Here is a 60,948-nt window from a genome sequence, read left to right on the forward strand (position 1 = left end):
ATTCAGTCATTCATTCAGTCATTCATTCAGTTTGTCAGTCAGTCATTCAGTCATTCGGTTAGTCATTCAGTCAATCAATCAATCAGACATTCAGACAGTCAGTCATTCAACCATTCAGTTAGTCAGTGACTCTAGCAGTCATTTTGTGATTCAGTCAGTCATAGTCAGTCATTCATTCAGTTTGTCAGTCAGGCATTGAGTTATTCGGTTAGTCATTCAGTCAATCAATCAGACAATCAGTCAGTCGGTCAGTCATTCAGTCAATCAATCAGTCAAGCAATCATTCATTCAGTCAGTCAGCCATTCAGTTAATCATTGAGTCCCTCAGTCATTCTGTGATATCAGTTGATCACACAGTCATTCAATCAGTTCATCACTCACCCATTCACTTCATCACACAGTCCTCAATACTCTTGCTCAATCACACAGTCAATCTGTCAGATAAGTAAGTCTTTCAGTTATTCAGACATTCATTAAATCAATCTGCCTCTTAGTCAGAGATTCATGGTCAATTAATTTGCTCCTTTCACGCGCTCATCTCGATTTAAAGCTCTCAACTGGCGGTGTAGCAGCAAAAAAATTCTTTATTGTTGTCAAATGTCAACAGTTTAAAGTGTTCAGACACGATTTGTTGTTGTAGTTGTTGTTGCAGTTGTTGCTGTTGATGTTGATGTTGCTGGTGTTTGGATGTTTGTGTTGCTGCTGCTCTTTATGCTGCTGGCGGCTGTCTGCTCTTTTATATGCAGAGCACAATGTACATCCATGAGTATTAATTGAAATTTTAGTGACACACCAATACGCATGCTCCCTCACACGAACGCATATGCGAGCCTTGCACACCAGCACCACCAGCACCACCCGCACCACCCACAGCAATCGCACTACGCGCACTACTCGAGCCACTTTTGGTAGCAACTTGTTGTACATTTTGTTTGATTGGTGGCTTTTGGTTTGTCTTCATGTTGCATGTGACTGCAAAGTTGTTCGTCAAATACCCTGTAAAAGGGGGACTCAAGTGGGGTATATCAGCTGTGCTGCAGCTATATAATAGTTCATGGAATAGAATGTAGTTTAATCGCTTATGCTATGGCTTGCTTTGAGTAGTTTTCTGCCAGCATCAATCATGATTGATGGTTGATCTCTCATATACACATACCCGCTCAATTCAAGCAAACTTTATCAAATCTGACAGCTCAACTAGAGTATAGTTCCGTTTCCATCACAGCTGCTGCTGCGCCTAGTGCTGCTCCTGCTCCAGCTCCTGCTCCACCTCCTGCTCCTGCTGCTGCTGATGTTGATGCCGTTGTGGATGCTGTTGTGGTTATTATTGCTGCTGCAATTGTTGCCCCTAACTGTCCGGGCCTAAAATCGATACTTTATTTACCTGTTTACTCGATTTCCACCGCCAAGCGGCGCGTGCCGTTCCACGATTGTGTGGTGCCGTCGCTGCCGCCGTCAGTAGCAGACGTCGCGACGTGTCGGTTGCAATTCGCATTCGCCATTCTGCCACCGGCCCAACAGCAATTAATGCGCCTCAACGAAGCTTTAGTCAATTTTAATATTTGTCCTTGCTGCGCCGCTGCCTGTCACCTGTCAACTGTCACCTGGCGAGGGCCCCTGATGACTATTGTCGCAACATGCCATTTGATTTGGCTCAAATCAATGCAAATAAACGTTTTGATTTAAGCTCCCACCGTTCGCAAACACCGTCTGCGGCACTACAACTATATCGCAATTATGCAATGCAGTTTATTGAATGGCTTTGAATCAATTTATAGTTTTATTTGCCCAGCGTGCTTTTGATGAATCGTTTACTAAAAGGAGAACAAAAAAAAAAAAATGGTATTTGCATTCACTTTTGCTTTGTATAACTGGGGCGTATCAGGATTTTAGAAAGAAAAAAAAAAACGGTGTATGGTAAATACACTTTTCTTTATGGATTTGTGCTACAAATGGAAATGTTGGCTAGAAATCCTAATTCCCTGCTGCAGTCGAGAGTCTGATAACAATTTGAAAGCGACTTTGTTTAAGCTTGAGTTCACTAGAATTTAGAGCAGATTGAATGAATTTCAAGCGAGTGATAATGCACCATGTGAGAAGGGCCTCAGCTCCAAGCCACTGGGAGGTACAGTCGCCCAAGCCGAGTCCTTGATGATGTATGGCAGGCAGTCTATGTTAAGGTAGACCCTTCCTGTCTATATGGGAGGGAGTCAATGTTTCGAGCCTAAAGTCTTAATACAGATTACAAGCTAATTTCACCTTAGAAGTACTTGTAGACCAGAGAGGGTTTTCATGGAACGAGGCCTGGGCAGGGCAGAGAGGCACCCTGGAAAGCAATATAATTTTTTATTGAGGACCTAGTGTGCCATTACTATCAGTTAATCTACTGGTCCTATTCCTAACTCGATGGGTATAAAAATCATTTCTTTTTTACCATAACCTACATTTATGATTTAATTATTTCTTATATATCTAATGAATGTAATGAATGTATATATTATGACTATTTACTATATAAATACTATAATATGGATAACATTTTCTACAATTAAAACAATCTCAATACTGATTTATTTTTGCTTATTAATTCCAACAAATTCTCGATCATATTTAGAGTCTATGCCAACAGTGCAAAGCAATATATCCAGAAATTGCAGTTCTATACAAATGATTGTGTTACTGGAGCAAATGGCAATGCAAATATTAATAACAATAGCATTGATAACATGAATTAGAGTCGCATCACTGGCACTAATAACAGCATCAGTAATCCGCTTTTATTTGAAATATATTGCGCATACGCACGATGCGCCCATGAAGGTGCATTTGTAATGCTCATCAAATTATACATATATTTATAAATGCATGAGTAGACGCACGCACACACACACACACACACACACACAGAGTGGCTTGGTCCAGCTGCACAGCTGTTACTGTCGCTCTTTTAATATACTCGAAGCGTGTTAATTATTGAGCCAGTGCTGCAAATGCGCATGCCATGCGCTTTGAATGCCAATTTTATAGCCGTGTCGTTGCGATAAGCGCATTATGTCAACGCGGTTCACGTTGGCGAACAATGGCAGCGGCCCCGCCTGTGGCGGCAGCCAGAGCACAAGGCGCTGGCATGGATGGCTCGAGCCGAACTGAAGCCGGCTCGGCCGCAGAGCAGGAGTGCTAAGAGAATATGCATTATGCAACCTAATCGCGTATCCGACCTGTTTATCAGCTAATTAAAAAGATTTATGGCGCTGCAGTTGTAAACTCTATATATGATGGCCGCATAACAAGTAACAAGCGCAAGACGCCAACTGCGACCCCCCAGCTGCCAGTCAAGAGCAATGCAAACACCTTCATTTACAGCCGCCCATATCACCTGCGGCCAGATGGCTTCATGCTGAACAAGGTTGAACTTAAAGTTATTGCATATAGCTCGTATGCAAACCAACTGCTTGAAACTAACTGCTTAAACATTTTAGAAACGAAAATGGTGAGAGGGGGGTGTGAATAGGTCAGTTTATTATTAGCTTGCTTTCGAATCTGGTAATATTATTTGCTAATGATCTATGCACTGGTTGATAATTGAGTTGAGCGAATATTGGCTTAAACTGTAGCAGACTTAAATGAGCTTTGCTTCATATGAAACTCTTCAGTTACCTAAAAGCAACTTTCATTGATGCTAGCTGAAAAACTATGCCAGAGACGAGCCCCATTTAATAGCCAATAACTACTTGGACTCTGCTTTGATTTGTGAATAGTAAAGTATTTATGAAAACTCTATAAACTGACTTGTGAAGAGTATAAAGGAAGTCTACATAAGACGATTTGTGCATAGTATTAAAAAGAGCTCTATGAATATGATGCTTATAAATGCTAGTAAATAAAAGTCTATGAATCTCACTTTATATTCTATCTCAAATATAATATAAACTGACTGGGGAAGAGTATAAATGAAATCCATATAAGACGATTGAATGAATAGATGTTAAAAGAAGCTCTAAGAATATGAAGCTTATGAATTAGTAGCTAGTAAATAAAAGTCTATGAGTCTCACTTTATAGTCTATGCGTATAACTCTCATTGAGCTGAGCTGATTATTAATGGAAACATTTCAATTTATAGCCAGTCACTGCCAAATATCAGTGCCTAATTAGAAATTTGATATTTCCACGTGAGTTTTGAAAACAGAAGAAAGTCTTTTGAAAACTGTTATCAATGCATGGCCATGCCATTCGTATGCCATTCATGTGTATGTGTGTATATGGGAGTAGCTGTTGCATGTGAGCTTTGCAGCGGCAAAAAGCTTTGCCTACTTTCAGGCTATTCAGCAAGCTTTCGCCATGGCATTTCCCCAGCCTGGTCCACAGCTGGCAGCGTGGCAGCGTGGCAGCGAGGCAGCGAGGCAGCGAAGCAGCGAGGCGGCAGCTGGCATTTGAATTTCGGTTTTTTGGGGCTGGCCGTCGGACGGCCTGACTAACTGACAGCCGGAGCAGCAGACGGGCATTAGCACACACGAGTACGGCATGCACTTGTGGCGCTTGTGCCAAACAGCTAGCCCCCATAGCCCCAGCAACCCCCCCGATCCCAATGCCAAGCGCCACAACCCCTTAGACGCGCTGTGCGCACCTTCGGCTGGCCGCTCGGGCCGCGTCTGTGCCAGCCGAGCGACGAGTTTCGACTGTCGTATGGCAATCGCAGTGCCGTTGACTGTGGCTGTGGCTGTGGCTGTGGCCGTGGCGCTGCTTGAACGCATGCATCAAGTGTAACAACAGTTTAGTTTTTCCCGGGAACCTGAAGCAGTGTGTTGTTAAGCGCTGCTGCTCCAAGTGCGAGCCAAGTGCCAAAGTAACGGACTCAGTAGCAACAGCAACAGCAACAGCAGCAACAGCAGCAACAGCACCAACAACGAGTACAACAAACAGTCAAAGGCTGGCGAATTTAAAACTGAATTACAATCAGAGCCCAACTCAAATCGAGTTTGAGTGTTGACTCCAAAATTATTTTGTTTACTTTTTTTGTTGTTGTTGGCCAAACAAACGAAATTTGTTTTGAAATCATTGCGTGCATTTTTGATTATTTTTTTGAAGTGTTTCGAGATCCGAAGAGAAAACAAAACTCGAAATAGAATAAGCCGTTGGAATCCGAATGCAGCCGAGCTAAAAAGCCAGGTAAATTTAATTATATTTTAAATTAAAAATAATTATTTTCTGTGTGCTGTTTAAAAAATTCTTAATTGAATTTGAAGCTGAAACATGCAAAACAAAATATGAATTAAAAATATGAAAATTGTTTGAAATATGTTTGTGTTGAAATTGCCAAGTTATTGCAGCTTACGAAAGTTTGAATGGTAAATAATTGTGTTTATGCTTGGATAAAATAATAAATACATACATATATGGGCAACTATTTCGAAAAAAAAAAAAAAAAAAAAACTGAGTTCCTCAACTGCAGAATTTCAAGTTGCAAAACTTTGGTAGAAAATCAGAATCAAAGTAATTTCGACATTCGACCAAAAAGCAGACAGACCAAAGAGAGATATGTATATGATGTATAGAGAGGTGTATGTGTGCTGAACTTTCTTATTTATTTAGTCATGTTATCATGGTATTCGCATGCCGGAACTGTGCAGATAATGTGGCGAGTGGCTACCGCATAATCGAACTAATCACCCGGCCCAAAACGATAATGTATTTGTAATCTACATAGATCATAAATAAACTCATCGCTTGTCATAATTAATTCAATGAATATTTTCTAGCTAAATGCGTATGAGTGTGAATGTGTGTGCGTGTGTGTGTGTGCGTTCGCTGGCTATAAATAATAAAGCCATTCAAATTGAGTTAGAGATTCGAGTGAAGTCGCCTTGAGCTGCTTTGGCTCTAGCTCGCTGCAGCTTGCACACGATTCAATTAATTTGCTCAACTTCTGTTTAGCTCGACGTTTTTTTCATTCTTCTTCTTCTACTACTTCTTCTTCTTCTGTTTGTTAAGCGCATTGCTCTAATCCACCTGTGCTGTGTGTGTGTGTGTGTGTGTGTGTTTGTGTTTAATGATTTATTGCTACTCGGTTATTGCTTTGGTTTATATCGCAACGCGAACGACCCCAATTCTGCGAGCTGCCCTTCAGGCAGCTTGTAAATGAGTTGCATCAACTCATTAATTAGAGAGAGAGAGAGCGAGAGAGAGAGAGAGGGAGCTGCAATGCTACGGATAAACTTTTATTTTTTCATATTTCTAAAAACGACTTTATGATAAATGCAATGCAAGAAACAATTTCAAATTTGAACCCAACTGTCAGCACTTTTTAGTTAGGGTATGCGCACTTCGAATATGCCACATTTATTTCATAGCAACTTCTCAGCTGCTTGGTTAGAGTATACACGCTTCGCCTATACAGCATTTCGCTTTTCTATACCTTTTTTTATGATGCATTGCTCATCTTTTACTTTTAATTTATTTACTGATATGCCAAACAGTAATTGTAATCGATAAGGTGATAAAAATATTTATACAATTTTTATTTGGTTTTCTATTGTTTTATGTTTTACTTTCCGTTCGCTTTTTTGTACTTTTGTGGTTATGTGTGTGTTTCTTTTTTTTTTATATTTTTGTTTTGCTCTCACCGTTGGCCCAGTGGCACGATAAGGATAAGCGCAGCGCGAAGCATTACCGAGGGCCATTGCCAATGCCACTGCCACTGCCACTGCCATTGGCATTGGCATTGAGGCTACATTATAGGTATTAGTCATCAAAAATAATCAGCAGCAGCGCCCCATTGTCATGCCCCATCATCATCGTCATCATTACCATTGGCATTGCTGCATGAAAATTGGCCGAAATTAAAGTGTTGCTGCTCTCTCTGCGACTGCAGCCAAAGCGGGCATATTAGTGCACTGATCGGGTATTATACAGCCGAGTGCACTCCATTCCAATACATGTTTTTTGTTGGCAAAATTTCAACAGTCGTTAAAAGTTGATGTATTCGAAGACATCGGAGTCTGAGCTCTTAGACCACAGAGATCTCTGAGGATCTCCGCTGGGCGTATATACATACTCGTATATGTATATCTTTCCACTTGAGATGTGCAGGATGTGCTGCTTCATGTTATTTGGCAGCCTATTAAAAGCGCCATTTTATGTGTGAGTCGGCACGAAGGCAAATTCAATACAGGCCCAAAGCGACGCGTCGCTGGCTTTTATGGCCATTAGCTGGCAAAGTTTTTATCTCTCTCATGAGTAATCGCAAAGCCAATGGCTTGTGCACTTCTGATTAACGTGCAAGCATCTCATTTTGGTCAGCACCAACGATTGCCAATCGGTAATTGCCGATAATTGTGTCGGAGTAGCGCTCTCCAGGCTAAGAGATAAACGCCAATGCGAATGCCATACGACGACACTTGACTTGCTTTATATGTACAATGATAGTCTAATCCAGTGTATCATAGAAGCTGCCTGCTTGTACTTGAATTCAGTTTCATATGAATGAAGTCAAATCCAAGAATGTAAAGCAGACAGGCGCTTGGCTCTGGGCCACTTTTGGAGCCGAGCGCAGAGCTGACATCGACATGATTTGGTCATGTATACACAAAGTTTTAATCTGCTGGTCCCTGGAGCAGAGTTAACACTGAGCCACTCAGACACCGAGCCACCGAACCACCCGCCACCCGCTGGCGTCACCCCTTACGGACTGTGGCACAACTTAAATAACGAACTCATATTTATTTAGGGCATTAAACGCAGGTTGGGCTGCTCAAGTGGACGAGTAGGCGAGGCAGATTGACGCTCATATATATTCATAGTCATATTCATTGTTAAAGAGTTGTGCACTTAAATGCTCAGTCTCACATATGAATAGGACGGCCAGACAGACAGACGGGACAGGATACTGGCAGGCTGGCAAAGAGACACTTCTTTGGCATAGAGCTTGCCATCAGAGGGGGCGTGTCTGTTGGTTGTTGGGGGCGTTGGTAGTTGGCCAAACACTAATTGAAACGCTTACAACAACCGCACACACCACACACACACGCACACACACACGCACACCACACACAGAGGCAATAAAGGCGAGCTAATGTGACAGCTGAAGGAGAATTGAGCACTCGTATGCCCAGAGACCCATAGAGGAAGCGTGGACTAGTGGACTCGTGGACTTGTGGACTCGTGGACTCCTGGCTGGGCATGAGAAGCGCCTTTTGTCGCTGTGGGCAGCCGCAGAGCAACAAGTCAGAGCGACAGTTCATTAGGGATCAAATTTAAGTCAACACACGCACACGAAACTAGTGAAAATTGTCTCATTAGTACAAGTATGCACACACACACACGCACACACACACACACAAAAGCAAACACTCAGGCACACACAGATAGACACACAAAGGAGGCCATAATTTTCAGGCAGTCGCCTGCTAATAAAACCGAGCACAAAGTTGTCAATGCGGCCGTCGTCGCTGCCCCACAGACCCAGCCCAGCCTCCGACATTAGGTCCCCACCCGCCTTGGAGCACGCCAGTGGAAAACGTTTTCTCACCAAAAACAATCCGAAGTAAAACAAGTGAAGAAACCTAAAGAAAACAGAAAAAAAAAAAACACACACACACACAATTGCACAGTGGAGCAGAATAAGTAGGCCCATAATACATTTAGCTTTAAAGCTAGATAATCAGGATGAGTTTAGCATGAATAAGATGAGTGTTTGCCAGCTAGCTGATTAATGATGTTCTATGTTTGCATTAGATAGTCAGAATATGCAATTGCATATAATTATTATTGCTATTAGTATTACTATTAGCATTGATATTACAATCAATATTGCTATTATTATTAATATTGATCTTCTTTTTGTCATTATTAGCATCAGCGTAAATTATTTAATATAGTGCCATTAATATTATCATTATTATTGTATTCATTGGCTAAATTACTTTTGTCATTATTATTCGCATCATTATTATTTGATCATAAGTGTTATCATCATGATCATTTTTGTTGAAGGTTTTTCTTAAATGAAACACGGTATATGTAGGTGCAACGTAATAAGTTTATTTAACACAACAAAAATATTCAGTAACAAGTACACTTCTTCACGTACCGCGACGATTTGAATTTAACTAACCGAGCCGACACACTGATATTGATCTTACACATTGAACTTACTGAATGAACTTTGGCTCGACTTACAGCACGCTTATATACCTACTTCTACTGCATATCGAATGTTCTGGATGTCTCCTTATGCTTCTATGTTTGCGTCTATTTCATAATCCCGAACATTCGGTTTCTTATTCTAGAGACAAATGTGCGATCAGCCGACGACTGTGTTTACCGTTAGCTCAAATGCCCACTTGATGATGAGTTTTTCGAGATCAATCCTCAACACCCTCCCTAAAACTCAACATCTCCTTCATATTGTGACTCATGGGCCTAGAAACCCAAATCGGCAATCACCGCATCCAGTTCATCCTGCAGATTGGTAGCTCTGGAGCGCACCTGTGAATTTGGTCCTGCAAATTATCCACGTTCGCCTGCAGCAGCACATTGCACTTCTTCATTGCTGCAAAGCGACTCTCGTGCTTCTTCACGCGCGGCTACAAGTTGCTCTTCTTGGCGGAATTGGGAGCATCTTCTGCCTCGGATTCACTGTCCGGTTCTGCTTCGCTCTCCTCTGATTCGGATTCTTCTGACTCCTCCTCGGACTCTTCCTCTTCCTCCTCCTGTTCCTCTTTGTCCTCGGCATCGATCTCGTCCTCGTCCAGCTTCATCGATGCGGCCATCTTTTGCACCTCTTTCTCCAGTTTCTTGAACTTTTTGTTCTCCTCTTTGAGTATAACATGATTCTTCTTCATGGCTTGCTTCAGCGCATCCTTCTCCTTCTTGGCCGCCTCCTCCTTGACCTTCAGTTTGGTTAGCTTGCTGCGTAGCACCTTCACCTCCTTGCCCATTCGTCGCTCGCGTCGCTCTGTCTTCTTCTCCTCCGGCTCATCGGGATCGCTCTCGCTCAACTCCAGCTCCAGTTCGGGTGAGCTGTCGCGTCCGAAAAGTGGATCGCTCGGTCTTCTCGAGCCATCAAATGTGCCGCCCTTATGATTGCTCCCCTTCTCACCGTGGTAATCATCGTCCTCGTCCTCGTCGTCGTAAGCAAAGCGAAAACTAATGAGCGGTCTGTTAGTGCTTGGTGTCGTATTTGCCTGCAAAGCAGCTGCCAATTTGCGCTCGAGCAATTGTATCTGTCGCTTTTGTTCCTCGATTTCTGTTTTCGCCTCGACTAGCAGTTTGCCCGTGTCGTGATAGTTCTTCTCCACCTCCTTGGAGACCTTGCGCGCGTCCTCGACTTCACGTTTCAGTGAGTTGACATATGCCTGTTCGGATGTGGGCGTGGGGTCCATGGTGGCTACAATAACATTGGAGCCATACTCCAGATTCTTTTCGCGCGACTTCTCACGCTCCAATTCCGTCTCGAGCGTACGTATTTTGGCCAAGAGCTTCTTGTTCTCACGTTCCTGCGCCTCACGGTTGCGCAGCTCCAGCGCCAGCATCTGCTTGGTGCTCTGCAAATCGTCACGCAACTTGTCGATATCGTCCAGTTCATCGGGACTCTCCTCATCGATGGACATGGTCAAGACAATGCTGGGCCTGGAGCTGCCCGCACCACTCGCCGACCCACTGTTCGCACTGTTCAGCGCATGGCTGCTGGGCGCCTCGCTCAGCATATTGACCTTGGACAGGGACTTGTGCAGCTGCTCCTCGATGGTCATCTGGCGTCCGAACTTGCGCAGACCCTCCAATATGGGCTTGCTGCGATCGTTTGTCTGCGTGGGCCTCAGTCGAACGCCGCCCTGGATTTGCTTGAGCAGTTTGTTGTGCGAGTTGTCCTTCTCTGTTTCATAGATGAATTTATCGTCCACTTTGGTCATCGATTTGCATGTCAATATGGGCTGAGATCTGTCGTTGCATGCCACGTGGCGCAGCTTCTTGCCGCTCTCCACCTCCTTCATCATCCCGGACCAGTCGGGCCGTCTGCGTGGTCGTGACTTGAGCTTCTCGAGCGTTTGCTTTTGCGTTTCGCTGAGCACCCGCTTCTCGCCGGGCGCCAATGGCGGTGGGGGCGGTGGTGGAGCCTTTGGCACCAACGAGGGCAGCGGCGGTGGCCCTGGAACGTTACCTACGCCTATCCTCTGGGGCTCCAAAAATTCTTCATAAGTAGAATACCAATCTCGACGCCTTGACATGTGATCAGAAGCTCCTGAGTCGATCACCCACACGTCATCTTCTCTGCCGTCCCTGCTCGCAATCAATCCTTTCCTCGATGATTCACCCGATTCTCCTTGATTATTTTCCGCTTGACTTCCTGCATTTCTCCTTTGGTAACAGGTGTTGCTCTTGTGGCCTTTCTTCTTGCATATATAACACCTGTAGCAGTCCTTCTTCAGATGTCCCATCACGCCGCAGTTATAGCACTTCATAATTTTCTTCTTATTTTCATGTTCTCTTTTATTTTTTCCGTTGCCGGCGACTAACGCTGTTGACTCTTCAGGTACCACTTCTTGTTCTTTTGACCGCATTTCTTCTGTCATTAAACGAGTCGTCAAATTGTTCAATGTTCTTTTGCTGTCTTCGACCGAATCCCACGCACTATGAAAATAGTTAAACTTTTGAGGCAAAGATGACAGGATTCGCGACATTAACATTGTTTCAGGCACAGCACTTCCAAGATTTTTCATCTTGCTCCACAAAACTTCTAACTTTGAAATATTGTAGTCCACACTCTCACTTTCAATCCATTTGAAATCAAAAAACTGTTTCTGAATAGCCGATAAATTTTCTTCTGATTTCATATCATACACTGAGTTCAATTTTATCCACATTTCTCTTGCTGTTTTGCAGCTTACAATCAATTCCATCGGTCTTCTCTCGATAGAATGAATAATTATTTTCCTTGCAGTCTTATCAGCTTTCAAGAACCTTTTCGAGTCTCTCTCGTATGTTGCAGACTCCTGTGTCGGACACGTCAAACTACCTTCACAAACGGCAAGAACATCGTCGTCTTCTTCCAATAGCGTACGAATCATAAAACACCACAAATGCCAATTGTCTTTGTCGCGTAATCGTTCAATTCTCATATTTAATGGCTCCATTTTCATTGTCTTTATTTAGTTACAAATTTGCCACTAATTCACTTTTGTACTTGCACTCGATTTCACACTACATTACACGTTTAGCACTGTCTGGGCCCATAACCTGTTGAAGGTTTTTCTTAAATGAAACACGGTATATGTAGGTGCAACGTAATAAGTTTATTTAACACAACAAAAATATTCAGTAACAAGTACACTTCTTCACGTACCGCGACGATTTGAATTTAACTAACCGAGCCGACACACTGATATTGATCTTACACATTGAACTTACTGAATGAACTTTGGCTCGACTTACAGCACGCTTATATACCTACTTCTACTGCATATCGAATGTTCTGGATGTCTCCTTATGCTTCTATGTTTGCGTCTATTTCATAATCCCGAACATTCGGTTTCTTATTCTAGAGACAAATGTGCGATCAGCCGACGACTGTGTTTACCGTTAGCTCAAATGCCCACTTGATGATGAGTTTTTCGAGATCAATCCTCAACAATTTTTTTAGCATCATTATGCAGATTATTATGAACCCTATTGTGAGCATTATAATTACACTTATACAGATTCTTGTAAGTTTACTATCTCTCTCTCTCTCTCTTTCTTTTCCTCAGTCGCTCGCTTTTTCTCTCACTGTCTCTGTCTGTCTGTCTATCACTCTCTGTCTCTCTTTTGCATTCTCTCCCTCTTTTTCTCTCTCTCACTTTTCACATCTCGATTTCTGTTTCTCTCTATCTCTTTCTCCCTCTCCCTTTCCCTCCCGCTCCCTCTCTCTGTCTCTCTCACTCATTTTCCTCCTTTTTTGCTTTCTTCTCATTCCTCAGTCTCTCATTCTCTATTTCCCCCTCTCTCTCTCTCTCTCCTGGCCCATCTCTACATTATTCTTCTTATCTCTTCTCTTTCCGATTCTTCTCTCTTCTCCATCTTTCTCTCCTTTACTCAGGTTTTTCTCTCACTTTCACTCAGTGGTCCTCTGTCATCTCCGACTCCCTCTCTCTCCCTCGCTCTCTCGCCGTCTGTCTTTTAATCAACTTGAACTCATTTGCATTCCACTGTGCACTATGGTTTGACTAAGTAAGTGTAGCAACGGCCCATAAGTGATAACGGTCTACGACTTTGTGCCTAGTGCGTATGCCAGCTAGTGTAAGTGCGTGCCTGTGCATGTGTGTGTATGTGAATGTGTATGTGTGTCATTTGGCTGTTCGGGTCGTTGTCTCCTGTTTCTGCTGCTCAACTGTTTTTTTGTGTCCCGCTCCAGTGGCTCTAGTTGAGTTCAACTTGTCTGCCTGCCTGCCTGATTGTTGTAGCCACTGATAAGCGCCTGGTTGTTGCGTGTGTGTGTGTGTGTGTGTTCGGGTGTGCCAGCTTATATGTATATGTATGAAATTGTTGTAATGCCTGCGGCGGCAGCGGCGCACTGCTGTCGACTGCTCTAATGCGAAACGTCAATGTTTGTGGAGCAGCACTCGCATACTTAAGTGTTGCTGCTGCTCTCTCTCTCTCTCTCTCTCTCTCTCTCTCTGTGTGTGTGTGTGTGTGTGTGTGAGTGCGTGCGTGTATGTGTGTCTGCAGTTTAAATTGCCTTTTTCATGTCATTCACAAGGCAGGCACAAATTTGTGCCAACACAAATGATAAATTTGCATGTGCCCATGTCTCCACACACACACTCACACACACACACAGAAGCAAACCATACGTAATTGTATTCATGTGTTTTGCATGCGTATTTGTATTTGTTTTATGTGTCACTTGAATTGTCTTGCTGTCGTGCTGGTTGCGCTTATCGCTTATGCCATGCCAAAAAAAAAATAAACAAACACACACACACACACACACTCGCACACAAATACAGAAAAACAATATCAAAAGCACAACAAAAGAAAATAATAACAACAACAAGAACAACAGCAACAAATGGCATGCATAATTACTTAAGCCCCCGGTTTTTGTCTGTGTGGAGCTTTGAGATTAAGCCCCGAAAATGCTCGGATATAGCGGTATACCGCCCTGATGGCCCTTAAGCCATCACATTAATTGCTTCAGCAAATAAGTCAGGTTACACACACACACACACACACCTGGTATTTAGCTCGCATTGGAGTTGCACTTTTTTTGTTTTACATGCAAATCGTTTTGGCTTAAATTGAGCGCAGAAAACAAACGACTAAATCCGCTGCAGTTAAGTATGCATGACTAAGCGTCGTTTACTTAAACTAACCTATATAGCTCAGTAGGTAGCTACTAGCTAGTGCAAGTACACTCACCCATCCTCGGCAAGGATATAGCACAGTTGGATTCACTCAATTGCCCTTTTTGCTGATAGATTCGAATTCAATCAACATATTTGTAGTAGAAAGGCAAACAAAATTAATTTTAATTAAGCAGCTGTCAAATCTATTATATTCATTATACTACTACTACTACTAATTTCATGAGAGGTTTGCTCATAAACGAGTTACGTATAATCGATATTCGGTGTACCATACGGCATATTTCATATTCGATATTCGCTTTTCTGTTTTACCCCAACTTAAGCTGGGAAGTTTGGTCATTTATTCCAACATTTTAATCTCTGCCTCTGCCAAATTATGGAACAAAGAATCTGTATCAAATGTTGGCATCTAAAACAAGAGGTCAATCGTGCCGCAGCTTCTATATTCCCTAGCACTGGCCCTAAATGACTTTTTCTTGTTCCCGAAACTGAAATGGGCCCATGAGAGGACGATGCAAAGCTACGATTGACGAGAGAAATAGAAATACAGCAACAAAGCAGCAACAAAGAACAAGATCCCAAAAAAGTATTTTTTAAAAGCTTCGAGGATGACAACAAAAATCGGCAAAACTGTATACCAGTAAAATCGGTTGGGGGTCACTTTGAGGTCCAAAAAATAAGTGTTCATAAAAAAATAAATTAATAAATTATTGTGAATAGTAAACCCAATTCAAGTTATTTTTTTTTAATATTTATTTAATAATATTTTACATATGTCTGTATATACTAGATATATGTAAATCATCTTATACTATTAGATATATTAAATATTTATATATATAAAAAAAAATGTATTAAATATTTATATATATTATTATTATAATTTTTTATTTTTTTTTTTTTTTTTTTTTTTTTTTGCTAATATTTGGCTCAGCTACAAAAGCAGTCATTAGCGCACAATCTGTTTTTTTTTTTTTTTGTGTGTGTGTTAACTATATAATTAAAGCAGTTAATGAGCGGTTTCAACCTATTTAAAAACCAGAACGAACATAATAACGCTTGACTCCATAAATCGCATGGCAAGCGACCACTAAAGCTTGCCTAGATTCGCCATAAAAAAAAAAAACTAGCAACAACTGAATTTTCAACTTATAATTAGTTGAATATTAAATAAAATTTTGAGAGAAAAGTTATTTAATACAAAATAAATAAATAGATTAAAAAAAAAATTATATATATATATATATATATATATATATATATATATATATATATATATATATATATATATATATATATTACAATTTATTTGTATCTATTTATATATTTGATGTCTTTTAGCCATGTCAAGACTCTTAGACCTGCATAAAATTTCATAACTGAAGGATGAAGTTCTATAGAACCGAACTAACTAATAATTCATTATATTAATCACGAATATATGTATGTGCATACACATATTTTTGTAGTTGACACAGTAAATACATTCCCGGGCAGCACATTGAATTGTTCGTCCGTCCGCAGAGTCGCAATGTCTTCGGGCGCATGAGCCACAAGTGTTTGGCTTGACTTAAATTGAGTTAGCTTCTACAAAATGGCGCTCATCAGATTTAAAGGCAACTCTGGGCGGCACGACACGCGCATCTCTAATCAAGCACGGTAGACGCATAATCCATTCAGCGTCGTCGTTAGGCTGCGATACGAATTCAAATTCGAATATCCATTAAGCTACTCCACGCAAGCAATTGAACGTCCATTTTGGGCCATGTCTCTCTCACTCTCCCTCTTTTTATCTCCTCTCTCTATCTGTTTTGCTGTCCCTTTTTCTGTGTGTTTGTGTTTCCATTACCTTTTAACATTTTCATTCGGACTCTGATTGTCTGTTTGTTTTTCATCAGATTCCTTTGCTTTCTGATTCATTAGCATTTTTGTCGCATTAAAAAATGTTTCGTCTGTGCCAGCTGCCCCAAAGGCATTTTGTTTATCTTTGTTTAGTTGCTGTTGCTGTCGCTGTTGTTGTTGTTGTTGTTGTTGCTGTAGTCGCCCGCCAGCCTGTTGCTATTATTATTATCATGCTGCATTGTTGTTGTTGTTGTTGTTGTCGTGGCTGCTGCGGCAGTGTTTTGTTATTTCTGTCAATAATTTTGAGACCATGTTTTTGTTGGGCCTTTGTTCGTCTTAGATTTCTCATTTGGCAAGTTTCTCAGCAGTTTTTGTTTTTTACGTTTTTCTTCTGTAGTTTTCTGTTTGTTGTTGTTCAATTTGGGACTCTTCTACCACTACTTCATCAGCCTTGACGGCTGCTGCAAGCATTGGCCAGGGTCGTTGCTTCATTGTGGCTGCGCGTTCCCGGCCGTCATCATAATTGCACGTAAATTCGGCGCTGAAGAGCAGCAGCTCGCTGATATTGTTAGCATAAAAGGTAGACTTGCCAGCCACCTTGCTCGAGTCGCATCACCAGCAGCAGCAGCAGCAGCAGCAGCAGCAGCATCAGCAGATGCCTTCGGTGAGCAGCGCAACGACCTTCAGGTGCCACGATTTCAAAAATGGACAAATGCATGCGATGAATCCAAAATTCTGTACGAAGCCAGTCCAATTTCAGCTACACTTTGGCGCTTTTTAAGGGCGCCATTAAATACTTATGCGAACGTAAACACACACGCACACATAGCCATATACATGTATGTGTGTTTGGGACTTATAATAGCCTTACGGTCGCGGTGTTGTGCCATACACGTTTATGCTTTTCAATTCAGCCTCCCAGCATCTGACTCGAATACTTTCGACCGACCAATAGAAAACAGATGTGTCAATGCATTTAAGCATATAAATACACACACACACACACACATCTGCAGAGCTAATCTGGTATTTAGTAACGAAAGAAGAGTAGGAATAAAAAAAAAATAGCAATAGAAATAAGCAAGCATATTTGTGTGTAGATTGCTCGACACGGATGTGGCCTGCATCGTTGGGATTATTAAAACTCTGAATATGTATTTGTGAGTAAGCACACCCACACACCCACACACCCACACACACAGCTGTAGTTACACACATGCATAGGTGTGTAGCTGTATAAAAGCTGTCCAAAATGGAAAGTCCCGCACAATAGATTCTTTTGATGCTGCACAGCAATGCTGGCCACACTTTAAGCCCTTTTTAAATATGCTTTTAACTATATTATATGCAACAACTACAACAACAAGTTTTTTTTAGCTATTCTTCAGCAACTTTACTATACAAGTTTGTGCTGAGAATGCAGCTATGAACTTTTTCCCAAAATTAACCTAATAATTCTCTTACTTACTGAAGCATGCAGCTGCACTCAAATAAGTTCGTTAAAATATACAAAATGTTTTGTGGGAATTTAATCTATGCGTTGCATTTAAATATACTTGGAAAAATATACATTTTTTTATTTTTTGGGAATTTTACACAGATTTGGTTTGCGATTGAATGCTTTTGACGCCTTCTATACTATTATCCATCGGAGTTTTTCTTTTTCCCTTACTTTGCTTTGCTTTCTTTGAGAAACATAAATCTTTCATATTGAGCCCACACATTGCCCTCTGATCAAACTCTTTAACAATTATTAATGTCTCTCTCTCTCTCTCTCTCTCTCACTCACTCTCTCTATCTATCTCTATCTCTCTTTGAACATCCTTCCCTCCTTCTTGCGATGCTTCTACTTATTTCTGTATCTGCGTCTATATACTTTCTCTCTACTATATACATATTTCTCTAGCTTAACTCCCCCTCGCTCTTTTCCTTTCTCTCTCTTATGTTCATTTACTTTACTCTACCAGTTGTTCTTTATGTCTTTTCGCTGATACTATCTCATTCTCTCCCTCTACCTCTTTCCTTCTTTCTGTCTCTTTCCCTCTCTCTCTCTCTCTCTCTATCTACCACTCACTCATTATCTCGTCCTTCGAGTCTTTAACTTCCTCTCCTTCGATCACTTTCTCCAACACTATCTCTTTCTCTCTCTCTCTCTCTCTCTCTCTCTCTCTCTCTCTGGTTGTCTCTTTTGATCCATGCGACATACATATGTAAGTACTTTTTATGCGCTCCTCTATTTTTATTATATGTACACACCCACAGAAACACAAATATTATATGCATATATATACAGTATATACATATATACCTGTATGTATGTGTGAACACAATAAATATTTTTTTAATTTTCATTTTCTCATTCCTTTTTATTTTATTTTTTTACTTTGCTTGCTCACTTAACGGTTGTAAGACTACGCGGCCATCCATCCACATTATGCTTATATTATTTATTATAGCCGGCACTTTTATGGCGCTTGGCTATTTATCAGAAAATTGCATTGAGTAAACGAGCCAGGCTAATAAATAATCTACAAATTGGCCGGCAGGAAATATAATCTGCGAAAAGGTTGGGCCGATAAGCTATGCAAATCAAGCGTTGCATGTCGGGCAAATTGAATTATGTTTCGCCTCTTCCGCTGCTGCGAAAAAAAGAAGAGAAAACCAGAAAATAATCGGTTAAGAGAAATTTATAGTTCGCTTCACTCTTTGAGATTCTCTTGAATGAAAAAACTAATAAGCGCAAGGTTGAATATATTCTACATTGTCAATCCCTGTTTATTGTTCCCATTATCCCATCTATATATAATTTGAGCCGAATTTTCAGATCAATTGCCTTGCTAATGAAACTGAAATTGCAATAAATTGCCCAATCGAGCTGCATATCTAGCTGGCAATTATGTAGCACTGTCTCTGCATTTAGCAAATGCAAAAATATTGAAATTTTAATTGGGCCACAGTTGGAGCCGTAGAAATGGATATATACATCAATTTTGCAATTTTGAAATTTTGGAATTTGCAATTTGATTCTGAAGTTGATGCCAAATTTGACCTTAAATTCAGCTGGCATGGAAACCGCAAAAACATTTGCTGCTGCTCACTGGACTTGCCATCAATTTTGGCTCTCATCTAGCCATCTATCTCTGCTGTTGGCTTGCGCAGACCGCAGGCAATTCGCAATGCAACTACTCATATAGCAACAGCAACAACAACAGCAACAACAACAACAACAACAAGCACTCTATACACAGGTCTTGCAACTGTAATCCATTTACTCAACTGGCTGCAGTCAATATTTCTCAACTAGTTTAACTTGAGCAAATTTTTGCGTCTAAGCCGCAACGAAAGTTATCAAGAGCAGCTCCTCGGCAGCTGTGCGCCACCCCCCAAAAGCGGCTTAAGACGCACACAACCACAGCCATCCACCACGCTCGCCCACTCGCCCGCATGCCAAACACCGAAACTTGGGCATGCCTAAGCACATTTAAGCAGCCATCCTTTTTTTTGTTTCATATTATTTAAATTTTGAAATATTTATTTACAGTTTAACGTACCGTTGCTTTTTAGGCACCTTAAGCCAAGCTGGAGTTTAATTAATTTATATACCTACTTAAAGACATAACTAAGAAAAGATATTTTAGAGGGTAGAAAATATGGGCAAGGCTTAATAAATTATTAAGACAAGAGGCAGATGTTGAGGTCATGATCCGTTTCAGTCTACTCCTAGTACAGGTGCGGGGACCGAGAGCACTTTGGGCTGCAGTACCTAGACGCCTGGCCAGGCCATTTGAAGCAGCCATTCCAATCAGACCCAAGACTCAAGATTCACGACCGGATCCAAAAAAAAAAAAAAAAAAAAAAAAAGTAAATAAAAATCAGAAGCTAGCAGCACAAGAAAACCTGCACAGTCTCAATATCCTCATGGCGCAATCGAATAACTGCTCCCACTGGCACTCCAGGCCGATTCCTTAAATACAATTATGCTCGTCTTCTGTGTGCAGTGAAAATGCCCCAAAAAGTATGCTACATATTTTGACAACATTATTCTCTAGGCGTGCACATACCCAAAGCATATAAATCTACTTATACTCGTTGACAGCGTGAGTGAGTGAGAGAGAGAGTGAGAAAGAGAGATGATGCTGGCTTTGTGCAATGATCAACTGTTCGTTGAGCTGTCCAAGTGTGTATGTATGTATATCTGCCTGTGTGTGTGTGTGTGTGTGTGACTCTCTCTTTCTATGTCTATTTACATGCATAAATGCTAAGCTAGCCATGCATACATACACTCTAAAAATGATTGGGTACATTATGGAATATTTTTTCCTGGTAGAAGCCTCTAAAATCGGAATTAAATACAAATGTTTTATTCTTTTATGCTCACAACGGCTAATCTCAAAAGCCTAAAATTTGACCATATGTTTGATTTTTCAAGCTTCAGAATGCACAATTTTGCAAAAATAAATAAATTTGTATAGCTATTTAGTCCTAACTAAATTTGCTTCTGTTTAGTATCATTTATTATGAGCTTAAATTTATTTATTTTTTATTTTTTTTTTTTTTTTATTGCAATATTTAATTTTAATCTAAGCTCCCAAATAACTTTTGATCGTTTCTCGATGTCTGCAAATAGGTGTTTTCCACACACACTTGAGAAAAAACTCAGTGAGCAACCGATTGAGTCGGTTCCTTTATAAGTTCGTTTAGGTTCGGCTTGCAACTGACAGCAGAAAGACTTTTGCATATGTATTGGTATGTAGGCAAGCATTGCGCTCGCTAAACACATTGAGAGCGTACGTGAAATGCTTGTGTGCATGTGTGTGTGTGTATGTGAAGACCTTTTGCAGTGACTTTTCGAGTCAATGCATTGTGAGAACGTGAATCGTATCGCTGCCGAAATGATGTTCTTAAAAAGAGGAACAGACCCAAGGCGCTCAACAGAAAACGAAAAAGAAAAGAAACGAAGGCACTCGCTGAGAGGGAGAGAGAGAGAGCGATAAAAGAGTGAGTGTGAGAAAGAGAGAGAGTGTGTGAGAGTGGGAGTGAATATGATTTTATTGGTTGACTTAGCTGATAGAGCGCAAAGAATAAAACGCTTAACAGTTATTTTCGAGCTGTGGCTTTAATTTTTTGTATAAACAATTTTAAATATTTTTATCAATTAAATTTATAGCTAAACGAATCAAAATTTTCAAGTCACTTCTCCTATTTAAATATTTAATAAATAATAATAATACTAAGCTAGCCTTTAATTTTATTATTAATAAGTTAGCTCTTAAATAAATAAAAATAAATAATATATATTTAAATATTCAAAAAATACTTAAACCTTAAATAAATTGCTAATGGGCTATTTTATTATATACCCTGGCCAATTCCTACATTCAATCCTCGATTCTATTTATTGAATTCGTTTTAAATCAATTGAAATTGGTGTAAACTTTCGTTTGGGGTTGACGGCGCTTTCGATCCGGCCGCAAATGGCATGTGAAATGCCGCAATAATTGAATCAGTTTCAAGTGCAACTTATGGGGGCCGAACCAGAATGGGATTTTGGCTCCAAATGCTATTTGATGGCATTTAAATAATTTCATTTTTAGTTGTCGGCTAATGAGATCTGAAATCTGAGTTGCCGGACAACGTAATCACGCATGCATGTGCGTGCGCGTGTGAGTGTGTTTGTTGTGTGTGTGTGTGTGTTTTTTTTTTTTTTTGTGGTTTTCGTGGAATTTCGGCGTTTAAATTTGGTCTACGCCCTCTACCTTGGGGTGTGCTTTGGTCGTAATTCGGTTTGCATTATAGTTCAATAAGTCAAACACACACACACACACGCACACACATACATGCCTAAGTATATGTTGTCAGTTTGATAATCTGAAATTATTTAACTAGAAATTCAATATGTGCTGAATAAGGTCGAGTTCCTTGAATCGCCATCGCCTGTGGTCATACAATACTCTTCATAGATTATGTCCACATACATCAATTTAGTTTAAATGCACATCCAACACAATTAAATCAAATTCAGTTTATTCAAATTGTGTTCTTCCTAAATTTCAATTCATTTAAATTTAAATTTGTCCTGTTATGCTGGAATTCGGAGCTCTGGGTTCTTTTGTACAACATTGGTACAACTTCTGAACTTTGCCAACTATTGCTCTTTGCCTTTGTGCCTTGTGCAAACTTTTCCCTTAAGTTGTTTTAATCGTTGGACCGCGCCATGCACCGGCCGTCCGATGGGGTATATTAGGCTGTAACTTCTAACATTTTTCTGTAGCTTCCATCAGGCCTGTTCAATTAAGCCAAAACTCACGTAATTGATAATTAAGTCTTGTTTGATTCGATGACAATTAAGTGCAGGTATACGCAGGTCGTGCTGCTTAAAATTTAATTTGAAAAAAAAAAACAAAAACAAAAACAAAGAGCAAGGTGCAAGCAAAACAAAAACAAAATGAAAATGAAAATGATGTCTGCAAAGCTGCCAACTGAGTTTTCTTAACCATGTGCTACTCATTTCTGCTGGCTGCTCGCCCCCTCGCCCTCTCACCCTCTCGCTCTCTTCGTCTCCCGTTATCTGTCTGTCTCGCTGTCTGTCTGTCTCTGTCTCTCCGTGCTGCGGGTGTCGGCTTTCAGCTACTTTTGCTCAGCTTGGCGGCCAACATAAACAAAATTAAGCAGCAGCTTTCAGTTGCACGCCCCACATAAATTTGTCTAATTACTTTGCGCACAACTTCAGTGCAGATGCCAACTGTTAAACTTTTCGCAAATGTTCTCGTTTTAAGTTTAATTATCTGAGCTCGCAGTGCACAACAATTCTTCACGCTTAACAGGGTATTTTCATATTTAAAAAAACAAAAAACAAAAAAAAAAAAGGAAACCAAAAAAAAATTCCTTTCCTTTTCGCTTTTACAACTCGAGTGACTGAGAAGTCTTACGCTTTAGTTTTTGCCGCTCCGTTTTCCCAACAACTCAATCCAGCTAAGAACCAAATACAACACAAACATTTTCAGCTTTCTGTAGCTGAAATTTATATGGAATTAGCTTAAGCCAAGAAGAATTTCTGTTATTTGGCTGCGAGCGACAGCCTGGCTAAATCCAAAATTGAACTATTGAAATTGTTTGATTTTGCTGTTGTTATTTATATTTTCAATGATTAGAAAATTCTGTTTTGATTTCCGTGAAAGTTTAGCTATTTTTGTGCCAAATTGAGCTTTATGCGCATTTAATAAATACAAGAATTTAATTCTTGACTTCATATCAATTTTATACTCATTCAAGAAAATGAAATGAGTATATTGGTTTCAATTCACGAGAAATTTGGAATATATGCTCAAGTACACCCTCAATTAATAAAGTGTCAGTGGAAATGGAAATGAAAATGGATCTGAATGAGAGTTCTGTAGTTGATAAGGTCCGATGGTTTTCATTTCAATTTCAAGTCACATTCAAATCTGCTTTATTTAGAACCTATTTAGTTTTAATTTCAATTTCAATGCTGATTCTATCCAGTTGAAATTGAATTTAAATTTAAATTGCATATTCTTTATATTCCTATTTAAAAACCCTTTTAACAAATTTAAAAGCTCTATTGAAATTTATGTAGATCTTTAGATCTGTAGATCTCGTTATCTATTATCTTTGACCAAAAGTTAGTTTCAGCGGAGTCTATTAAATCCTCTGATTTGATATGCAAACTATGCCCTGTCTGGCATTTCGTACCAGAATATGCATAGAAAATAAATATAACGAAATGTAAATCATGTATAAATAACTAAATACAAAAAAGTTCCTTTTCAAGTTTTTGTTACTGAACTTGTGAAAGGGAAAGGAAAACTAAAACTGATGTCGCATCGCATCGCTTTTGCACGTTAAATATAATTTGTATGCAAATTGTAAATCTTTTGCAGCTCTTTTGGCCCAGTCAAATGGTGCGAACGGAAGAGCATGCTGAAAGCTCACGAATTTTACGTGACAAAGAGCTATATAATTTTGGCCTTTAATCGAATTTGTGTCGTAAAACACGCATTTTATGGGTAGGAAAAAGTTCTGATTCTGTGTATAATTTCACAACACTGGCGAGGGTACTTCGCTCAGCACTTTCAGTATAGCTAGGGTATTTAGGCTTTAACTGCTTTCAAGCTAACTGTAAATGTGGATGTACGTATATATATTTATATGCGAAGTACATACATACTTATCTACAATTAAATAAGGCCCCGGCGTAACTATCTCGCTCTGGCTGCTGCCATCTCTGTCTGACGATGTTCAACACTTAAACAGTGTGTAATTTATGGCCATTTTGTTGTGCTTCATCTCCCATTTCTTACTTGTTGTTGTTGTTGTTGTTGTTGTTGTTGTGTTTCTCGCACTCAACTTACGGAAATTTTCAATTTGCAGGTACATTTACATTTTCGTGGAGCTGGTCGGGCCACATAATTAAAACGAAACGAGAGCTGGCTACAAATATTTGCATAAAACGCTGTCGGGCTAATAAGTAATGAACTAAGCCAACTTAAAAAGGCATACAGGGCCCTGAACAAAAAACCATTGCAAATACAGAAGATACATACTACCCGAGTGTCCCTACCGAAAGTCCCTGGCACGCATAAAGCATAGAATTTATAGAGCCAACGATTGCAATACAAAGGGCAACAGCTCAAAATATATTGAATAATCAAGTGCATTGCGCGACTTCTTTGAAATTTATGCAACACTGGAAATAGCGCCACAAAGCCAAAAAGGATAAAAATACGCAACAGCGAAAGAGAAACGTAGATACAGCAAGAGAGGGAGTGAGAGAGAGGAGAGAAAGGGAGATTGTGAGAGAGGGAGAGGGAAAGCAACAGTGGCAACATTGCCATATAACGGGATTTTTCGCCTGATTTACTGTTTGCTGTGCTTGCAGCCAACAGCGGAACATCAATCCCTTGCCAAGCCAGCACCTTTTACAGCAACAGCAGCAACAACAACAACAGCAACAAAATGCGTGGCCGTCACTTGCGCCGACGTTTCAGCCTGCAGCCCTCGTTCATGAAGGATGACAGCGCCGAGGATAAGCCCAAGCGTGACAAGTAAGTTATGGCCTCAAATACATATGGTAAACAACACACACGTACACATACCCAAGCACATTCACACTCACTCACATGCATAAGTTAAGTTACATGTCAAGCCGATCGACAAGCTAACCACAGAGCGCGTATAAAACTTTTCAGAAAACACATAAATTTATTTAATAATTATATTCGTTGCTATATCTATATTTATAGTGTAGTATACTAGATAGATATTAGATATAAATAGACATTCTTTACACACTGACACATATATTGCTTTAATTATTGATATTTATCACTTAATATATATAAAAAAAAAAAATTAAATAAAATAAAATTACAAATATTCTATAGTTAAGAGCAGAGAAAACTAAAGGCAAATAAATATGATAGCAACATATGCTTTACAGTTTATATTATTTAATTAAAATTTTTAAATCTCTCTATAATACTTATGAAAAATAACGTTGCTTTAAAAAATATTTTATCATTATTATCAAATTAAAATTATTTTTCCATTTTTTTTTTTTTTTTTTTTAGGTTTTCTTTCATTTTTATTTTAATTATTTTAAATAATAAAATATTTAAAAAAAGAAGTAAATAATAATTAATAGAATACTTTACTATTACTATTAAATGCAAATAGTTTTCCATTTTTATTTTTTAGTTTTATTTTATTTCTTTAATTTTTAGTTTAATTATTTTAAATTGTTAAAATTATAATATAACTATAAAAACTATAATTTATTTATAGAGAAGTTTTTTTAATGAGCTCAATTGTTATTAAAATTTGTTTCATTAAGTTTTATCCAACCCTCCGATATATACCAAAATTAAAATATACCTACATTTATATATTATAATATTTTTGAAATTTATTTCAAATTTTTACATATTTATATTCCTTTTTATTTTATTATTTTTTTTATTTTTATTTATTTTTTTTTTTTTTTGTCAGCTTTTAAAGATAATACAAGAATTCACTATATTGACAGCAAAAATATTTAAAGCGCATTCTGCAGCATTTTTCAATATAGTCCATTATGTTTGTTGAAATGGAAATTTTTAACATTTTTTTTAATTAATAATGAAAGTTGGTTTATTAAATCGCTGATGCACAATGTAGAAGGTATGTTCTCTAGAGCAAATAGTTTTTTTAATTATAGCCAAATTCCATGGCACGCGTTTTCACTCGTCGTGCACCGAGAGAGTAGAGCAGATGTCACAGCAATCACAATATCTTATTAAAATCACAACAGAGAAAAAAAAAAAAAAAAAACACAATAACAAAAAATAACTACAATAACGGGTGAAAGGAATCCGACAGTAAAATTGTTAAAGTTCTTGCAGATATTGAATTCCTTAGAGCAGAAAGAATTTTATATTACTTTTGCTGTTGATTTTCATTTTTCTTTTGTTTGGTTCTGTTCTTTATTCTTATTTATTTTTTTTTTCTTACATTTATTTTGTTTCAAGTGGGAATATTACCAGTTGATGCCCAGGTGGATGTCACCTGCATGTCCGCAGCAACTGTCTAGGCCGAAGGGAATGGCGAGGGGCAGCCCAACGGCATTTGCCAGATTAATTTTTTTTTTTTTTTGCTTCCCGACAACAATTACCTTTTCGCAACGTTTCAAGTTTTGTCTCACTTTGTTGTTGTTGCTGGCGGTTCTTATTTGCTCGGTAAGACGAGTCCCGACACCCACTCGAACCCGCAGAGTCTCCACAGCTCCGTCGGTCAAGCAGTGATAAGACATTCTACGGCTGATTTGCCAAGTCCCAGTCGTAAGCCAGGGACAGAGATTGGTCGGTTGGTCGAATGGCCGCAGCATTGAATCAAGGGACCATCTTTTGCATACTTTTCTTTTGTTTTGCCAGCCAAGTTAAGAATTTCAGCTTTGCTGCTGGTTTTTTGTTTTTCTTCATCTTGTCTTTTCCTTCCTTTTTGCTCTGGTTTGGGCCGCATATTTGCGTTGATTATTTGCTCTCTTTTGTCGTTGCGGGGTTTTTTTTCTCAAGTTTGGTTTAAGGTCCGTCCGATGCTGAACAAAAAAAAATATATATATATATATATATATATATATATATACATATATATATATATATATATATATATATATATATATATATAAATTATAAGTCGCTTAGATCAAACTGTCACTGCCGTCGCCTCAAAGCGCGATTGAGATTCCATTGTTCTCCGGACCCTCAACGAGCTGACGACTGCTGCTGAAGCTGAGCGGGCTAAAAAAAGAAAATTGAATTTAGAAAAAAACTAAATCCGAATGCCAAGTGATGATGAATTAAATAAAATGTATGAAAAGCCAGAAAAAAAAATGAAATTAATTTACTGAAAATATGTGCACATTTCAATTCAATTTCATTTCAATCTCAATTCTGTTTAAAGTCTGATCTAATTCAATTTCGTATTCAATTCAGATTCAAATATTCATTTAATTTTGTTTTAATTTCATATCAATTCTGTTTCCATTCAGAAATTATTCAATTTTAATCCTGTTTTAATTTGCTTATTTCTCTGTTTCAATTTAGATTGAATTTTATTTCAATTCTGTTTCTCTTTAGATGCCATTCTAAGAGAATTGCATTTATATTTGCTTTCAATGCTGTATCAGTTCAATTTCAATTCTTAGTCAAGTCAATTTAAATTATATTTTCATTCATTTTCTTTTTATATTCAGTTTTATTTCAATTCTAAATTCAATTCATAAATTTATTTTGATTCCGATTTTATTTCAATTTCATCTGCACTTAGATTCAACGCAATTTCAATTTGGTTTTAATTCAATTGCAATCCTGTTTCAATTCTGCTGCAAGTCAATCTCAATTTTGTTTCAATTTTGGTTAAACTATGCAATTTATTTTGATTCAATTCAATTCGGCTTCCGTTTTGCTTGGATACAGAGTTAATTGGGCTCGAATTCCGTTTTCAATTCAGCTGCAGTTTCAGCTTTCACTTTTTGCCGCCTGTGAAACGTTGACGAAGACGACACAAAGGAATACTGAAAAATTGCAGTGCAATAAAAAAATGAAATTGTTAAATTGCGTGCAACTGAGCAGGCAGCTGCCGCAACAGTTGCTCCAAATATAATTCATTATAAAGCGCTGCTGTTAAAGGCAGACAATACATACCTACCTTGACACACACACACACACACACACACACACACACACACACACACACACACGCACATGCTTTAGTTTGTCTTTTATCTGTTGTCTTTGGTGGCGTCCTCGTTGTCCTGGCGGCAAACTGATTAATTTTAAATGTAGCGCACAGTTTTAATGAGTCGCTGAGGAGATTGAAGCGCTGCACCAGTTGCTGTATACCACCAAAATGAGACCCGGCGCCGCCTACCTCCCCGCGCCCCTTGGGTAGCTAAAGTAGTTATATATGTATGTATGTTTGTATGCGGACACACGATTAAATTAATAAACATGGAAAAACGAACGCAAAATAATTGAATTTAAGTTAACTCAACTTGCAAGTCAATTTTTCTGTGACGCTCACTTACTACATACTATCATCTTCCCCATCTCTCCCTCTCTCTCTCCCTCTCTCGTTCTCTCTCTCTCTCTCTTTCAATTGCTCTCGCTCACACTCGCTGGCTGTCAATATAGAGTGGGACGCAATAATGCTGTGGACGATGCCATTGGACCGGCAAATGCACGTCATAAAATTGTGGTCATGGGCGCGGCCAAAGTGGGAAAAACTTCGATAATCACACAATTTCTGTATAACACATTCACTACGAAATATAAACGGACCATCGAGGAAATGCATCAGGGTAACTTTTCAATTGCGGGCGTTAGCCTAACGCTGGACATACTCGATACGGCCGGCTCCTATGAGGTACGTATATACATACATATATTATATGTTATGCATGCTGTTAACTCACCTCTGCTGAGTTGCCTAAGTGAGTTCATTAAGTAAATCAAATTGCGTGTAAAGAGCTGCCCGCTAGCTAAACGAACGGCTCTTCCCAGTTGTGTGTATGTGTGTGCATGTACACCTGTGTGTGTGCTGCTTTTAATTTTTAAATACCTGACTCTAATGGGTTTCAGCACCCGCATACCCATTCGCATGCAGTTAGTTCGCTATATATATATATATAATTTTTTTTTTTTTTTAATAATTCAGCACACTGCTTGGGCATCGCCGTCGCCGTTGCCGTCGCCGTTCATTGTATCCAATGTATTCGCCTCTTCCACGCGAGCTCTGCTCGCAGCTTCTTCAGCTTTTGTGTGCAGCGGAAATTACAGCCTGCGATTCAATTTCGCTGCCACTTCCGCTAAACGCGAATTGAAATGCTTGTTCATAAAACTGAATGGCAAGTAACAAACGGCGACAGCAGGTGCCAAATGAAAAGAAATATGAATGGGTACACGCTCACACACACACATTCTCACACACACACACTCTCACACACATACTCACTTTATACATCCATCGAGTGCAAAGCAAGTCAACTGTGACTGCACCAAAAGGATGCTCAACTCAGCTCAACTCTCACAGCTCTCAGCTGGTGTCCTTGATGCATTTGCCCTGGCTACGGCAACTGCTCTAATATGTTTTATCATCAGCTTAAGTTATTTCACAGCCATGCAGCCGTTGCATCAATAAACTATATGTAGCTGCATCATCTGCCAGCTGAATGCTATTACCAGGCTATTGCTATGCCAGCCTTTGATTAAACAACAGTTCTTCAAATAGCTTGACGCAATGCTCTACAGCATTGACAAGGCTCATCGTGCTGAGAGCATTAGAAATGTGCCTGGAGACAAATACAAATATGACTTGAGTGCATTTATAGTTAGAAAAACATTTAGATCTTATGCCATGGAGCATATTAAAAAAGTATAGTTTCATATATAATGATGCAAATATGTTATACTCGAGCACGCCTGTTGTAGGATAGGCATAAAAAGTTTGCAGCCCATTTTGAGATTCAATCAACTAACTGTTTAATAAATAGATTAAAATAACTAGCCTTATATCTTACCAAAAGAGATACGCAGAAAAGAAAAGAACTCGTTTATCAAAGGACTTGATTATTTTTAATCTGAAACTGAAATTCGAGTTTTCATTTTCAAGTTCTTGCTTTCATATTCAAGTTTCAATTCAAACTGAATTTCACTTCAATTTCACCATCGAATCTATAACATTTTGAAATAAACATAATTCTAGAAATATTTTGACATCCCATTCCATCAAGCCAAACATTACTCAAAGTAATATTTTCTTTCCAAACTCTTTTAAGCGGAAAAATGTTTATCTTCTTCTTATCGAATGAACATCTATTCAATTTGCTTACCAGCTGCCACGCACACACTCGGCTCTAAGTTTCTCCCAGCTTCTTCGACTGCAACTTCATTGCTCAAAGAATATTTCAAGTTCAGGTCTTGTCGAGGTCTAGAAAGTATTGCTGGTACTTTAAAGTTTATAAAGGCTGCTTTAGTTTGAGTTCCCTTTGGGGAAAACTATGATCAAACTGCTGCTGACTAAATGTCAGCGCATTCTGTTGGCCTGTGTGTAGTCTCATAAGATTTCTGAAAGACGAGAAATACAAAATAGAAAAGAAAGAAAGAAAGAAAGCTGTAAGCGCCTATTCCCCAACAAACAAAGTTTAGCTTATTTTCTGCCAACTTTGTGTAATAATATTTTACACAGCTTTTTGAATAGTTTTCATTCTTTTTTTTTTTTTTTTTCTTAATGGAAAACAAGTGGAAATGGAAAAGTGTAAGCTTTAGAAATCCATAACAAAACAAAATGAAAAGCATTTTGCATTTACAACTTCAGACAGAGAGGAGGAGAGAAGGAGAGAAGGAGACTTAATGTGTATGAATGGTAGCATATAATATATGCAATATACATTATACATATACATGAAGCATGTTAGTGATTCTCTATATATGTATGTATATATATAATATCGAGTTGTTGCAAGCCCTTATGCACATATATTTGACTGTGGCAACTGTTGCCTCACGACGGGCGGTAGACGCCAAAAGAATGTTACAAGTAACAAGTCGCAAGTACATGTTGCATGTGTGTACGCTCGCTGTCTCCCTCGCCCACTATCTATCCGTCTCTTTCGCTCCGCGTGTGTCTATTTGAGCAGCAAATAGTTGTACGCGCTTGTAGCCACCCACGATGCCATTTGACAAGTTGCCCTTACATCGAACTGAGGCTTGTCTCCAGTCAAGCTACTTCCCCCCCATTTATATAAATAAAACGTAAATAAATATAAATACATATATACACCACACACATACACACGTATATCTCATCTATGGCAGTCGCATCAATTATGCAGCTGCTCGAGTGTCGAAAGCCGAGCCTAATAACCGCAGCTGAAATCAGAATTGACAAGCAGCTGAAGCCCATTAAGCAGGTCTCAGGTAACTGTCGCCTGTTCTGGTCTCTCACCTGAAGCTCTGCTCAATTTGTTATTAGACAACAATACGAATAGTGGAATTTAATATTTATAAAGCGAGCTTAGGTTAATAATTGTATACCTAGTGTGCTGCCCAAGCACTTGTCAAAGTCAACAGCCGCATAATTGGCGCTTAACTCAATTTATAACTGCATGTAATTAATTTGAATTTACATTATTCTAACCACTAAGATTTGAAGCCCTTGTAATAATAGTAAAACCAGCTCTAGCTTCAGACTGCACATATTTGTTGAATTTTATGCATATTTTACGGGGAAGAAATGTCTAGACCACATGTGCGTAGATAAATTTTATAAGTCATGCAGTGTGAATGGCGTAGCGGGAATAACGAGACGGAGTTAATATACCCTTGGCCCAGCTACGAGCGACTGTTCCGTAAGGTGCTATAAATTAGATGGAAAGAAATTTTTAACTAAAATTTGTGTTGAATTTAGATATGCATTACAGTTAGTGATATATGTGATATAGAAGAGAGAGAGGGAGAGAGAGAGAGAGTAAAAATAACATATATTTTAACCAGTAAAAGCCTGAGAATTAAGTCATAGTATCTTAGGATATATGATATAGCGAACCGATTTCATATACCAATATAATATACACCAATACTAAGACACTAAAACACTACTAATAATATGATGTCAATGCTAATGCTAATTCTAATGCTAATGCACTTGCCAATGCTAATGCCAACACTAGTATTAATGCTAATGCTAATGCTAATGCTAATGCTAATGCTAATGCTAATGCTAATGCTAATGCTAATGCTAATGCTAATGCTAATGCTAATGCTAAAGCTAATGCTAATGCTAATGCTAATGCTAAAGCTAATGCTGATGCTAATGCTAATGCTAATGCTAATGCTAATGCTAACACTAGTACTAATGCTCATACTAATTCTCAATGCTAATGCTAAAGTTAAAGCTAATGCTTTATGCTAATACTAATGCTAATGCCAGTGGCAGTACCAATGCTAATACTAATTCTAATACCAGTGCTAATATTAATACTTATACTAGCACTAATCATAATGCTAATAGTAATATCTATAGCATTAGTAATATCTATAGCATTAGTAATATCTATAGCAATATATAATAACCAATGGCAAGGCCAATGCCAGACTAAGCCCAAAGTCAATGCTAATACCAATGCCCGCCAATGTCGATTAAATACATGTTGACTTAATCAACTTCCTCTGCAACATGAATTACATTTCTTAAGCTTAGTACCTCCGCAGGGTATTATTACGTTGATCACTCTCGCCGCTTGAAACATATTTGCCTTGGACTGCAGCTCGACTAAAAACAACCACAACAACAATAACAACAACAACAAAAGCATCAGCGGAAACTCGCATAAAATTTTAACACATTTACGCAGCGCTCATAAATTTTATGATGTGTTGAATATTCCCGAGGGCCCAGACACTCGACGACGAGCGCCACATAAATCGCATAGTGCCAACTACCCCATATGTGTGTGTGTGTGTGTGTGTCTGTGTGTTGCCGCATATTTACACACACACACACTCATCATGTACATATGTGTCGGGTTAGACCTCTGCGAGTGGCTAATAATTTACAAACTGCCCTGGGACTGGGCTAAGGGCAAACTGATTTCAGCTGGCATCGGGCACTAGTAAAACAAGAATTGCCCTTTGTTCGGATCGAATGATGAGATTGAAGTGCCCATAACTAGAACACCATCAAATAAATCATATATCATATCACGACATTCTCGTAAAAATTTATATTTCTTATTACAGTGATGTATTTTTACACACAGCCACAATATCAATAATTAATTTGTTTATTAATTAAACATAAAGCTGAGATGAGTTGATTAAGGTCGTCAATCACATGGAATGGCATAGTGTCAATAGCATATATTGAATTTGAATTTTGGAATCATGAATTGAACAGAAATCGAGAGAAGTTTGAAGCTGCTTGAGCACTTCTTGTTACTAGAAATATGTCTATGGCAAGTGTATTATGTGGGTCAGTAGGTTAAATGTGAGCATTATAGATTTTGAGCACCTACCCTCCTCCCCTTAAAGCTGTGTCGTATATCGACATGTCCAGCTAGAACAGAAGCGATTCAACACTAAATATCCCCTAATAAAACTCTCGAAAACATTTGCACCCTCTAGGTGCGTGTGTATGTGTGCATATGGTGTTACTAATACATATACATATGCTATATGAGCAGTGTTTAATGACTCAGGGTAGCTACCATTCGAGCACTTTTGAGCACATTGTTGATTGCTTTCTTCAGTAAATTAATTTACAAACCAACACAAGCAAAAAAAAAAAATTGAAAATATATGGAAATTAATTAAAAATATATTTAAATAAAAAATACACTCACTGTTTATAAGAGGCTACGCTAAATAAAAGAAAAAAACTGCAAAAATAATCGAAAATACTTCCCGACAAGCAATTAAAATGGGTTAATGCCACAGGGAAAGTCAGGGAAATGCAGCGCAAAATTCAATTGCAATTCAATTTATTTAAACAAATTGTCAAAGAAATATTCTGTTAGCTATTTGCTGTACTCATTGTGTTCCCTGACAGCCGGTGACAGAAATTAATTGAAATCCAACCGCTTCGTTTGTATGCAGCCTAATGGGTGTGCAGAAGTTATCGCATTTGCGGTTAACAATCCGAGGTTGAGCAAGTGGAACAAAGCTCAGTTCGTTATTCTCATAAATTCGAGTATTTGATGTTTGTGCATTACGTATGCGTGCGGGTGCACAGCGCGTATGCGCAATCATTTTCAGCCAAGTAGCCGCAATAAACTGCATTCTGCGGTGACATCTAGCGAACAAAACCGCAACAGCATACACACACACACACAAGCACACACATAGATAATCAGCTGCTGGCACTGGCTGCACGCTTATCGCAACGACAGCCATTGCATCTGTTGGGAGCTGTGACTGTGCCTGTGTGTGTGTGTGTGTGTGTGTGGGCGTGGCAGGTAGGTTAGTGGCCATAGTTTTCACTAGCTTAGCACAAATGCTAGCGGTCAAACAAAAAACAAAAACTGTTGCAACGTGGCGCACGGTGCGTATGAGTTATTTCTTTTGCAAGCCGAGGCGAACAGAGATAACATACGCAGGATGTTTTATGAAAAGCACGCCATGAGTGCCCACGCAACAGAATTCAATTAATAGACCGCCACAAACACTATTTATTATTGTTGCAAACAAAGCGAGAGCAAACAAAAGCAAAAAAAAAAAAAAAAAAAAAAGGAATTAAAAAAGAGAGAGAAAAAAAATAAACATAGAAACCGACAGTGAAATGCTCTAGAGAGCAGCTTCATAAGAGCTTCACTCAGCTGAACTATTTATGCTATCGATAGCTTACTAATTGCTATCGATAACTATAAGTTCTTTAACCCCAAGGGGCTCTAGCTCTATTTAAATGAAGGGCTTAACACTTTGAATACACAATGAAAACGAATTTCATTAAAAGTTATAAGAGCTTTTATTAAAGAGATTAATAATGCAGCGAGGCGTGCTCGTAGAGTTGATACTAATTAACGATATTTATATTGTATCTCAAGTGAATGTCACTCATCAATCACATCTCGTCGATTTTTTTATGAGCTTCAGCAATGTAAATATTAATTTTGTAGCACAAATTGGAAATGCCAAATGGAGTTGAGCGATTTTTTGCTTCTCTTTTTTTTTTTTTTTTTTTTTACCACGTATGTATGCATACTTGTCTGCCTTACTGTTTGCTTACATCTGAGCTGTTGATTTGGTTTTTACATCGAAATATGTTGAATAATATTTACTTTTTATTTTTTTTGTATTTTGTTAGTTAATTTATATTTTTTATTAACTATGAAAATGTATTTAAATAAATAATTTATTTTATAGCTAAAGTGTTTTTATGAGTATACATATTGCATTATTTTATGACTCTTTTTTATTATATTTACTGCAGCTTATATATATCTCAATTCAATACATATATGTGCATTCACAATTTTCGTAATATTTTATAATACAATTTTCATATTTTTTTAAGCCAATCGATTTGATATAGCCCCAGAGCCTTGCAGCATTTGAATATTAATGAAACAGAAATTTATTATTTAAGAAATGCAAACGTAATTATTAATTATAATAGACTGCTGCTATATGCATTGATGTAGATATAGGGTAGGTCTTAGTCTGGAGCTTTAAAATTTGACAATTTCAATTAAAATTCGACTGCGAATTCCGCATTCAATAGCTATTGATAAATGCTTACATTTGAAAAATAATAAAAATGACAAATAATAAATAAAAATCAATGAAAGGCATATTTTATAAAGTAACTAACCGGGTGTGCCCAACCAGCAGATACCCTGCACGCTGCGCAGCTATTCACCCTGTAACATGTAAACTATAATAAGCTATCATCCCCCCAATTTTCAATGAGTATAAATTATAAATTTAAAAAAAAAAAAAAACAAAAAACAAAAAAACATAACAATCAGAGATTTGAATGCATATAAAATGGTTTATAAACAGAAATAGATAAGGCTTTGTTGAACATTTCTTTAGGCTTTTCCCATCAATAAAATAAATTGAACATAACTATTATGCAGATCTTTGAATTCATGCATTGTTAAATAACATTTAAGCAACAAAAAACAATTCTGTGAAATCTGTGCTTAAATCGAGATATATGAAGCAAAACAAATTTTAATTAAATAAATAACTGTAAATTGATTACAAATGCATATAAATATTTAAGCACGATTTAATCCAAGCAAAACAAACAGCTTATGGCAATCAGTCCTTCATGAGGTCTACCACAGTTTTGGGGTGTAAATGAAATTCTCCGAAATTCAAATATTAAATAGAAAATCATTTAAATTAAATGCTGTTTGGGAAACTTTTTTTTGTAATTAGCAGCACTTGATGGCTGAGCTATTGAAGTGTTTCAGTCATCAAGAGCAAATGAGCCTGCGGATATAAATTGTCGAATGAGTTTTATTTTAAGAAAATATATTTTAAGACTTCGAAGTAATTTTTGCGTGTGAAACCATATAAAGAATATAATTAATTTAAGTATGTTGCTTAACAATTTCTTCGATTTCAATTTATTAAAAATTAAACATTAGCTGATCGACTAAGAGATACCCTAACGTTTATGTTGAGCTGCAGTTTTAAATGCAGACAATAAAAGATATTCATATAAAAGACATTCATATTCATATATACATATATATAGATAAACGACTAATCCTAGCTGAACTTTTGTGGATAAAATTAAAAAATTAAAATATTCAGGAATATGTAGTCATACTAAACAAAATCTAGAATAAATAATGAATTTAGTGATAGGAAATATGCTTAAAATGATATAAGACCAACTTGAGCTGTGTGAGCTACCTAATTTTCTATGTTATGGAGATGTGTACTAAAGACTGCTCTGAAGCTTTGGCTCGAATAGCATTTGTAGCTAATTAACATTTCCAACTAATTAACACTTCAACAAGACTCTGCACCTAAATTAAAAATGGCAGCAAAAAACGCTTAATTTGCCCACACAATGACAAACCCCATGAATTATTCTCTCTAGACCAGAGAGAGCAGAGCTACGAGCTAAAAGCTACAGCAAAGAGAACTACAGCAGACTCGAAACTCTAACGAAAGCCATTAGCCATAAATGGATCACAATATGAAAAAGCTCAGTGTAGACTGCAATGGACTAATATGAACTGATTCTCTAATTTTGTATTTTTTCAAGCATTTTATGACTTAAAAAAATGAAATAGGTGTAACTTCGACTACCAATCCCTGTTATATCATCTGGATTTCAAAGAAACGTACAGAGAGACAGATCCTTATCAGGAATATATATACATACATACATACCTTATAAAATGCCCGATCTACCTGCACCCCCAACCAGCTGACGTATATTCAATAGCTTCCAGGAAACTAGAAAAAATACTCACACACACACATACACACACACAGATACACACACACACATACACACACACACACGCACACCTTTGGCTGTCAACTGTTGCTTGGTGTTTAATGCAATTAAAAACTGTTCTCTATGTCGTTTCTAACTTGCTTTTAAAAGTTCGCCAGGTTTTCTTTCTTTTTTTGTGTAACATGCTTCAGTTGCAGTTGTTTACGGTCGTTGATTAAATTAGTTAGCTGGCGCTAATCAAATTCTATAGCAAAATCTCCCAACTTTTCAGGGCCAATAAGCGTGTATGCTGGAGCCCGGGGCTAACCCAAAAGACAATTGCAGTCGAAAACAAAACTTACGATTGCAGCTGCTGCCAAAAAAAAAAAAAAAAAAAAAAAAACTAAAATAGTAAAATAAAGTGGAGGAAAGTAAAGTGTGGCACACATAGACAATCAGCAGGACAAGTGGCAACAATTTCAAGTCCATTGAGAAATCAGAGAGCAAAACACATGCACAGTGCGAAGCCAAGCTCATCCTGGCAGTCGTTGTCCTTGGCTTGCCAAGCTGTCTGTGAAATGTGTAACGAGCGGAAACCGCAGCGGAGAGTGCTAGAGAGAGGGCTAAGGGGCGAGAGAGAGACAGAGAGAGAGAGAGAGAGAGAGCCAGTGAGATGTAGAGTGATAACATTGAGCAGGATAGCTTTTGGCAGCCGTCTGCCACCTGCCACCTGCCAACTGCCAACTGACAGCATGCCAACTGACAGCATGCCAACCGTCCCGGTTGAGTGTGCATAAAAAAGGGTCGCTCATAGCCAGCTTCTGGCTGGGCGCTTGGCTAACCTATCGCTGCTGTCACATCCTGTGATGCCGAAGCAGCTCCTGCTGCGTCTCCTGCGGCTGCGGCTCCTGCTGTTCCTCTACCATATGCATTCATTTCCAATGCAATAATATGCAATCATAACAATGCCAGCTGCAGCAACCAAAAAAAAAATAAAATAAAATAAATATGCTAAACTGACAAATGCTCGACTAGAAGATGCCCTTTATATGCTCAGCCAGAAAAGAGCTGAGTAGGGAACTTTTACTTGAACTTTGCATGTGAAATGTGACGCTTTACAGGGTATCATACAATAGTTTTTATCATGTTGAACAAACAGCATGGGCTGTGTATATAATCAAATGAATTTGGCTTAAATAAACTCAATGCAATTTGTATATTGAGCAATTTATTGAGATGTTCAAACATGGACATGTGGACAGCTCTCATGATCTATTTATGAAGGTAAATGGAAAATAATTCAAGTATAAACAAGCATAAACATGATAAATGGTTTCTGTATAACCATCGCTCTATGCAGCGACAATGAGTTCAGCAAAATTCGTTTTAGCTCAAACAGCATCTGGAGAGATACTTGAAGGGGAAGCTCGATGATCTATGCCGCACTCGAATGAGTGAAAATGTATGAGAGGCAACAGTTTCTGCTTCACTCAAAGGGATACAACATTTGTTGCTGAACTGCTTGGCACCCCGAAGTGCGATGCCTTTTATCAAAAATTCTTGTTCTTATCTACTCAGTATCGAAAATTTTTTTACGTATATCCATAGGCCTTGCTCCTTGTTCATATACCTCTATTCTCGCTTGTATTCCTGGGGCTTTTCGCAAGCTCCTCTATGCTCTACCACACTCTGCTTGAAGGCGTCAAAAGAACATCGTCAATATTGCTGGAAGATATGCGTATTATCTCATATTTCCTCAATCGTCACATAGCGCACCCTCAAAAAATTCTTTCACTTTCGGCAGCTAGAAAAAGTCACTGAGAGCCAAGCCTAGGAAATGCTGTGGGTTATTGGTTCTGACTAAATATTTCATACAGATTCTATAAATAGGCAAAAATCAAAGACGAGCCAAGATAATCCTAATGAATCAGCTGTCAATAGGGCCAAGCTTGTGGTCATAAATAAGAGTATGAAGTGCCAACATAGCGCCGAAAACTAACTATCGAATACAGGGCTGTCCATATTCGATGCATCCATCTGCCAACCCTATATATTTTGATAGAGACGTATAGGCTTAAGGCGGCCCTTTAAGAGATATCTTATTAACACACAAAATATTGTGTTTTTCTTTGATTAAGAGGAAAAAAACATTTGTGGGTCTGTGGAATATGGGCAACCTTGTATGCGTAGACCACAGAAATTCCCAATAATTCTTGAACAAACCTCGTATATTAATAAACGCACTCTTTAAGCAAATCGCCTGAGCGTGCTTATTCAGTTTAGGCACAATTAGAGTATAGCTAGAATACTGCTAAATCTTTTAGTTTGACTGGCTGCAGTTCTAGTCTTAGTTCAATTATTAAATGGAAGCTATAGAGAATAGCTCTTTTCAGATTATACAATGTATTCTAAAATTACAAACGCTTAGCTTTCCCATTAGTGGCTGAATGAATGGAATTAAACTTTTGTGAATCATGAACTTTGGAAACCATATATCGGCAACATGATGCACTCTCTATAAGCTGGCCGAGGGCAAGGGCAAAGTTTGTCCAAGGACGGCATAATGGAGCAACAGCAGCAGCGGCAACAGCGGCAGCAGGCGCAACAGCAGGCGCAGCATATGCACCTGTGCCTTGTTCTGCCTGTGGCCTGATGTGAGCCACTGCCATTGTTGTTAGCTCTTTTCATTCCTTTCATTCCGATTTATACATACATTTTTTGCTGTTGTTGTTCGATGCCAGCCTTTCTATTAGCCAGCAGAACAGCAGCAGCTGCAGCGGCTGCTGACGCACAGCTGTATATAGAGAGCATTTGCCTTGAGCCTGGGCCCGTTGCCTGCTCTCTCAACGTGACTCCCATAATGACTGTGACTCTGACTGCGACTGTGACTGTGACTGTTGCTGTTGCTGTTGCTGTGACTGGCTGTGGCGGGGCCGCATGGCTTGGGCGCCCATTAGTGTTAGATGGAACGGCAAACAGCAACAGACACCAGATCGTAGCCAAAATAATGCGGTTGTGGCCAGCAGACAGCCAAACATGTTCCCTGTCACACATTATAGAAAGAGAGAGAGAGAGAGAGAGAGCTAGTAAGAGAGAGAATGAGTGTGTGTGATGAAGATAGCTAGAGCAAGGCAGCCAGACAGCCATTACAACAATATATATATGAACATCTCTTACAGTAATGTCAGCTCCATCTCGAAAGTCTGTCTCTCTAATTCATTTCATTTGCGCTGCTCGTTTCCCCTGTTCATTTACTTAATCAATTTGATGCGCCATGGAGTGACTCTAAAAATATTTATATGTAGATTTATATATATTCTTATATATGTGTGTTTTAATATGTACATATTTACCTATGCAAACTCTAAACTTTTTAACATCTTTCTAATAAATTGAGTACAGCTGTATTTCAAGTATCAGAAAAGAGTGTTGAATAACTTATCAAAACCTTTGCATAGTTTCCAACACCAAACTCTCAGTAGGCGCTATGATTTTGTTTTCGATTCGATTCGATTCGATTGAATCGACTAAATACATCTATGTGCTCTGAACTTCTGCTTAATCATGACTCTCCTCTCTTCACAGATTATATTCTAATGAATATAATCAGTGTGACTAACAATACTACCGGAAATAGAGTAGTCGTACAGGATGCGTTGCTGTTCTGCAAAATTCCATTTATGGTACATTTTTATATATTTGTATTAGTTATTTTAAGTACTACATAGGTAGGTGTTTCAGTGTTGCAAAACAATGGCATGTGCAGTATTAAGACTGTACTTGATAGCAAGAGAGTACCTACCTATGTAGGTACTATCTATGTTTAATGCATATTCTCTTGCTATCATTTACACTCTGAACACTACACATGCCATTGTTTTGCAACACTGAAACACTTTTATGTTTTAGCTTAACCAGCTTCTAGTTCTCTCTCTCGCTCGCTCTCTCTCTCTCCCTCTCTCTTTCACTCCCCTTACAAAAAGTATATTATTTTTTTCATACTAATGTTGACTATAGATCTTACTCTGTATAGATCTTACTCGTTTATGTAGTGACAAGAGCATATTAGTTCTATACTAAGTTCGTCGCACAGTTAGATGTTGAAGTGTAAAGGAATAAATCGGAAAGAAATAACAAAAAGGTATAAGCTGTATCATTTGGAGGCGTGACAAATCTGGGCATACCTCAGTTTCTACAGAGTCCAAAGCTTGAAAGCTGAGTTATTCTATAGATTATATTACATATGTATGTATGTATGTGTATCTATCACAATTTTAAGGCTAAGATTCCTATTCATATTCTGTATACAGTAGATCTATATATTTCATGAATTTGCCTTTGCTGAACGAGTATTAAGCAGTCGTCTATGCAGCTTATTCAAACACAAACGCATGTGTATATCATCTTTTTTTTTTTTTTGCTGGTAAAAATTTGCTTAATTGAGTCCTGTACGGTGCATGCGTTCCGTCTCCCGGCGGACACATTGGCCTGCCATTGTTTCAGCTCGTGCTGCTGCTGCTGCTGAAAGATTTAAGGCATAATTCACAATTTGTGTGGCCTACGTTGCACTCGCTTTGACCATTTGCCATTCTGAAATTCAGTTACAGGTCAGGTGTGTGTGCGTGTGCGTGCGTGTGTATGTGGCACTCAAATGCGAAACATTTTTAAATACCACAAATGTCGCATGTTTCTACTTGCGCTCTGTTTGATTGAAATAAACAGAGAACTAGGTAATAAAGTCATTTTTTAAACACAGAAAAATGTTAGATAAACTAAAAAAAAAAAAAATAAACAAAATTCAAATTTGCTATATATATGTAAAAAATGTATTTATTCAAAAGTCAACTTTTGATATGCTAAAGCAGCGTTTTAGAAAAACGGCCTTTGTTGCCTTTGGTGTATGACATAATAAAGTACACACACACACACACAACACAAAAAGTCAATGGGAAAATGTTCAAGTTTATTTTGCAACTTGACAAACATTTAATGAGAAAAAGCGGGGGCGAAAGTGAAGTAGGGACTTCAGTGCTTGCCTCGAAACGCTTAACAAAATTTACATTATTATCTGTCATTATTAAAATATGTGCATAAATGTGCGCAAAGACCTGTTTGTGTCTGTGTCTGTGTCTGTATGTGTGTGTGTGCATGTATGCAAATACAATAATAATATGCAAATTTTTAACAGCATTTTATGTGTAATTTAAGCCGCTTGTTCAACACTTTTCCCACTCACTCAGCATGTCTCCCGCTCTCTCTCTCTCTCTCTCTCTCTCTCTCTCTCTCTCTCTTTCTTTCTCTCTGCTCTTTCTGGCCGTCCTTCTTTGTACCTTTTATCTATCAAATGTCATTGGGCGTTTTGGTAAAAATTGTAATGCCCGCATTTTCGCTTTTTGCAGTTCCCAGCAATGCGCGCCCTATCCATATCGTCGGCAGACGCTTTCATCCTGGTCTACGATGTCACCGATGCGTCCACATTCGAGGAGGTGCGGGCCATACGAGATCAAATACATGAGACAAAGGCAACCACAGCGGTGCCAATTGTGGTCGTTGGCAATAAGGTGGATCTGCTGGCCGAGGACAGTGAACTGCGCGAGGTGAGTCATTGCTCATTGCACAATATTAGCAACTCATTGTCATTACTATAGGCATTGCCGCTGTCATTATTAATTGTTATTATTGTCATTGGTATTGGCAGCATCATTAGTATTATCAGTTCTATCAAGAATACTTTTATTATTATTATTATACTAAAATAAAATAAATTTAAAATAAATCATTGCTGCTTATGATCATTCGTATCATTATAATCATTACTTCATTACTATTACCATTAATATTTTAATTATTATTATTATCATTGCCAATTTTATTATTATCATTAGCTTTTTATTCATTATCATTATCATTGGTATCATTATGAGATTTAGTTTATTACCAATATTATTGATATAGATATAATTTCCCATTTTCATTACAAACAGCATTGCTATCAATAGCCTTTTATTAATTATCATTGGTATCATTATGAGGTTTAGTTCAATACTTTCTTATCATTATCATTATTCATTATTATTGCTCAATATCCGATCATTATTATTATCATTACTGCTAGCACAAATATTATTATTACGTTTAGCATTAATATTGGTATTACTAATGTCATGCATCACTCTCATCATTCACATTCTAATTATCATTATTTTCGTCCTTATTATGGACGACAATGAGGCACAGGGCTTAGTTAATGGCGTTGCCAAGCCGATGCTTTTTCCATTATTATAATTGTTATTATTTTCATTGCTATTATCATTATATTTGCGTATATGCTTAACAATTAATTTCAAGCGCGCCTTGTGGCCCAAATGACAGCAGCAACAACAACAACAACAGCAACAACAACAACATCGGTTCTAACTGATTTAATTTTTGTTGGCAAAAGCACTCAAAGGAGTGTTTATAAAACACACACCAATACACACAGCCAAACACACACACACACACTCACACACACTCACACACACATACACACACCAGTAAACACAGACAGCCCATAGTAATTCGTAACCCGTTTATAAGCTATGCAAATTGCTTTTGTTTCGGCCCAAGCAATTATGTAAAGTTTGTCAAGCGTGACCAGCTACGTGACGGCGGGCTGGGTGTCTAGGGGGACTTGGGGCGTGGCTCCAGGCGGGCCTAGTGCCCGAAAACTGCAGCGAAAGTAAAATAGAAGCCAAAATTAAAATTTATTTTGTCTTATTTTTGTTTTCAACTTTTCGGCAAGCCGAGCTAAACAATTCGCAGCTCCAACACAGATAGCAACTGATTTAATGATATCTATATATATCTCTATATAGCTGTCTCTTGTTGGGCGAAATCTCTTGAACAAATTTAATTGAAGGTAGAAATGATTCAACCAATTGCTTTCATAACAAATCTGAAATGTTATTGAAATGAAAAGCCGAATTTTTCCACCAAAGAACATTTATTTCTCTTTACCTTTGCTCAACAAATAAGCCAGATCGATGACATTTGGCATAATTATAAGTTATTAGCGCTGCTTAGATTATCAGTCCTGCTTTGACAATTAGCTCTCATTCCAAACATAATGTCATGAGAGTAGCCATAAAGAGTAGTTAAAAAACTCGGGAATATCTTGAAACACTTTTGTCTCTCTGTCATTTATTTTCCCATTGCTCCTATGCGGTCACCCTTGACACTCTGTGGGCCACATCTGAACAATGTATGTGCCCTTCAAGTACATATATATATATATATATATGTATGTGTATTGTGTGACACAAAATGCTAAACAAAGCGAGCTGCAATGAAATTTCATTAAGTCGTAAATGCTTCAACTATTCAAATGAAGTGTAAACTCAAAAGTGCAAAAGTCACGGGAAATGTGATCCCATCAAAAGTTGCAGCAAACCTTTTGTGCATAATTAGTGACAGACGTTGCAGCACTTAATAATGCCACAAAATTAGCACAAAATTGCAATAGAATGCGTAGCAACAGCCACTGTGCACAGTGGGCGAAAAATATTGAAGAGGTGTATTAACATAAAAAAAATATATATATATATATATATATATATATATATTCGAATTTATGTCTTAAATTTAAATATTATATTACATATATTTTCTTAAAGTTTTTTTAACTACAAATTGATTATTTTTATTTATTTATTATTAAATTATTATGAGTTTATTTCATATTTTATTTTTTATTTTTATTCTATTATTTTTAAGAGTTTATTTATTATTAAATTTTCTGCTAATATTCACAGAACTCATTTGAATGCAATTTAATAAACAAGCTAACAATATTGTCTGCACAGATTTACTTCAATTATATATTAAATAATCGAATTGAAATCCGCAAAAGTTTCTAGAGATGAAATATATATAAAATAAAAATATAAAAAAAAAGTAAAACTACTAAACATTTGCTGGATTTGTAAAACTTTTGCCTCCAACTTGAGTGGAACAAAAAAAACACTTTCCAGTGGCTAAGCTCAACAGTTTTGTTGTTGGCTCGAAGTTTGTGGCGAAAGCGCCTGTGGATATGCAATGGTTATTGGTGCATTGTACACGCTATATGTATGTACATAAATATGTATATATGCATATGTATACGTATACGTATACGTATACAGCTGTCCCCTTGCTCACCTGCCCCGGCCACTTAGACAACTTTTTCGTACAGTTTTTATCATCTGACGCCAACTTTTGTCGCAGTCGCAGTTTATTGCCGTTCCTTGCATATCGTTTCATTTGACATACATCTACTATATACATATATATTTGTTTGTATGTGCCATGTAAATACCCTGTAATCATATCAATTTGTGCTTGGCATACCCTTAATGATCATCGTTTGAGCCAAATGGAATTTTGTATTAGTTTATGCAAATTGAAGGACAGCTGCGCTGTCTGTTATTCGCCCTGTGGCCAGCTTAAATCATAAACTCAATTTAAAATACACACACACTAAAAGAGGGAGAGGGAGAGGGAATAAGACTGAGGGAAAGAGAGAGAGAGAGAGGGACTCAAGTCAAATGCTGCACAATGTGCAGTTCGAAAAAATTATATTGCTTATGCATTAGAAGAAATCGAACAATTTAAATGGAAATTTAAATAATAATAAAAAAACTATATATAAATAAAAAAAAATATAGGCATATACTTCATAGATATATAAATATCAAATATATAAACATAACACAAATACAAAATGAACATAAACATATATATATATATATACAATATGCATATACTTCTTAGCTCGCAAATAACTCTTGATCGTTTCTCGAAGTCTGCAAATAGGTGTTTTCCATTCACACTTGAGAAGAAACTCAGTGAGCAAACTCTTTCATAAGTTCGTTTAGGTTCGGCTTGCAACTGACAGCAGAAAGACTTTTGCATATGTATTGGTAAACGATTGATCTCGCTTAACACATTAAGAGCGTACGTGAAATGCTTGTGTGCATGGGTGTGTGAGTATGTGAGAACCTCTTGCAGTGACTTTTCGAGGCAATGCATTGTGAGAAATCGTATCGCTCCCGAAATTATGCTCATTAAAAGAGGAACAAACGAAAAGCTCAACCCAAGGCGCTCAACAGAAAACGAAAAGAAACGAGGACACTTGCTCAGAGAGAGAGAGAGAGAGGGATAGAGAGAGAGTGATAGATAGAGAGATAGATAGAGAGAGGGAGAGAGAGTGAGTGAATATGATATTTTCGGTTGATCACGCGAATGGAGTGAACGAAAATCCTGATTCCCAGCCAAACTTATATGAGCAAACTTATACGATTAAAACGTATTCCGGGTACGGTGTCTTGAGCGTCGCTATAACCGGATTCGGCTGACTTGAAATCGGTTACATACATAAATATGAATACAGGCAATATGCTCAACATGCTCAACAACTAACAAAAGTCTCAGTGACAACTTTATCTAGATGAACTCAAAAACTAATAAAATGCCATACATATGCCCAGCATATATGCATACATGTATCTATATAAATATACGTATAACTCAATCCCTCAGTGACTCTCGAAATTTGCCTAAGCTCTGACTGTGAGTTTGCTGCTAAAATAAATCACTCTCAGCTGTCAAATTAAATACAAAATAATTTAAAATTACTTTTCAAATCGTGCGACAATTTGAACCCTTTTTTTCTCTCTTTTGGTTTTTGTTGCTTTGGTGATTTGTTGTTGTTGTTGTTGTTGTTATTGGTGGTGGTGCTGGTGGTGCTGCTGCTGTCGCCGTTGTTTCCTTTCTTTGGACAGCTCTTTGAAAATTTCAATTTTAATTTATTTGCAGTTTGGCGTTGCGAGTTGTTTAGCAGAAGGAGCAACAGCAACAGCAGCAGCAGCGGCAGAGTTTGGTCCACTTGGCGTATACTTGATATTTCATTATGTGCCCCATTTTCTTCCTCTACTTTTTTCTTCGGCTGCCGCGTGCCTTTTTTTTTACCACACGCACATATAGGGAGAGTGTGTGTGTGTCTCAGTCAGTTTATTGTCAATTTCAATAGTCGAGACAATGAGAGTATGCCCCATCTTCTTCTTCTTCTTCATCATCTTATTCTTTTTCTTTTGGGTGTATTGACTTTAACCGAGTTCTAATATAATAAAAATGCAAATTGCTCAACGCCAGCAGCGGAAAACTGTCGCGTTTTTTTCTTCTTTTTTTTTTTTTTTTTTTTTTTTTTTCATTACTGTTTTTTTTTTTTTTTTTTTTTGGGGTTTTTTGGTTTTGGGCTTAGGTTAAGGTTTGGGCTTTTGGCTATCCCGCTCTGGCCACCTTTGGCAGCCAACATTGTCGTCTTTGTTTAACGAAGTGAACTTAACTTTAGTCTTTTACTATATGTATTTAGGCCATGTTTGGGACGCAGCGTTTTTGTTGGCCATTTTAAAGCCGTCGAACGCGTCGCCATGGCCAAAATGTAAAGCCGCCAGCTGGGCCAGGGCAACGTTTGTTGCCTTTTCATGTTTCAGCTGGTCGGTCTTTGGGGTTTGCTCATTTGGAAGAATTGGGCTTTTGGTTTTGTTTGGACGCCGGCTTAGTTTTGCAGCTTCAGTTCGGTTTAGTTCAATTCGATATATTTCGTTGTTTCGGCAAAAAGAAAAAAAAAAGACGAAAAAAACTGAAAAGGAAAACAAAAATGAAGTCAGCAGTTTGCCTTTTCTCTCGCCCCACAATTTCGTTTTTCCTTTTGCTGTCTGCTTCTCTATTATTTATTTGCACTTCATTCTTTTCTTTTTTTTTCTTTTCATCACTTACCACCGCAGCAATTCAGACGTCTATGTGCGTTGCCATGACCGATAAGAACTAGACCCGAATCGCCAAATGGACTCTCGCCATCTAAATGCTTCAAATCACTTTCGCTCACTCCTCTGCCATTGTAGTCACTTTTTACTTTCTTTTTTCTTCTTTTTTTTTTTTTTTTTTTTTTTTTTTTTGCTTTTCCTTCTCTGGCATTGAAATTGAATTCCATTCATACTTTTTACTTAAACATCATCGGATTTCGCACACTTGGTGGCTTTTTGATAGCGCATGCTAAACAACAATTTCATAGACTTTAATTTGCTTATGGCTTCACTTACACAGAACGGTTCGAGTGGATCAAGTGATCAAATTTGAGACCACATCATTTGCTTAACTATATAAATTGTTCTCCCTAAGCATGACCAAGCAACAGGCTCGATTTTTTAGTACTATTTGAAGAATTTTAAATTTACTATATCACAATTATTACAAAATTGCATTGATATTTATTTAAAGCTATTATAATGTGAGAGGATATTATTAATATTATTAATACAAAAAAGAGCAGTTTAAAATTATTTGAAAATTTTTTTAATATTTTAAATATACTACTAATATAAAATACTACTAATATAAATATACTACTAATATAAAAATAAAATAAAATATATAAGAGCAATTTAAAGTTATTTTAGCTCATTTTTTATAAATATACTGACCTGTTATATTTTACCCTGTACCTATAAGAAAAATGGAAAATCATATATGTTTGCATATATATATATATATATATATATATATATATATATATATATCTGTTCAGGGCGATCAGTTGTGTTGGACTCATCCGTCTATCTGTCCGTCCCTCTGCGCTTATGTATGAACGCGTCAATCTCAGAGCCTATAAGAGCTAGAGAGAGGAAGTTTGTTTCAAAAAATCAATAACTATCCTCGTTGTAAGGTTATTTATATCTCCATCTTATATCTCCTTATATCTCCAACATCTGCAGTGCTTGTATCAAAATTTGGCATTTATATTTATATGAATTTTATATAAATTTGATTACAAATGCAATGTAGATGAAAATATTTTTAATATATTTAAATACTTTACATAATTTAACGTCATTATTTTTTTTTTTTAATTTTAATTATTAATTAATAATTTTTAAAATGTAATATTTTTCCGCATTTGTTGTGTTGTTTTTTTTTTTTTCTATAAATTTTAATTTAAGCAACTATCAAGCTAGCATCTATAAACTATTACTAAGCACTCACTCTAGCTCTCCCACTATATGGCAAAGCATGCTCAATTGGCTCTAAGACGAGACCCAAGAAGAGTAATGGTACTTTCCATGGCTAAGAATCAACAGCTACTTTAGTTATTCTTAGCAGCTAGCTCTCCAAACGTGAGCGAATATCCTCTAATATGTGTTTAGTTTCGTATCGATCTTAATTCATCTGAGCGCGGGCTTTTATACCCAGACTCATGCATATTTTGAGCTCTTAAATCTAATGCGACTATTGCTGAATAAGGCTCAGCATTGGTCTATTACACGTTATTATCTTATTGCTGAGTTTGTAAGACTTTGGTCTATTAAATATTCTCAACTTATCGCTGAGTTTATAAGGCTCCGCGCTCTTCTTTTACATATTCTGTCACTGAGGTTGCAAGGGCCACAGTTCATCTGTCTATTTTTAGAGTGCACACATTGGACACTTATCTCATCGTAGGCATATTAAATGTTATGGGTCTGTCGAAATTCCAACTTATTGTACCTTAAAATACAACATGAATTTCATCCATCTTTCATGGATGGATTCAGTGTGCAAGCAATTTGCCACACAGTTAAGTTTGAGCATTACGACTAAGATTATCTTGAAGTAAGGGAAATATAACCGTAGAAGCAGACACAACAATGTTGCTGCAGGCGCAACATTCTGAATATTATTGCCTGCATAACAGAGTCAATATTAATGCAAGTCATTCACAATGGAAGCTGACATTTGTAGCACAGCCGCTAAATTGAGGCCGTTATGTAAATCATATTCTGTTACTTCAGACATAATGCCACGAGTGTAGCTTTAGGAGGCCTTAGAAAAAAACAATGAAATATCTCAGCGTAATTTACGTATTATTGCCATTTGTTGTCTAACTGCTCCTATTTGGTTACCCGCTAGCCTAGCCTAGATCGTAAAATGAATCTGCTGTTGATGATGATAGAACAGGAAAGGTTCCGGGATAGAGGAGTACCCTATTATTATTATGATATACCCTGCTTGAAAATAATCAATTAGTACTTAATCGCCCAATATACATTAAATATCATTTTTTATAGTTTTTTTTTATTTTTATTTTTATTTTTTATTTATATTTTTTTTTTTTTATTGTGTTTTTTTGTGTAAAGTGAATTTGAATTTCTAAATCGTAGCATTTGAACAGTTATGACTACTTGAGTTCGTGTGTGTTTATGTTGTTGTTGTTGTTGTTTTTTTGTATGCTTTTATTTTTTTTCCTTTGTGTAAATTTGTTGTACATACATAGATACATATACATATATATATATATAAATACGGGTCTCACGCTTATCGATTTATATACATATAGATAAACATATAAATAAATATACATACATATATGTAAAATGAATATATATATATATATATGCATATATAAATATATGTATGTATGTCATGTGCATGTATGTATATATGTATGAATGTGTATAATATGTCGTCTCATAATCATATGTAGGGTGTGTATATAGATACATATGCTTATGTAGATGCATTTGCTATGATTTCAAACACCGTCACTTCATTTCCAAACGTTGATAATGCTGCTAATTTTGTGGTGCTCAAATTTAGTTGCATTTCGACTTGCTAATTTTTTTTTTTTTTTCTTTTTATTATTTTAATTTTTGTTCTTCTTCTTCTTGATAGATTTAGTTGATTTTCGATTCATTTCCTAATTTATATTGAGAGGCCAGACGGGAATTTGTCTATTGTTGTTGTTGGCAGTGTTGTTGTTGCTATTGATGATGTTGGGATTGATGTTGTTGTTGCTATTGTTGTCATTGTTGTTGTGATTATTATTATTGTTGTTGTTGTTGTTGATATTATTGTTCAGGCTATTGAAGTTGTTCTGGTTGATGTTATTCATGTTGTTATTGTTGTTGTTGTTGTTGTTCAAATTGTTACTAGCTTGCATGCTGATATTATTATTATTATTATTATTGTTATTATTCATGTTGTTGATGCCCTCGCTCATGTTGGCATTGCTAATTAGATGTGGGCCATTGCTGAAATAACTGCTGTTCTCCATTTGCGGCAAACCCCAATGATTTGCAGCCAGCTCGTGCGGCATAGCATTGTGCGACATATACCAAACGCGAAACTTTCCGGCCGGTGGCCCCGGAGCTGTATGTGGCACGAGCCCGTTGTTGATGAAGACGGGCGCCTTGAAGTTGAGACCGGAGCACGGCGGAAACTGTTGCATCTTGTTCAATTGTTGCTGTTGCTGTGGGTGCAGCTGTTGTTGCTGCTGAAGTTGCTGAAGCTGTTGCAGCTGCTGTTGCTGCTGGGGCAGCTGCAGTTGGAGCTGTGGTTGCTGCAATTGCTGCATATGCTGCAACTGCTGCAGTTGCTGCAACTGGAGCTGCTGTTGCGGCTGTTGCTGTTGCTGTTGCTGCTGTTGATGATGGTGCTGCTGCTGCATGATGTGCTGCTGTAATTGCTGTTGCTGCATAATTTGCTGCTGCTGCAGTTGCTGTTGCAGCTGCTGTTGTTGCTGGTGATGTTGTTGCTGCTGGTGCAGCTGCTGTTGCTGCTGATGCTGCTGCTGTTGTAGCTGTTGTTGCTGTTGCTGCTGCTGTTGTTTTTGCTGTTGCTCCTGCTGTTTGTGCTGCTGCTGTTGCTGCTGTATCTGTTGCTGCTGCTGTTGCTGCTGATCTTGCTGCTGCTGCAGCTGCTGTTGCTGCTGTTGTTGCTGCTGCTGTTGCTGCTGCTGTTGCTGCTGCTGCTGTTGCTGCTGCTGCTGTTGCTGCTGCTGCTGTTGCTGCTGCTGCTGTTGCTGCTGCTGCTGGCTGCTGCTGCTGCTGCTGCTGCTGCTGCTGCTGCTGCTGCTGCTGCTGCTGCTGCTGCTGCTGCTGCTGCTGCTGCTGCTGCTGCTGCTGCTGCTGCTGCTGCTGCTGCTGCTGTTGCTGCTGCTGCTGTTGCTGCTGCTGTTGTTGCTGCTGCTGTTGTTGCTGCTGCTGTTGTTGCTGCTGCTGCTGCTGTTGCTGCTGCTGCTGTTGTTGCTGCTGCTGTTGCTGCTGCTGAGGGTGCTGCTGTGGGTGCTGCTGAGGGTGCAGTGGCGGCCACTGATGGCCAGGCTGTGGCCATGCTGGCGGTGCATACATAAAATACGAGCATGCTCCAGCAGAAGGCGGCGGCGGCGGCGGTGGAGTCGGCACCAATGCAACTGGAGTTACGACAATTCCCGTGGTTGGTGTCGATGTTGATGCCAGTATTGCTGCTGCGGCAGCTGCTTGCTGAGCAACCAGCTCCTGCAGAGTCGGCTCATTGTTGTCCTGCTGCATCTGCCATTGCAACTGGCGTTTGAGCAGCCCGTGCAGCTGGCGCAGCTGAAGCAGCGTCTGCTGAAACAGCTGGCGATTGGGCAGTGAGGGCAGCAGCTGATCAATGCTCTGCAGGAGACGGCGTGTCTGATTCTGCAAATTAATCAGCTGCTCGGTCAGCTTCTGCTTCTGGTCCATTGTCGGCTTCTCCTTGAGCGGCGATGACGACGGCGAAGACTTTTTCTCCAGCGAAGATTTCTTTTCCGGCGAAGTTTTTTCCTCCAGCGAAGATTTCTTCTCCAGTGACGAGTCCTCCAACGACGATTGCTCCAGCGAAGGTTTCTCCAGCAAGGATTTCTCCAGCGATGATTTCCCATACCTGCTATCGTTAGTCATCTTCGGCTCATCCTTCTGCTCGTCCTCGGTGAAGTGCCACGGCTCAAAGCGCTGCCGACGCTCGCGCTCGAACTGACGTTCGCGCTGCGAACGCAACCAGGCATCCAGCTCTGCACTTATCGGATTTTCAGCGTTCTGCGATTGAGATTGGGTTTCGGTTTGTGATTGTGAATGCAATTGTGATAATGTGCGAGCGTTTGAGCTGCCTAATTCGATTTGGCAAAAGACCACGAGATACTTACATATTGCGGATCGCCGCGCCACTGAGAGGCCGGGTCCTTGGGGTCCTTGGTCGAACTTACGTTAATATTCAAGCTGTTCATAGCAGCCATACGCTCGGCCCGCTCCGAGCCAATTGGCGGTAATTTCTGGCTATTTTCCATGATGATTCGTTAATGATTTGTGCTAGCTTCAGAGTGGTACAAAACTATTGTTGTCAGAAGTGGTTTTAATTGAAGTTAAATTTTCAGTGCCATACCCAAAAAGAATTCTAATCCATAGCCAACTAATTTCCGAGTTGCCTATTTAAGTCTCACACAAATCTATCTAAGCATCATCGTTTTCATTCTGTTATCGATATCAAAAAGCATTTAGCTGGCTATCGTTCATCTGTCAACTGTCGATTTAAAGCGACTATCAAGCAAATTAATTATGTTAAACGAGTTTTTCTGGAATATGATGATTTACGATATGTATAAATGCAATTATATGTGCATGGTGTATCTGCCAGTTGGGTGGATTCCATTTGAATGCGGTTTTTGCACTTGGTATGTTTCTATGCACACGATAAGCTCTAAAATATACCAAAAGCAGCATCTGCACTTTACATGTGCTACATTTTTGTACAGTGATACAAAAGAGATGCACATACATATATAAATAATAGCTCTTTCTTGCAACTCGAGTCACGTGTTTCCTCTGCCTCCAACCTCCTCTCTTAAGCCCTACGCTTCTCTATCGCTCTGGTCATCTCCATAACTCTTTTTGTCTCTCCCTTCCCATCTCTGCTTCTGTCTCTCTATCTTCATATCTCCTTTTCTCTCTCTTTCTCTATCTTCATAACCCTTATTCTCTCTCTCTCTCTCTCTCTCTCTCTCTCTCTCTCTCTCTCTCTCTCTAATTATCTCTCTAATTCTCTATATTGGTCTTTATATTGCACTCTATGTCTTTTTTTTCCACAATAGTTCTTTCTATCTGTCTATCTCTCTCTCTCTCTCTCTCTCTCTCTCTCTCTCTCTCTGGTTCTCCCTCCCTCGCGCTCTCTCTTTCTCTCTCTCTATCTGTGTCTGTTTCTCTCTCTCTCGCTCTTGGTCCCTTCACTATATCAGTCGAAGCTTGCCCGTTCACAATCTGAATTTTTCTGTTAATTTGTATTTCTCTATTTATAGCACTTTAGGCCCCACTCTCTCTATCTCTCTATCTCTCTCTCTCTATCTATCTCTCTCTCTCTCTCTCTCTCTTTTAATTCGCCTTTACTAACGCCTTTCTATGAAATTCTCATTGCTGGCAATGAAATACAAGAATCTCTTTTTGTTCTAGCTAATTTATTATAGAACTAGAACGACACATATTTCATTTCATTTCATTTTCTTTAAGGACTTATAATCATAGAGCTTTATTCCAGGTATTTGAAAACGCATTTCCTCCGTTTGATTACTCACAGTTATTGTTCTGTTGCAGGTGGAATATGCGACAACCGAATCGGTGGTAACTGTCGATTGGGAGAACGGCTTTGTGGAGGCATCGGCGGCCAACAATGAGAACATAACACAGGCAAGTGCTGGTGGCCTCTGGCAGTCCCGTTGGCAGTTCTGTGGGTGGTTTAGTTAGTAATTCGAGATGCTTTGTTATTGGCAGGTATTCAAGGAGCTGTTGGCCCAGGCCAAGATTACGTACAACCTGAGTCCGGCGCTGCGTCGCCGCCGGCAGTCGTTGCCGCAACAAATTGGCAACAATGGGCCCGGTACACCGCTGCACCACCAGCACCACCATCACCACCACCATCAGCAGCAACAGCAGCAGCAGCATCATCAGGGCTCGTCGCACGGTTCCGGCTCCGGTTCGGCCTCCACATCGTCGGGCGCTGCCGGGGGCGGGGCGCATGGCTCCCATACGCCAACGCCCGCTCAACTGCAGCATCTGCAGCGCATCCAGGAGCGCAGCCTGGGCGCCAAGCGCAACTCCTGCACCATTTCCTAAGCCAATCAAGGCATTTAACTATGTAACTGAAACTGAAACTGAAACTGAAACTGAACAAACGGTCTCCTACAAATGGTTTTCAATGTTTCACAAATAATAAAAGTTTTACAATTTATGGATTTACGATCTTATGTACTCACGACTCAAGTGTACCTCTTGCTACTAACTTTAGTACCTATCTAGAGCAAGTTTTTCGCTCAGTCTAAACCACACACGCTAACCTCTATCCCTGTCTCTCTCTCTCTCTCTCTCTCTCTCTCTTTCTGTCTCCAGTTTCGACTACTTACCTATTTTTAGCAGCAGCTAACTTTAACTAAATTAACTACAAATTCACATTCCAATATTAATTATATATTTCTACAAATATACATATTAAAAAAAAATTTTTTTTTTTAAATAAATAAAAGAAAATTATATATAACACTCACAGATATTTCAACAATAAAGAGCAGTCCCAATCAATATCTGTAATCTGTAAATACTTGACAATATCTGAAACATACAACTTGACCAAAAGCAAGCATTCTTCTTTCAATTCTCATTCGATGAATTCCCATGTTTAGTTAAATATACCACTTAGAGAACACAGAGAAGAAGAAGAAGAAGCAATTACAATTTTACTCAAGCTTAACTTATTCAAGTCTTAATACATATTTACACAGTTGCTATTTCTAACAATATTAACAAACAGAATCAAAAAACACAAACTATTTCGTAAAATGTGGCGCGCCAAAGCTAAGGCGGCTGTTGAACCGCTCCTGTGGCGAAATATAGAAAGGGTTTTAGGTGTGTGTGTGTGTATGTGTGTGTGTGCGTTTACCTAAACGAAATATGAAAGTAAATAAATTATATTAGTTTATTCAATAGAACTTCTGTTAAGGTCTGATTCTTCCACACTCTCTGCATAGCTCGACTATGATATACCCTATATCTGAAGTGATTAAAAAGAAAATTTTAATTAATATACATTTCATGCGAAGAATTTAAATAACAATATCTGTATACAAAATTCCAGTTCTTGTCTTATAAACGTTTTAATTTGTATTTACAGTTACATGATTTTTTATATGACACTCTAGAATACCCGGCCCTGCTTCACTGGAACCATATATAGGCGTGCATCTGTGTATGTGTGTGTGTGAGTGTTCGATCTTAGATCAGCCCAGTTGTGTAGAGTAGCACAGATATACATATATACATACATATATTCGTGATCGTTTATCGTCTGTGGAAGATTTAAGCAAATGCATAGTATAATAAATATATAAAAACAATTTTTTTTATTTTCTTTTTTACTATTATGAGAATAAAATATATTGATGTTAGAATTTATGGTATGTGAGCTAGGCAAGCATAGTTAGTAAACGACGGGTTAAGATTGAAAATGCAATGAAAACACCAAACAAAACGAAACTGAGGCCAAACATAGTAACCAAAAAGCAACTAGAAAAGAAATGGGAAACGATAACGATAACGATAACGATAACGATAATGAAAACGAATAAGTAAAAGTAAAAGTAAAAGTGAAAGTAAAAGTAAAACAAAAATTAAATAATATAAATATATATATATATGTATAGTACGGGTACAACAGATGATATGATATGATAAATTGGATATGCGATATGGGAGCTGCTATAGCGTAATCAATATTATTTAGCAAATATACAAATATAAATCGATGTGTGTCTCTGTGTGTAAGTGTGTCTATATAAATATATATATATATATATATATATATATTGGGGTATACGTATAAGAAATTTTTGTTGTTACCCTGTTATCGAACCAATTTAAAAAAGTAAACAAAAGAAAAACAATGCTGAGCTTACAACAAGCACAAAAATATTTAAAATGTATTATAAATGGCAAAACTACAAAACTTCAAAACTTCTGGGCTACTTCATGCTATATATGTATATCTATAAGAAAAATCCAATATACATATATATATACATATATATATTTACAAGTCAAGCTCAATTGTTTGCGATTTGAGCGCAAAGTGTTGAAAATATGTTTAATGAATAAGCGTGAATATCGAATATGTTACAATAACAATAACAACATGAAAAACAAAAACCAAACTGAATTTATGTAATTAAAAAAAAAAATCAGAAATAAATAAATATACATAAATGCAAAATGAGATCCCAATTCATATGGAAATACCTATGCAAAAGTAGTGCGTATTCATGTGAATTACAACAATTACATATATACATACATATATCTACTTAAAAGTACTCGAAAATTTATTGAAATCAACATGTCATAGCCAGTGCTCTGTGTATTTGATATAATTAGAAAAATTATCTATGTATTAAAAATAAGACCAAAACGAAAACTTTTTTTTTTTGCATTTGAATATGCATAAACACTATATGCTCTATCTCTCTCTCTCTCTCTCTCTCTCTCTCTCTCTCTTCTATGTCAAATCGCAGCCAACTTAATGAGTTGTATACATTTCATTTGGCGTTGCCAGATCAATCAATGCGTTAGCTTTTTATGTAAATACATGTAATTAAAAAAAATAATAATAACAATGGAAATAAAAGATTTTGGATATAAAAAACAAAGCAAGGCCATACAGAATTGACTAGAGCGCCAAGATGTTGGCGCTAATTTAAGGCATATACCAAATAAATTTCGCTATGGGTTCTTCAAAAAACTTGCTATATACTCGTTAATGACACAAAAAAACTAATAATTTATTTATATACATTCATCTATATATGTAGATATATACCTATATAGATTAATACTTTATTCTGGAGCTTAAGGTTGTGTCCGCTGTATACGCCGCTGCAAAATTTACATTTTATTGATGTGAGCTAAAAAAGAAAATATATTTGTACTCATCATTTGAGAAATAGTTGCAAATCGGTGTTCGAACATACATACATACATACATATATCTTCCGCGACTTACATTACGTTTCCGTTTTCTCCTAAGTTTTAAAGTTAACAATTCGTATATAAGAAGAGTCGTATGTGGAAGAGTCGAAGCAAAAAGACCCAAATGCATGTTGTTGAGAACTAAATACAGAACTTAATCAATGGGTATGCATAACAATTATTAATATATATTAAAAAAAAAAATAAATAAAACAAATAAAAACATGTGTATACATATGCGTACACACATCAATATACATGCGCATATATGCATATAAATATATGTTTAACAATACGTGTCTACTATGTATTATGTATAGAATATATATATTTAAAACAAATGTATTGAATAAATGGCAAAGCAACAAAATAAATTTAAAAAAAGACAATTTCTTTAAAACGAAAATGACAAAGAAAACAAATTCACTTTGCGTGCATTTAAGTAGCCTATACTAAAAGCGGAAATAAGTTACATCTCAATTTATGATTCTCAAGTTTATGTTGTGCTAACGGAAATGAGAAATTAGTGCAATAACCAAATGCCAGCGCATGCTCTCAAAAGCCGATTGCAATCAGTTTTGCAGCGATACGAAAGCTGCTTGCTACAAGAGCAGGCGCCTTCTGTGCAGCTACGAGCTGCTTGATACGATACGACAGCTAGTTGCCTCTAAGCTATGTCAAATGAAATTTATAACTGTTTAAACACCAGTGAGGTGAAGGTAAGATTCTATGAACACGAATTGCAGGTGAAATTTCGCACATAAATACATATACATTTGGTATGTATGTATAATATATGACACCATGGACTGATAACAGAAAGAGGTGTGGCAACCTACATATATAAAAATCAATATAGAGGTAAATATCATATTCAAGGGAGTGTATGACAGTATGGGTGCCCACGTGCGTGTGTGTTCGTGTGTATGTATGTGTATGTCCGCGCGTTTGAACAGCAACAATAACAAACCTTAGCACAAGGCCAAACAAATAAGCGTACAATGTGCAAAAGTACCAAGCTCAAGGTTATCGCACTAGCCACAAGACATAGACGACTAGGCAATACACTACAAATTGTGTATACTATTTATATATAATTTATCTATGCATATATGATATTTTCAGTTTATATATATATTTATTTATATTTCATGAATGTGCTATATGTGAAAGGAAAAACTCTCTTTTATATTATCTTATAAATATAAGAAAAAAAAAATGTATATATATACATATATACATATATACATATATTTTTTTTATGTATATAAGAAAATATAAAAGAAAGGTTTTTCACATATTATTATATATAAATAGTATATAAAGTCCCATCATTTCATATGACTTCAGCTAGCGCATATACCCTGCTCTGGCGATAGCGGGCCAAGCAGGCCAAGCACACCAGGATAGCCAATTTCAAAACAGACGCAGGCGCAGACATGACCACGCTGCGTATTAGTAATACTATCTATGTTGTCATTGTGTGCTTGTGCGTGTAGTAGTAGTAGTAGTAGTAATAGTACTCACGTTCTGTAGTTCTACGCAGCCAAGTCAATGACTGCCTGCTGCTTCTTCACACGTCTCAAACACTATAAGCAAAATGGACTCTGAACTAAAATCCAGGTTTACTATATAACTATTACCATATTTTTCACATCTCTATATATACTAAAATAAAACTATATATATTAATGATAAAAACGAATTTTAAAAATTATATATTTATTATTTTATTAATGAATTTATGTTTTTCTATTTAATAAAAGACAGAGTTTCACTACATTTTACATAAAACAAATACATATATAAATAAATCGTATTCCAGCTGATATATTCTAGCTCTCGATTTTAATCGATCTCAGCAAATCGGCTAATGTTCTCGATAAATACACGTTGACTATGTCTAGATCAACACACATGTATATTTATAGTAATTTTTACTTTTACTTCAGTTGTTATATGAATTACAAGTCTACCCCAAGCATGCCACATTCGTATGAACGAAAACGGTATACCCCACAGCTGGCCGAGAGCTAGAGCATTTTGAATTGCAAGCCTTAACTGCTGTTGCTGCTATATGTGCAAGTCCTACAGCAGATTCAAACGGCAAGCGTTTATAGCTAATATTTGGATTTAAAAATAATATAAAAAAAATATATTGTAAAAGTGAAAAGTAAATTGCAAAAGGATTTGCCGAATCCTGCCGCAGCTGGTGAGTATGTAGAGAGAGTGGAGCGTATAAGTATATAGAGCGTTTGCTGTTTTGGTTATTAGGTCGCTGGGTCGCTACATGTGCACACATATATACATATATGTATATGTATATATAGATGAGTGTTTGTGTTTGGCCATGGCCAACTGTCAGAAGGCGCCGAAAATCGTAACCGATATATGGCCAAAGCTGTAACCGGATTCGCGGCGCCCGGCTGTGCCCGGTCATTGTAATTTAGCCAGCAAGCGATTCGCAGCTCTCAG

At 37.8% G+C, this 60,948-nt stretch overlaps 2 protein-coding genes and 1 long non-coding RNA gene across 3 annotated transcripts; 1 reads left to right on the top strand and 2 right to left on the bottom strand.

Annotated features, from left to right (window-relative positions):
- The first annotated feature begins 4,750 nt into the window (after positions 1 to 4,750).
- Positions 4,751 to 55,962, top strand: LOC6584538 (ras-related protein Rap-2b). Its single transcript, XM_002010157.4, has 6 exons — positions 4,751 to 5,168; positions 24,575 to 25,248; positions 28,873 to 29,104; positions 43,039 to 43,236; positions 55,057 to 55,149; positions 55,234 to 55,962. The coding sequence occupies exons 2-6, from the start codon at positions 25,160 to 25,162 to the stop codon at positions 55,573 to 55,575; spliced, it is 954 nt and encodes a 317-aa protein (XP_002010193.1). The 5' UTR covers positions 4,751 to 5,168; positions 24,575 to 25,159; the 3' UTR covers positions 55,576 to 55,962.
- Positions 9,392 to 11,352, bottom strand: LOC26527835 (DNA ligase 1-like). Its single transcript, XM_032733445.2, has 2 exons — positions 10,184 to 11,352; positions 9,392 to 10,075 (listed from the first exon to the last, which is right to left on the bottom strand). The coding sequence occupies exons 1-2, from the start codon at positions 11,222 to 11,224 to the stop codon at positions 9,584 to 9,586; spliced, it is 1,533 nt and encodes a 510-aa protein (XP_032589336.2). The 5' UTR covers positions 11,225 to 11,352; the 3' UTR covers positions 9,392 to 9,583.
- On the bottom strand, positions 39,979 to 41,077 carry LOC122757168. The gene is made up of 2 exons (XR_006357097.1): positions 40,993 to 41,077; positions 39,979 to 40,924 (listed from the first exon to the last, which is right to left on the bottom strand). It is a non-coding gene; the product is annotated as an uncharacterized LOC122757168 (long non-coding RNA).
- Positions 55,963 to 60,948: the final 4,986 nt, after the last annotated feature.

Source organism: Drosophila mojavensis, unplaced genomic scaffold (genome assembly GCF_018153725.1).
Source record: "Drosophila mojavensis isolate 15081-1352.22 unplaced genomic scaffold, ASM1815372v1 contig_136, whole genome shotgun sequence".
NCBI lineage: Eukaryota > Metazoa > Arthropoda > Insecta > Diptera > Drosophilidae > Drosophila > Drosophila mojavensis.

Excerpts from the sequence above, each read along its gene's own strand:
- LOC26527835 (XM_032733445.2), bottom strand. The coding sequence starts at position 11,224 with ATGTCAAGGCGTCGAGATTGGTATTCTACTTATGAAGAATTTTTGGAG. Across the intron at positions 10,076-10,183 it reads AATTGGCAGCTGCTTTGCAG|GGCGGCACATTTGATGGCTC; the intron begins GCAAATACGACA and ends AGCAATCATAAG.
- LOC6584538 (XM_002010157.4), top strand. The coding sequence starts at position 25,160 with ATGCGTGGCCGTCACTTGCGCCGACGTTTCAGCCTGCAGCCCTCGTTC. Across the intron at positions 29,105-43,038 it reads ATACGGCCGGCTCCTATGAG|TTCCCAGCAATGCGCGCCCT; the intron begins GTACGTATATAC and ends CGCTTTTTGCAG. Across the intron at positions 43,237-55,056 it reads AGGACAGTGAACTGCGCGAG|GTGGAATATGCGACAACCGA; the intron begins GTGAGTCATTGC and ends GTTCTGTTGCAG.